The following is a 72,089-nucleotide window of genomic DNA, read 5'->3' on the forward strand; positions in this document are numbered from 1 at the left end:
CCTAATGCAGAATATATATTATTATTATTGTGAAATACAGTACATAACTATTAGACATAGTTGGAATTCAAGGCTAATAAGGTAACCTGTTACTTCAGTGAGATGACCATATAGAGGCAGATTTTGTCTGTCACTTGCCCATGCATGTCAAAATATGGCCTCACCAATTGTTATTTGATCAGGATCACTCATATATCAGACAGATAGTTTGATGAAATTCATATCTGACAGGTCTGCATGTGCCCTGCCCCCTTGATCATTGGTCTTGGAGTCAAACAATTAGAACATCCCAATTTGGCCCATGTGGGTGTCCAAATTGGTTAAAGATCCCTGTATTTTGCAACTTTGCCAAAGAAGCAAGCTATGAGGTTTCAGCATATGTCATGGCTCTTAGTCCTCTTCCCCCCCCAATTATAGTTAGAAGCATCACATTGGAGTCACTACAGTGAAGTGCTACACAAGTATATAAATACTGCTCAGGGGTAAATAACTAGGAGTTAAACAAGGAAACATTCAGGTGTGTAGTATTGTATCAGATAATTTATTGATAGACACTGGCCTTACCACTAAAAATAAAATGTTGCTCGCTGATGCAGCCCAGTCCCAGGCAAATAATTAAATGCAGAGTGAAAATTATGCTCCCTGTGGTTATGGCATATGGTTTGTTCTCAGCACTGCAGGTCTCCCTGTATAGACAATAATGGCAGATCCACCTTTTTGTTCAATAGGTCTACGGGAAGCAATTAGTCATGTGACTGGGTACATTACAATGTATCACATCATCTAAAGGGCACAGGTAGTATTATATGACAATCATCTGTCACCTGTATGATTCAGTCAGAATAATAACCCTCGTGCTAAAATGAGTGCAGGTTCTTACCAGTATCTTTTGGCAACAATTTAGCAATTAGCTTTTATTAGTCTCAATGAATTTAGTTTGTTGATGTACATCCAGCAGGTCAATAATAATAAACATATTTTTAAAGGTGATTCAGTCTCCCATTTCTGGAAGACATTAATTCCAGTGTTATTGTGCTTTAGGTATCACCATGTGACTTGAAGTACTGTACAGGTATGCGACCGCGACCTGTTATCCAGAATGCTCGAGACCTGGGGTTTTCCGGATAACTTATTAATTATATTTAAGTTTGGATCAAGTACAAGCTACTGTTTTATTATTACTGAGAAAGGGGAAATCATTTTTAAAAATTTCGATTATCTGATTATAATGGAGTCTAAGGGAGATGGCCTTTCCATAATTCAGAGCTTTCTGGATAATGGGTTTCCCGATAACGGATCCCATACCTGTACCACCTTTATTGCTGGCAGCATATGTTTAGAATGGCAACAATAGAGCATCGCCCCAAAGCTACTCAAAATGTGCAGATTTAACAGTGAAATTATAACTTGGACAAAAAATCTTGCAGACATGCCAGATGAATATATATATTTTACAACTTAAAAAAAAGAAATAATTAATAGAATACAGCCCACCAGAATGCAAAAGACACATGCCCAAAGAATGGTATTCAGCAACATAATAATCAGAGATAATTAGCAGTAAAGCACATAAAACCAACATGAATCAGGGTAATATAAAAAAGGGCAACACCCAGCAAACAAAACAGTCAGGAAGAAGTTGGCTCAATAACTAATGAGTTCCTGGTTTCGCTAAACTTCTAATGTCACTGAGTTCTTGGATAAGTATCAGGGGATCCTTTATATGAGTACGACTAGTTTACTGTTTTCCCAGATTCACATAATGACGTAAAGATATGGCGAAGTAGGAAAGCTGTGAATCCTTCGCTGGCATTTTTGAAAAGTAACTTTATGTCTCAGCACCACACACATGCATGCAAAGGGCAATTTAACTAAGCAATATCATGTGTCTGGATAATTTTACAGTATGCTTATATTGTCAGCTAGTCATATTAGCCTCTGTTAACTATAGATTGTACTATCGGGTATATTTTTGAGTGACTTGTGATGCTATAATATCCATTAATAGGTTACATGGGACTGGGGGCCGAGGGCTCACCGGGCCTGCAGGCTCAGGGTCCCCGCACCTTAGCCCCTCCCTCCCCCCATGCATACATTAGGGACCGGCATCAGGGAGGGAAGTGAGGAGAAGGAATCCAGGGAGCTTGTCTGGGCTGGCGGGGTCCAAAAGAGCCAGGGCCCACCGGTTTTTTTCCCGGTGTCCCACCAGTCCGTCCCTGTTAATAGGCAATTTTTGGTCCTTGTTTTTTTTAAAGTTTTTATTTTTCCATTTTAATGTTTAACAACAGTGGTGAAAGATAGAAAAGAGAAGAAGGAAGAACAGAGGAGAGAGGAGGAATACCCGGCAGACGGCAGTACCTTTATTCTGATAACATTACACATTTGCAGTTGGATTTTCAGAGGCATTGTGGAAGGACACCCATGGACCCCAGACAGCTTCAAACTTCTGTGGCATCCGGTACTTTAAATTTCATTTTCTGGTTAGACAGAGAGTTATTGACCAGGTTTTGCCAGAAGGGGTGTCATTGTTATTTTTACACATTTTGGCCACTCTGCACTACAGCACATAAACTTACTTGCCAGTTCATAGACAGGTCTAAATGAACATTTGTGCTTCAGAGGTCCAGACCAAGGTGTTATGCACACCTCCCAACTGTCCTGTTTTGAGCAGGACAGTCCCGATTTTGACAGCTCAACCCCGCAGTCCCAGGTTTGTTACTGAAATGTCCCAACTTTCTCTTTGATCTCCTGCACTGAACAGCCAGAAAAAGATACAAAGTTTCTAACTTAATTGGCTTTTGGCAGAGAGGCCAGAATAGATACTTAGATACTTTTGTAACAATCTAAGATAAGCAGGTCTCTTGGGAGAACTTATACTCACAGTTTAAAGGCCAATTCAACGTCATTAGCAAAACTGTAATAACACATAAAAACCACAGAAATGTGTTCAAACTTTCATAACCTGGCACATTTTGTAAAATGAAAATGGTAATTAGGCGGTGTGGCCACACAACGGGCATGGTCAAATCTTTTTGTCCCTCTTACTGTTTCTAAAATGTTGGGAGGTATGGTTATGAAAGTGTGAAACTGTAGTCCACCGTATTTTTCTGGCATATTTATCAAATATCAAATTTTCACTTTAACCTATTGACAAATGTGCCTTAAAAATCCCATGGCAGAATTTCACTCTGCAGACTGTGGTGAGCTCTAGTTTAACTCTCTAATAAATATGCCCCTAAAGTGAGAAAGAAGTGGGTGTAGTCAGGGCTTACAAAGACCCCCAGCTCTCATGGAAACTACAGCAGTACACTTTTCTCTATATAAGACATTTTAAGATTTCATGCATGAGGCTTGTATACGTTTCATGGCACTGTTAATAAACCCTGTTCTGCAACGTTGTTTCAAAAGACAGATCCGCCAGTGCAGTAGAGAGAGCCACATGAGCACTAAGGGGTGCAAGAGTGTACTTTCTTCCCTGGATTCTCTTTACATCTCATGTAATATAAAAAATCTGGCACAAGGTGCAGCGTTGATGGGCATAGGGAGGTCCTGTCTTCTATAGCAAGCGGCAGGTAAAGGATCTCATTGTGGCATGTATCTGCAGTGGGGCCTTATCTGTAAATTGCACACTGTCTTCCTGCTTACAAATTATCCCTTATGATTGTTGCACATGGAGAGATTTCTCCACTTCCCACTTCCCATGGGTGACTAATCTCCCAAAAATGGCTTGCTTACTTTTGATTGCCACACAAGACACTTTACAGCAATCCAGCAATATCATTGAATAACATTAATTTTTTCTTTTTTTTTTTATAGTTTTGGAATTATTTGCCTTTTTATCTTGACTCTTTCCAGGTTTAATGTAGGGGTCACCAGGGCCAAGGGGTAGGCAGAGTAGGCACGTGAAATAACTCAAAAACCACAAATAATAAAAAATGAAAACCAATTGCATATTGTCTCAGAATATCACTCTCTACATTATACTAAAAGTTCATTTAAAGGTGAACAACCTGAAGTAACACATTAGAAGGTGAGAGAAAGATCAGGAAAGTAAGAGTGGTTAGGGTAAAGATATTGCAGAACATTGAGTGTGTTCAGGATAGCACCAACTTTACATTATGGATTAAATAGATGCTGCAGACTCATGCAAGACAAATAGCTGCCTATGTTGTGAACATACATATTAGTGCCTGCAGACAGCCTAATGCATGGCATCCAAAATTCAGTTTGGCATATAGCTAATTCCCAGCAATTCTGCCAGTATTCAAATTCAGTCAAATCTTTCAGATCTGGACCGATCATGAGTAGTATTTCTGCCAATAGGTGTATTCCTACCTACTAGTAAAACCAATTTTTCTGTGGAAGTCAGCCACTTGAAATATTAAGCTAAAAGAAAAAAAAACATTTTGCTGTCTTACCTGTCTACCTCATTCATGAATTATTGTGTTGGAAAATCTTTGTTAAAAAGAAAAACAAAAGTAAGTATATTTTCATTATGCACAGCACAAATTGAGGAACTAGATATGTTGAACAAATTATGAACTATGTACTGTATGAGTAGATTATTCGTTTTCTATATCCTTTCTGTCACACTGTATATACTTTGTCTCATCACTTTTTGTCAAACTTTTACATGCGTTAATAATTTGTTTGCTTCACGCACGCTGTAATCCTGAAATAATGGCGAAACATGTGCTTAGAGCAAGTTTTTCCAGTTCTGTTGCTCTACAGGAGCAGGGAAGGGCTCCCTTCTCAATATGCAAATTGAAAGTGACACACATTTCCAATATTTAGGTACAGACTTTAAGATCTACTTGTAGTCCGTGTGCGATTCAGCCATGAAAAGACATCCTGTGAATTCTGGAATTCCTGGAAATTATCCTGCAGTGAGGAGATTTATCAGAAGGAGGAAACCTCCACGTGTGCTCCTGTGGTCTATCTGTGGTGTCACCTGCTTTCTGTTTCTTGGTGCTGCAGTATTGCTTGGTGTGGGATACCTAAACCCATTTGGAACAGTTGGATTGGTTATTTTGGGTATCGGAGCAGTCTTGTTTTTTGGAACCATACTATTTTTGGTGATGATTTGTCTATGGGTGGAGAGGAAGTATCCTGGGGTGCAGACAATTTCTTTCAAAATACCTTCTAGGAGGCCACCAGGACGAAAAACTGCTTATGTGAATGTGAATCCAAATGTCAGTGGAGTTTCTTCTTCAGAGTCCTCTCGGACAGGCTATACAGTACAAACAGATGTACCTCCTTACACAATAAATGTACCAAGAAAAGTCTCATTTCCTTCAGTGCCAGAGGAACAAGCCATCATTGAAGATGCTGATAACAATATGCACAATCCATTTTCTACACCGGACTCTGTTCTGGATGGGACTGTTAATCAGGGCAAAATACTTGAAGATAATGTGACTGATTCCTCCCCACAAACTAATGAATCAAGTGTCTCTACTGTTATGGAGGGAAAAACGCATCCTTTCCAAGAACACACGGATAAGGCTAAGAAACAGAATAAAAAAACACATCATGTGGAAGTACCGTTTGAAGACTATCCCAAGTCTGCTAGCTCAGAGCCTTTTTCCCACAACAGGAAAAAATTATTACCTAACATAGAGGAACCCAAGCAATTGGACAAAGGTACATCAGCTTTGCCCAATGTCCTCAGTGACACAAGGTCAGAATGTGACTCTGACAGTAACAGAGCAAAAAGAAATGCACCATTGCTTATGGAACCTGAACCTGGTGGTAGCCCAAAGAAGCATGGTCCAGACTCTACTGATAAAGTGATTACTGCCTCTCTTCACACTCAAAAACTTGCACCATCAAATAAAAATGAGAAACAAGTTTTGCCTCCCAACACTAATTCTCCTCCAACACCCAATTCTGCATGCCAACAGGAACAGGTCTCAGCAAATTCAGGAAAAAGCAGTTCTCCTCATAAAGATCAGAAACATACAAGGAAGTCCCCAGCTAAACAGAGTAAACATTTGCTAGTAAACCAAATACTAAACAAACCAGAAACTTTCAGTGGCAAAGCCCATGTGACATTACCAGTGCACAGTAAAGATACAGCCCCTAAAACGGAAACCTCCAATTCTTCTTCTAATAAAAAAGAGGAATCACTTCAGAAACAAGATAATTGGAAAGAACATCAATCCCAAATATCCTCGAAGGCCGTAGTTTCTGTTATAAAATCTCCTAGAAACAATGAAGACCATAGTCTGCAAACATCAACTGAGAAAGTTCATCATGTGTCAGATCCCAGCTCAGCAACTGTCTCTTCAGATGTTAAAATGTCAAAGTCTACTGAAAAAGTTATAAAGAATCGTGGATTGTCACAATCCGAAAAACCTGCTGCATCTCCAACTAAAATTAAAGATGTCTCACATAAAAACCATGGACAAAACCCTCAACAAAAGTCATCATCCCAGTCCGGAGAAAGTGCATCTTTATCTAAATTCTCACCAGCTGGTGCTAAAAAACAGCAGGCAAATAGGAAACAGCAAACCCAACATAAGACACAATTTGAAACAATACCTCCCAGAGACTACCCCAGTGACTCTGAATCCTCCACCAATAGGAAGCTGCATCGGCAGCAAGAAATCCAGCAAACAGATGATAGACGGAGATCTTCACAATCAAGGGAACCAAGTCCTGCAATTTCCAGAACTTTTTCCGATCATAAGAGTAACTCAGAGAATAGAACAATAAAAAAAGAAAGTGATAAGAAAGAAAGTAAAGTTTAAGGGGATTCAGTTGACAATCTAAAGGTAATTTGTTATATAGGTGTGGGATCCATAATCTGGAATGCTTGGGGGTTTTCTGGATAAGAGGTTCTGTTATTTATAACAGATACCTTGAGTAAATGAAAAATCATTTAAACATTAAATTGCCACCACAGTGGATGCATGCAGCCTAGTTAGGATCGAGTAGAAGGTACTGTTTTATCATTACAGAGTAAAATGGAATGATTTAATTATTTGCTTAAAATGCTTTCTAGAGCTTCCTGGATATTGGGTTTCCAGATCCCACACCTGTATTTATATATACAATTAATATGGAATCCAGAAATACCCTGAGAAAATATTGAGGGTCTCTGATGTTAACAAACAATGATATAAACACAATATGTTTTTCCCTCAACTTTTACTGATATAACTGGGGATGTATATAATCGCAAAACAGGTGCTTGACTTCTACTGTCTAATTTCAGTTATTAAGTTGTCATTACCTGTAATTTCAGTACTATGGCAGCTCATTTATGGCCAGCCCCATTTTCTTAAACAGTGTTGGAATGTAGTTTGCTAATCCTTGACTGAGCTATATAATGTAGAGGCATATGAGATGCCTTGTATGAGAGTAGCTGTGGTTTTAATGTTTTGGTATCTGTGAAACCTGAATAGCATCTTTGGAATAATAAGTTGTGTTGTCATACCCTTATATGGGCAACACATTTCTATTAAAATCGGCTTGCTTCCCAAATGTCCTTCATAATGTTTGATTTACTCCCTTTTGCAGTCCTTTAATCATGCAGCTCTGCCTGTTTCCAGTAATTACTTGACAACTTAGTTAGAGATAAAAGCAAAGCCCATAACTATTGAAACAACATTAGAAAGATAATGCTGGTGCCGTAGATTCTACAGTAAATGGCACAAGGGTTATAAATAAAAACCCTTCTTTCTGTTTGTATCATTTATTATAATTTTGTAATATATACAGATATATATATATTATATTAGTGAGAAATGTTCTCCCCATTGTAAAATATAAGGCTATTATATGTCGCTGAGGAGTTCCGCTGAGGAGTTTGCACAGTACCCAGAATTGCTGGGAAACTTTTTTTTATTGTATATTGACATTACTGAGCACCTGGTGATCAATTAGACATGTTATGCCTTTTGAGGGTACAATTCAATATATGGTACATTCAGTGGTTTGTTATTTGTCTTCAAAGTATTACGCACACACACACATATATATATATATATATATATATATATATATATATATATATATATAGCACAAAAAAACCGCACACACAGGTCTTTGTAGTGAAAAAACAAAGATAGTTTGCTTTGTTGCGACGTTTCGGCTCCTAAACTCGAGCCGTCATGATGACGGCTCGAGTTTAGGAGCCGAAACGTCGCAACAAAGCAAACTATCTTTGTTTTTTCACTACAAAGACCTGTGTGTGCGGTTTTTTTGTGCTTTACAGATTACTTCGTTTAACCAGCACCCAGGCATTACCTTTGAGTGACTGGTGCACCAGCTTTGGACTGTATATATATATATATATATATATATATACACAGTATAGCATCTGTGTTACTTTTTCTATTACAATGTGTATGTGTTTATGGGTGTTCAAGGACATTAAATCTTTTAGGTTGGGACTACAATACATAGACAATGCTAACATTGTTGACATGATGCTTATCCTACCTTAAATGGGTTAATGGTAAAGAAAAAAAAATACAGGGACAGTATTTTTTTTGGGAATCAACTGATGTGTTACTGGTGCCAGTCTTCGAATATCAAAGTCGTAGTACTTTTCACTGAATTTGGCCATCAAACGATCGAAGTAAAAACCGCCAGTCGAACGATTTTATCGTGCGAACGAACGATTTTACTTTGAAGTGTGAAGACTTAGAAAATGGTTGTAGAAGGTCCCCATAGGCTAACATATCACTTTGGCAGGTTTAATTTGGCGAAGTATTGAAGTCAAATTTTTTTAAAGGGACAGTACTTTGATTATCGAATATTCAAACGATTTTTACTTTGAATCGAAGTAAATTAGAAGTCATAGTATCCTATTCGATGGTCTAAGTATCCAAAAAATTACTTTGAATTTCATATTTTTTTACTTCGAAAATTCCCTCGAATTCACTTGGACCCTTGATAAATCTGCCCCTACGTGAGACATTTAAAATCATGTGCCAAAGTCCTATACATGAGTAAAGAGCCATTAATGGAATATGAACTGTGGCAAACAAGATAAGACAATGGCTGACATACTAAGTCATAAAGTTTAGGAAGCTCCTGGAATCTCCTCTATAGAACATGAGAATATCCCTAATACAATGTGACTTGCATGTATAGTTCCACATTGTACTGTACTCATCCTCATTAATACACTTGTATAACTCAGATTTACTGACCTTTCAGTATTATATAAATCGCTATTCAACACTTCTGTGCTGTAAATGGTAAGAAATACATATTTTTGTAATTATTTCATGCATTTTGTGTTTAATAAAACATTTACAAAAAGAGGTGTGAGTGAAATGAAACTGTTGCACTTTTGATGTGATTTAATATTATCTACTAATCATAATGTATTGTGAAAACAAATGTGCTTACTTCTTTAGCTTGTTGACTAATGCAATACTAAATCCAATCAAGTTAATTAATCGTGTTTAAGGCAATATCACCAATGTTTCATTACATTCCTCAAGCATGATTTCAGATTTACGTACCAGAGCAACTAGCATGGCAACTCCTCTACATCTGGAAATTAGGATATTTCTCATAAGGTGAAACTACAGTAGATATTGTAAATGTATAGAGATTTCACAGCTGTCTATTCACTGGTATGGGAGTTTAGTGGCATATGTATAAAAGTGTGGTGAGAGAGCAAACACTTGTTTTGCAGTGTAGCACAAATGTATTTGTCTTGCAAAGGGATTATTCTTATACTTATTGCCATGTCTGAGTTTTGCAGTACTTATCATGGTTAGTGAGTGTGGGAAAAACAGGGTAAGGTACATTTTTTAGGCCCAAAGTTTCACATTTGCTTTTGTCAGAAAGCAGCATCAGAAAATACAGTTTAACCCTGTCCTTAACACCTGATTCAGGACAAGTGGTAAGGACAGTCCCCAAAACAAGATGTGCCTTATGCCACTCTCTACCTTGCTCCTCTGAATGACATGCAAGGTAGAGGACTGGAGGGAGGGACACCTACATGCCTTCCCTACCCTTCACTTATACAGTGCTGACTAGTCAGTGAAGTGAGCTGCAGGTCATTGTGTGGTGCATTGTAAATGAGCCCTGCATTTTCTTGCTGCAGGGGCTGCATACAGGTTAATGTATACAGTATGTGGGCCATACTGCTGCCCAGTCTCGCACTGGCCCACCTTGATACCAGGAAAACTCCAGGTGGGCCCAGATGTCAGCAGGCCCATATGCTGCGAAACATTTGGCCTATTTCATGGTCATCCCCTATTCTATGAGAACAAAGAGGCTAAATAGATGGAATAATTGATTACAGTATTATAGTATGTAAAGAAAAGAGACTAGGAGAATAGAGGTTGATTGAGGAGATGAAGAATATTAGTACTGAGGGTGGGCCCCTGGTCTAAGGTTTTAGGTGGGCCCCTGGTGTTCCAGTCTGACACTGCTGCTGCTTAAGGTAAATGAGCCAGCTGCAATTGAATAGCCCTACCAACCACTGCTACCCAGACCATTGCAATGCTGGTACAGGTGTATACAGATAAGCATGGGTTAGTACATTATAAATCCATGAATCACTAGTAATGAATGGGGAATTAGGAAAGATCAAGGAAAATTTCTAATGCAAGAGGCATGGCTTAGTATGAATTAGCCTTAGGGGCTTTGATGATTGGGCTGGGAGTTTAACTGAGCAAATTGAGGCTGGAGGCAATTATTGGCAATTACACTTGATGATACCAGTGGTACCTTTGTTTTTCACCTCGGTTGTTCTTGCTATATGGAGTTAGACACTCCAGCATTCAGTCTCTCCATCACCTCATGCACAGAAACTAGCACAATCACACCCAATGACACTCACTTAGTCTCAAACTGCCACACATCAGCCACACTTCACAGAAGTCAAAGTATGAGTTGCCACTCTACCAATGCACTCCAGCAGTAAAACGGTCAATTTACATTTAAACACTTTGATTCTGCCAGCAGTCAAATAGTTAATTAGCATTTAAATAGACATACTTTTCCTTTCAACACACAGAGAATTAAGGTACAGATACACCCACTTTTGCACAGGCTATAGTTTATTTAAAGCACCAAGGACACTTTTTGTTTTAAATAATATACAGATACGACATATAGTTAGTGCAGAAGAACAAAAATGAATTACAAAAGGGCATACAGTTATAAACGTTACAAACAGCAAATGGAATAAAAACTCAACGACAACCTTTAAGTCAACTGGCACCAGTTATATAGTTGCACAGTTCTTTAAATGAATAGCCATTTTTCAGAAAAAACTCTTTATATACTTGTCTGTTGATACATTTAACAACGGATTACAGGGCCCCTGTAACTCAAGGTGACCCCTAATTCCAAACCCTCCATACCATATTATGCTTAAAAAACTTCAAAATCCTATACATTACAATTAGGAGTTACCTTTGTGTCCCCTGAGACAAGGTAAAACTGGGCATAAACTCCCACCTGGGACCCCAAAATGTTTACACTATAACATGGGGGATTGCAAACCTCTTGTTTCTTTCTCAATATCTATGCATGAGTGGGGAGTGGCCAGGATAATTTCATGACACAAGTTAGTTGGGCTGTCAGACATGGGATATGAGGTTGGTATTTCCCATATCATATATGACCATCAGACTATAGACATGCTGTGTTTCACATAATGGCGATCAGAATGTTACATGACATAAGGGGTTTCTAATAACCCAGCCTGTCACAATAGGATAAAATGATGATGGAGACATTAAGGCCAATATTTTATCCTGTAAGATTGACAGTCCTAATGATGACAGTGATTTAGGATCCCTTTAGCTGCCAGCTCGTTTGGCTGTTGCTTTGTTATTGCAGGAGTTTTATTGAATATTAGGGATATATTAACAGTTATGTACAGTTTGCTGCAGCAGCCTCATAGCCTTGTAATCTGATCAGATGGGAACTTGCTATCAATTCCTGCAGGAAGATTTTATACCAGTGACATGCTGGGAGTGTGGTGCTAGCTGACTATTGCTCAGCAACAATACTCTTCCTGCATCTCTATGGTTTGCACTGCTAGACATCTCTGCCCTTTTCTTCTGCAAGTCATGTTTGCTGGCAGCAGTAACAATCTCTTAGGCACATCTATAATGAAAGAAATGCTTATACTTGGGCCATTGGGAGAGATCTACTCATCCATTTATACTCCACTGATAGAGCCTCCCTTAAAGGGGCAAAATGGTTAAGAAAGAAGAGGGACCTGAAGAAAAACAGCAGGAATTGCGATGCCTGCATGACCACCAAAAGCAAGCTGCCCTGTATGTTTGAATATAAGGTAAAGCCTAAATCCATAGAAATGTTCCTTTTGCTATAACAACATCCTATATTGTTCTTGTGCCTCCCAGGTTAGATTACTACATGCCAAGTCCTACATAATACTAGGGTCATACCACAATAACCATTGACAGATTTTTATTATACTTTTATATAGTTGCCGTGTGCAATATAGGCAGTGTATTTTTCATTTTAGAAAAAATAGCACAAAGTAGTATCCATAACATTATAGTTATATTTGACACAAATATAATTCTGTGTATAATTTGTAAATTTTTTACAAGTTTTCAACTCATCATAAAATTTTGAGTTAGATAAAATCTTCAGCCTTAACAATTTAGTAATTAAAATACTATAATTTGGTAATTTGTGTGTTTTGGTTATTATAATAAATTGAAGTAAAAAAAGCGTATTTTTGAATATATTTAAGCTGGCCAACTACGTCAAAGTCCTACAGTCCTATAGTCCTACACTCAAATTGCATCTGATTAATTAATATTAATATATTATATAAATATATTTAAGCTATATATATTAGATTTATATATTTAAGCTATTTAAGGGGCACATTTACTTAGGGTCGAATATCAAGGGTTAATTAACCCTCAATATTCGACCGTCGAAGTAAAATCCTTCGACTTCGAATATTGAAATCAAAGGATTTACCGCATTTCCTTTGTTCGTACGATCGAAGGAAAAATCATTTATGGGGACCTTCCCCATAGGCTAACATTGATGCTCGGTAGGTTTTAGGTGGCAAAGTAGGTGGTCGAAGTTTTTTTTAAAGAGACAGTACTTCGACTATCGAATGGTCAAATAGTCGAACGATTTTAAGTTCGAATCGTTTGATTCGAAGTCGAAGTCATAGTCGAAGTAGCCAATTCGATGGTCGAAGTAGCCAAAAAAATACTTCGAAGTTCGAAGTATTTTTTATTCTATTCCTTCACTAGAGCTAAGTAAATGTGCCCCTAAGTTATTGCAATATATTTAAGCTGGCCAACTACGTCAAAGTCATCCCATATCTGGCCAGTCCTACGCTCAATTTTCATCTGATTCATTAAGAATTCTATTGCTTCATTATACATTTTACAAAGGGACAAAGTTTTACCTGCAACTTACTTGCTGCTTTCAAAGTAATGTAAGTTGCAGGTAAAACAGTCCCTGTGTAAAAAGTATAATAAAGCAATAGAATTCTTAATGAATCAGATGCAATATGAGTGTAGGACTGGCCAGATATATCTCAAGATAGGCCCTGCTATAATTGGAGCTTTCTAAATAGACCCTGGTATTATATTGAGGGTTTGATCCTTTAAACATATTGGTTTTATAAGGGCTTTTATCTTTTGTAAGAAAAAAAGAAGTAATGCATCTTAAAGGGCAGCACAAAACATAACTGTATTGAGGTTCTGCATTTAATGAGATTAGAACAAATACATCAACATACATCCGTTTTTTACTTTATCAGTGGCAGGTCTGTACAGTTCAGATGATATATTTCTTTATGTAGCCTGTATGGAGTAACATGGCCCAATAGAAACTTTGCCTGTGTTCTCTATGATTATATACGTAGCTGTTATTTAAATCTGGTTAAGTATTGTAACTATTACTAGCATTATTGGATTAATAGCTACAACTTATCACCTAGGAGTATATACGTAGCTGTTATTTAAATCTGGTTAAGTATTGTAACTATTACTAGCATTATTGGATTAATAGCTACAACTTATCACCTAGGAGTATATGTTAGTGTCAGATAACTTAATAGAGCATAAGTAACAATGATGCTGTTGAGTTGGAGCCATTTACTTTTAAACTGGGGACAATTAAGCAATGTCCCATGCACATTCAGTTATATATGGGCCAAACCTATTTGGAGCTATTTGATAAATATGCTCTATGGTAATCTGCAGGTGCTCTGTTTATAATATACATTTCAACCACACAATTTCTATATGTTTTTTTTTTAAAGGTTTTATTCTGCAGAGCTAGTTGTGGGTTTGGAGTTTCTTCACACCAAAGGGATCGTTCATCAGTAAGAAAAGTTTCAATCCTCTGTAAAATTTCTACTTGTCAAAAATGAATCTTGCTTAATTACACAGAAACCTTTTTTGAGTATGGCCCAAGTAAGATGTTTACTTTCCTAATCCCTTGGCCCAAGCAAGATATTTAATTTCCCAATCCCTAATGCTCAGCTATAAGAAAAAAAGTTAGATCTAATATAGCAAAAGCCCATGGGATGGGGGTATAGAGCCCAACATCACTGAGGGTGTAGATGGATGCCTGCGCTATGGCAAGGACAAGTGTATAAAATGTGTCCTTTGCTGTATCATTTCACTTATTTACTCCTTTTTACAATGTTATTTTATCATATTGTATCCCTGCATGCTCCCTTTTTATTTGTCCACAAATCCTGATCCTTGACTTTTCCTAGAGTCCTTTTATTGCTCCTCCTGGCAACGTGCAATAAACTGTATTTCACATGTATCTTACAGTGACCTCAAGCCAGAAAGATTTTGACGGATGAAGAAGGCCATGTGAAAACCTAGTAAGCCCTACGACATGCCGTGGATACTGTGGAACACCGGGGTATATTGCTCCAGAGGTGAGATTCTCAGTTCCCATACATATTATTGTTTATTTATTGCGTAGCTCTATAGAAGAGTGGATCTTAAAAAGATTCTCTTAAATTGATCCAAAGGAACCCTAAATCGATTCAGGTTTTGTTTTTAGAAAACAGTTCACTCTCAATGGGTAGAAGGCTTGTTTTTTATCCCAAATTGTAATATGATAATAACTAATGAAATAATTCTTAATATTACTGATAAAGCCGCCAGTGCATTACTCCTTATCATTTATCTTGGTAGTAGTGCATAACCACCTTGCCCTTTAGAAACCCTTTGTTAAAGAACAAGTTTATTCTAGTCTCAGTACGTATCCATTTAATAAAAGTATTGACAGTGCTACACTTGGGGGCCGATTCACTAAGGGTCGAATATCGAGGGTTAATTAACCCTTGATATTCGACTGGGAATTAAAATCCTTCGACTTCGAATATCGAAGTCGAAGGATTTAGCGCAGATAGTACGATCGAACGATCGAAGGATTATTCCTTCGATCGAACGATTAAATCCTTCGAATCGTTCGATTCAAAGGATTTTAATCCAACGATCGAAGGAATATCCTTCGATCAAAAAAACTTAGGAAAGCCTATGGAGACCTCCCCCTTAGGCTAACATTGAGTTCGGTAGCTTTTAAAAAAATCTAGGGGGGGTGGTGGAAGCACTCTTAAGGCTAATACAAAATATATTTAAGTATAAGGGAAGTGCTACTTACAATGCACTTCCCTGGGCCCCTGTCTCATAAGTAATTCAATATAAATGCAAATGCATATGTTTACAAAACAGGGGTTTTTAGTTACAAAGTTATGATCATAAAGTTGAAAAGCCACCATACCACGTCAAGGTAAACCCCAAAATGTATTAGCCTTAAGAGTGCTTCCACCACCCCCCCTAGATTTCGGTAGCTTTTAGATGGCGAACTAGGGGGTCGAAGTTTTTTTAAAGAGACAGTACTTCGATTATCGAATGGTCGAATAGTCGAACGATTTTTAGTTCGAATCCTTCGATTCGAAGTCATAGTCGAAGGTCGAAGTAGCCCATTCGATGGTCGAAGTAGCCCAAAAAACACTTCGAAATTCGAAGTTTTTTTACTTCGAATCCTTCACTCGAAGTTAGTGAATCGGCCCCTTACACTTAGTTCCACTTTTTGAAGCATCGGGTGCAAAGCTGCAATCACCATAATACACCATTTCGGAGTGCTGCTGGAGTGTTCTTTGTATAGTAGGGCATACTATACAAAGAACACTCCAGCAGCACTCCGAAATGGTGTATTATGGTGAATTATACAGCAAGGGTCAGGTAGCAGTATCATAATCTAATTCAATGCTATGTCTTGTCAGCCTGGTTCCCCCAAACCTTGAGCAAGAACATAATCAATTACTCGGAGTTCAGTGTGGCATTGATATTGCAAAATATATTGCGATATATATCACTGATATATATCAGGGTTGCAGCTAAAATATGAGTGGGGAATGATATATAGAAATGTGTATCTGAACCTAACCTCACCACACTATCCAGCGGCCCCAATTGCAGGCAACCCAACATTCTCTCCAGGCCTCCAAGCTCACTCCTTTGCCTGGTGGTTTTCCAACAAATTTACGAGGTTGGGAAATCTGCTTACAGTTAGGGGTCCCCTAACACTTTCCAGCCTGAAGGAAAATTACAACCTCCCTGATATTGAACTTTTTAGAGCAACCCAACTATTACATTGGTAAAGGAAGCCTGTACCCTGAGAGTTCCTGACTCAGCTAACCAGACATATTTTGAACGTTGGTGCACCAACAATACCATAACCCCGCGTACTATTTCACTGTTATACCGAAATATGGTGTCCCCAGTTAACCTGCTTGACCTGTCATATATCAAAGCATGGCAAAAGGAACTGGGTATTACCATATCAGAAGACGATTGGCTGAAAGCCTGGGACAATTTGAATCATAGTTCCCTTAATACTATTACAAAGGAAGCTGGATACAAGGTGCTTTTCCGATGGTACTTGACCCCTGCTAGGTTAGCTAGAATCCATCATAGCTCTAGCAACCAATGCTTCCGAGGCTGTTCATCCCCGGGAAATATGGCCCACATCTGGTGGACCTGCCCGAAAGTTGTCAGGTTTTGGGTTAGGGTCTATAACCTTATCTTCTCGGTTTTACACTTGAACTTGCCAAAGGCCCCCCCAGGTAGCTTTGCTTGGGGTACCTCCTAAGGAGACCCCAAAGATTAAACTGAAACTACTAAACCACATATTTTTGGCTGCTAGACAATCTATTGCCAAAGCTTGGAAATCTCCTGCTATCAACTTTTCCCAGTTTAAGAATAAAATAGACTGGATTTATATGAACGAACGGCTAACTGGTCTAGCTACCGAGAATTCCAAAGGACTTTAAAAATTTGGCAACCATGGCTTTTATACAGATTTAATGGGCCCCTCCCTCCTAACCTTCTGTAGACATAATACCTAAGGTCCCCCCTCTATCTCTTACCATATAGAGTCATCTCCTTGATTCAGATACCAGATATGATACCCAATACCAGTACTTCAAGTATGTTTGACCATTTTTTATTTTTTTATTTGTATTTTTATTTCCCTGCTTAGTTTAACACTTTATTCTGGGTTTTTGTGTCTCTGTTTATGTTGACAAAACTAAACTGTCTAACTGCACTTCTGTTCTGGAGACTACTTATATGTATGTTATTACAAGCTTCACATTCACAGTCTTCTAGTGTACGTACCTGGAGTCAGCTCCCCTTGCTCTTACTGTGTCCTAGCACCTACTACGGCAAGCTAAGGGGCATCCATGGCTCTCAACAAACACCAGTTTGAATGATAGGTATTTTAGCAGTATGGAACTACCATTTTTACAGCTGGGAAACCCCCAGTCTTGCGATTTTGATATCATTGTTAATTGTATTGACCTCACAGCTGTGATATGTCTTTCTTGAACTATGTACATTATACATTTTCTATGCTTGTTTACACTCTGCAACTATTCTATTGCATGAAAAATCTCATAAATAGAAATATTTAAAAAAAAAAAAAAAGAAATGTGTATCTGAGAAGTTTCTTGCAGTTTTATAAATAATTTGTTCTTTCTGTTGAAGGTTTTATTAGACCAGCAATATGACTCAGGGGCCGACTGGTGGTCCTTTGGTGTTATCCTATATGAAATGGCTACTGGTGAGTTGCCATTTTTACAGAGAACCCTGATGCAGATGTCATTGAAAATACCATCAAGGGTGATCCAAAGTATCCACAGTGTATTGGGGCTGAATTACCGTACATACATGTGGCAGAATTAAAGACTAGTTATAAAACACGTGTGTGTGTGTGTATTTATTTATTTATTTAGATATTTATACATAGCTTTCCCAGGAATTACACCGTTTAAAGGGATCCTGTCATCTGAAAACATGTTTTTTTCACAATGCATCAGTTAATATTAGCTACTCCACCAGAATTCTGCACTGAAATCCATTTCTCAAAAGAGCAAACAGATTTTTTTATATTCAATTTTGAAATCTGACATGGTGCTAGACATTTTGTCAATTTCCCAGCTGCTCCCAGTCATGTGACTTGTGCCTGCACTTTAGGAGAGAAATTCTTTCTGGCAGGCTGCTGTTTTTCCTTCTCAATGTAACTGAATGTGTCTCAGTGGGACATGGGTTTTTACTATTGAGTGTTGTTCTTAGATCTACCAGGCAGCTGTTATCTTATGTTAGGGAGCTGCTATCTGGTTACCTTCCCATTGTTCTTTTGTTTGGCTGCTGGGGGGGGAAAGGGAGGGGGTGATATCACTCCAACTTGCAGTACAGCAGTAAAGAGTGATTGAAGTTTATCAGAGCACAAGTCACATGACTTGGGGCAGCTGGGAAATTGACAATATGTCTAGCCCCATGTCAGATTTCAAAATTGAATATAAAAAAATGTGTTTGCTCTTTTGAGAAATGGATTTCAGTGCAGAATTCTGCTGGAGCAGCACTATTAACGGATTCATTTTGAAAAAAATTTTTTCCCATGACAGTATCCCTTTAACATATAAAAGTTAATACCTGCACCGATGTTCTGGATGCCAACAAAGGGTCACAAGTGTTTACCATTAAACAGTCAAATGATATGTAAATATTTCATTGAACATAATGTAGTTACAATAACTATTCATTATTCACTTTAGCTCTTGAAGAACAGCAGTGAACATCTTGGGGTTTACGGGAAGTGGAAAGAAGAAGATTGGTGCCCCCTATAAAACCTATAATTGTAAGTACATAACTGAGCACTCACCTAGAACTGAAGTAACATTTTCCATCCTGCACTGCTTATCTGGCAGACAAAGTTTGGTTATTTTTTTTGCATATTATATATATTATTTTTGACTTAAGGTGGTTGTTTTAACATTTGTAATTTAACTTGCACTTGCAATGATAACAATACAAAAAAATATTTTTTTCAAAGGGCTAAATCCCGACATGGCATGTTTATATTGTTTATAGAAAGTTTCAAATGAAATCAAATGTGTCATAAAGGAATATTAATTATTTGCTCTGCAGGTTTACCATATGCTGGTGGTCATTGTAGAATGTTTGCTATTACCTTAAGTGAAGGAAATAATTATTGTGTTTGTACTAGCTTGACCTAAGGTGAGCAGATGCTATTTATTGCCAGTTTACTTACGGAAACCATCTGCCTGTGCCTTTCCCCATTTTCCCTTGATAAACTCCCATGCCTTTCCCATTTTCCCTTGCCTTTCTTCATTTTATCCTGTTGAACTTCCATGCCTTTCCCCACTTTCCCTTTTAGCTTTTTATTCAGCAGCGCTCCAGTTTGAAAATTCAGCAATGGGGTTGCTGTGGTCCAAATTACCCTAGCAACCATGCACTGATATGAATAAGAGACTGGAATATGAATAAGAGAGGCCTGAATAGAAATATGAGTAATAAAAAGTAGCAATAACAATACATTTGTAGCCTTACAAAGCATTTAGTGACCCCCATTTGAAAGCTGGAAAGAGTGAGGAGAAGAAGAAGGAAAATAGTTCAAAAACTATAAAAAATAAATAATGAAGACCAGCTGAAAAGTTGCTTAGAATTGGCCATTCTATAACAAACTAAAAGTTAACTTGAAGGCGAATCACTCCTTTAAAACCATTTTCTGCCTCTTTCCTTATGCTGAGGTCAAATTAATATAAACCTCCTCAGCATTCAGCTGAAAAAAAAGTTTTATTTCCTTTTCTACCATTAATATCCTGCCCTTGGTTGTACCTAAAGGCACATGTGATATAATTATATAGTTGTTTTTACTGATAAATGATTAAAATTTTTTTACTAAGGTATCTTTTCCTTTATAGACATGGGTCTTTTTTGATTCTCAGTCCAGACATGGCAACCAATTAGATGATTGCTTTCATTGTTCAACTGGCTGAAAAAAGTTAATCACTGATTGGTTGTATAGGTTACTGCCCAGGAGCAAATTTGCCCAGTGTATATAAATGAGCCCCAGTGTATTCTGGTGATCATTCTGAATCTTTGTCAGTTCTCCATGCTATGGTTACTTCCCATGGGGCAAACTGGTCTGACTGTGGATGAACCTTTATGTCCACAAACAAGAAAACAAACTAGAGAGAGACCACTGTTTTTTCACAAGTTTCCTCAGCTTCACCTGATTAGTGCTTGACTTCTTAAAAAAAATTATTCAAAATCCGATTTAACACATTAGTCAAGCTCAATGAACTTTAGTTATACTATATAAATTATTTGTTTCCTTCAGTCTTTGAATTCAGAATTATAGCAAGCAAGCAGGAGCCATTTTGTGGACACTGTTATTAAGGCAAGCATTATATATTTAGGGGGTTATTTACTAAGCTCCGAATACCCGAAAATGCCCGAAATCCGAAAAATTTGTGATTTTTGTGTTATAATTGGCTTTTAAAATTTTTTTTTCGGAATTTATTAAACCCCAATGGCTAAAAAGCCAGAATATAAAAACCTTTTCCCGCAAATTACCTTTGCGGGAAATTTTTTTCGGAGTTTTCACCTGAAAGCTCGGAAAACATTGTGAAACCCCCGACACAACCAAAAATCAATGGGACTGTTCCCATTGACTTTTATGCAACCTCGACAGGTTTGAGATGCCGTGTTTTTATATTCGGGCTTTTTAGCACTCAGGGTTTAATAAATTCGGAAAAATTTATTTTTTTTCAAAGCCTATTATAACACAAAAATCACAAATTTTTCGGATTTCGGGTATTTTCGAGTATTCGGAGCTTAGTAAATAACCCTCAGCATCTCAAACCTGTCGAGGTTGCATAAAAATCAATGGGAACAGTCCCATTGATTTTTGGTTGTGTCTGGGGTTTCGGGCAATTTCACGAAGAAATCGTGAAAATCTGAGCTTTTCCCGCAAAGGTAATTTTCAGGAAAATCTAATAATAAATAAGCGTTAAAAACCCGAGCGGCTTAAATCTGAGTTTTTAGCAGCCAATATTGAGATAAATTCGGACCTTGATAAATAACCCCCTTAGTGTCTTTTTCGGGAAGTAAAGCTTTCCTAAAGCTTCATTATTCTCCACCTATGAAGGATATAAAGCAACAAAGAATATACTTAAGCACTACACCATTTTCCTGGTTGATTCTATTGAAGATTAAAGAGTAAATGAAGCAGTGTAGCACTCTTTGTAAGAAAGCACCAGACAGTAAACCAGCAGACAATAATAAAACTATAGTGTTCTTTAACAACCTAATCCATCATTGTAGCAACTGGCCCCACCTTCAGTTTACTATTTGTTCATGAAAATCTTTCCATTCATTGAACTCTATTTGTTTTAATAATGTTGACCTTGCAAGCAGTGAATACATATATTATCAGTTTCTAGGGAACTTTGCCTTGACAGTAGTTCAAACAAGCTCTGTTCTGTCATTAGGGAGCATTTACATTTGGCTGAAATATACATGAGCTTAGCAGCCTGGATATCCCTAATGTATGCCAGCACCCAGCTGCACTGCTCTGTGTGGTTGAACTCCATGGTGACTGCAATGGGATAAGAGAGACAGTTCTCAGGTAAACCTACCTTATTGTACACCATCTTCAAGCCATCTTACAACCATACAACTGCATCTTAAGGCTTTTTTTGCATTGATACAAATATTACATTTACCAACATAGGTAAGTAAAATATTAAAGCAAATTCTGGAGAAATACATTTTAATTATATAAGAAACGTGTTATGTAGACATAGATCCTGTTAGCTTTTGATGTTTAATATTTTATTCAGCTTTGGATTCTGCTTTCTTAGCCAGCGTACACTAGAGTATTGCAGAGACAGACATTCGTCATCACCAGTTCAGTTTTATAAATGAATATGTTTCTGGGCTGAGATAGTCCTCTTCCCAAAGAGAAAGGGATTATTTCACTTATAATTCAGTATTTTTCATACATTCATAATAGCACGAATTATACCAAGACCATAGCCCACTGGTAAAGAGGGTGCAATACCTTGGATATTTGTCTTTCACAATCATTTTGTGTAGAATGGCATCTGAATCATGCAGGTGTTGCTTTGTAAGGCATAACTTTGATATCAAGTAATGGCTGAACTATGAGCAAATCTGCCACTCAGAAATTACAATCAAGAGTTTAGTTCTAGAGAAATAATAAGTGCACAATAGATCTTCTATATACAGTATATTGGCGTATAGGCAGCCATCAACAGTTGTTTTATCTGGTTATATGCTTTCAGAAAAAGCCAGCACTCCATAGTGGAACTGCTTTCAGACAGGCTCTTGTTTCTCTTCATTCAATGTAACTGAAGGAAGAGTAAAAGTCATATGACTGAGGGCACCTGGGAAACTGACATGTTTAGCCCCATGTCAGACTTCAAAATGAAATATAAAAAAAAGTGTTTGCTCTTTTAATAAAATGGATTTCAGTGCTAAAGTCTATTGGAGCAGAACTTTTAACTGATTCATTTTGTTTAAAAAAACAGTAGTTAGGGATGCTTACAGAGGCTATGTACCTGTGTTATTGCATTCAAAATTGCGCATGCAACAGTGTACAATGGTATAAAAAGGTAAAGCAGGACCAATACAGACAAAGCTGTCACAAATTTTTTAAAAAAAATATCTTTTAATTGTTGAGATTAACTTGATCTGATTTGTAGCTTATCCTTATGTTTTTTTTCCTTTCCTGCTTTCTTGGAGGAAGCTTCAGTTTGCTCACACCATGCTAGATTCTTACTATTTACAGGAACTGGATGATGAGGAGGTACCTGCATGATGTCATTTCATTGTGTGTTTGTGTTTTACTGGTTCATAAAAGGCCATTAAAGACACAGTAAACAATCATTTCAGTTTTAGTCTAAAGACTAAGAGAAACTTTTACTTCACTGCAGTAGTGAAACTTCAGTTCATGCATTCTTTTAAAAGTTCATGCACTATAAAACCGAATTTTTTCTCTGTACAGCACCGTGTATTTGAGCATAAGGCAATCTTGTGCATATATAGAAGCTTGCCAGTGGGATGATGCCCCACTGGGGTTGCACCATGAGTTATTTCAGTATATATTTTAAAACAGATCATCTTTCTGAGGTTTTGGAGGCCTATGTATTTTACTGGGGGATAAATACATTACTTGTCCTTTAAGTTTTTGGTTTTTCCATGTGTGTATAAGGTCCTAGTCTTCTGTGATTATTTTAGCTAAGAATAAAGAAATACTGGGAGCTTTTCTTGTAAAACTGAGTGAGATAGTTACACTACGAGAATAAGAGTGGTAAGTGGGACAGTATTTTACACAGTACACAGTCCCAGTGTTGACTGCATAATAATAAAAAAATAGCAAATTACATTTCTTTTTGAGTACTATTGTTTTATCAAATGCCTAGAAAAAAAGACAAGACAGTATACAGATGCATCAGACGTGTAATGCTTAATTTTAATAAAAACCATTACAGCCTAACATTATTTGTGGATTGATGTCCATGAGTTTGATCAGTTACTATCAACATCAGTTAAATCAAATACAGGTCCAAACTGCTCTACACTATAGAAATAGAAATAGCATTTACTAGTGAGGATAATACTTGCTGCTGGTACACTTAAAATAACTAATATATATACTTTTTTGTCTGTCTTTTTTTTCTTCAAATCTTTCCAGAAAGCAATGCATGAATTTAACGAGGACTGGAAGCTTTCAGGAATACAACGAATATATTACAACACTCTAGTCACAGCATTTGGAGGGTTTGGCTCAGAAAATGGAAAATGTATTTGGCCAACTGGTGTGTGCAACACATTTGAAGGTGATCTTGCAATTAAAGATAGTGGCAATAATCAAATCCATATTTATACCCTTCATGGACTGCATAAACAAACATTTACTTATGGCTCAGAATCAACAAAATGCTTTGGTGATATAGCCTGCACCCAGGAAGGACTTTTTCTGGTGTCTGATGGTTCCAAAGGTATTAAAGTGTTCTCTAAAGAAGGCAATATGATCCACCTTCTAAAGTCACCTAAAACTGACTGGAAACATTCATATGGACTAGCGGTATTAAATTCCAACAGTCTAGGAGTTACAGATTGGACAGATGGTGGTAAAGTGCATATAGTTTCAGTAGATTGGAGAATGAATGCTATTCTGAGGACCAATGTTGTTGACGGACTCCGTAGACCCGAGTATATTGCAGCTACTGAGGTATTAAATGTAAACATACAGAAGCTTAACATTCTTATTTGTTTATTAATTATAGTATGTTGTCCTGTATTCTAAATGTTACAATAATCTTAGTCAGTGAAGAGTTTCACACATGAGTAAATTGCATAAGAAAGGATTTAGATTCCAGGCAGAAATGTGTCACATAAATGTGTGGGTTTCTGAGTAATTTAACAAGGAAATGTGGGAGTACATCATTTATTGTAAATTGTACCATAGGTGAAAGTTTGGAGCCTTAAGCAATAAAAAATTGCTGTGCGTGGAGCACTTGCACCCATGAGATTTGTGCAGTCTACCCTTTGCACTGAATCTGGTACAAGGTTCAAAGAACAGCACTGTGGGTGCCATACATTCGGTTCTTAGAGCCTGCCATATTCAAGCTGTAAGTACAAGGCCCCACTTCACCTTTACCCCTGTGGGTGATGCACAAAATAGGGGACATCCAAAGGGAGGTTCATATATAGTCCTTGCAATGCAGACAGCACTTTATTTATGGGAAAGGTGCTGGTCTTTGTGTGCTTTTCTTGAGTGCAAAGACCCACACCTATGGGCATTAGGCAAATAAAGGGGGCAAAGTGCAAAAACATGGTGATATGACAAAGGGGCATACTATTGGTCAATTTGGCTACATATAACAGCAGCCATGTACCTGTTGTTACTGAACTAGATAGGCTTTGTTTACACAACAATCAAATTTGCCAAAGCTCATATAACTTTAAAGAAAATAATTTTTACAGGTACTGAAAAGAAATACGTTGCTTGCAAAGGACAGTCTTATGCACATTGATGAGCAGAATTGTAATTTGACAGATCCACTTGCACTACAAATTCAAACTTTCATTTATAGCCATGAACCTTTACAGGCTCTTAATATTTTTAATCTCTTATATGTGAAAGGGGACAATAAAATAGGTCACCAGGTATTTAGAGTTAAACCTAGGACACATTTGTTGGCATGGATCTTTCACAACATTGTGGAACATTTTATTAGACCACACCTCCTGTTTTAATCATGCCCCACTGAAGGTCACAGTTATAGACTTTTTTTCTTCTATCTCAATGCAGTTTGCTTTTACATATTTTACCTGAGCAGCTTCCACGTAATACAATTGTATGCATATTATTTGCTCTGTTGGATAAATATTATGAAAGGCTTTGTACAAAAAAAGCTTTGGACATACACCATTTAATCCTTATTCATATAAGCCTTCGTTTCTAATACATATGAAGTAAATAAAAAAAGCCATATAAAAGTTTTAGGAGCAGCTGGACTGTTTGCTGCTTCTTTTTGTTATACCCTTGGGTTTTGAAACTACAAATGTCTTTTGTAGGATGAAGATTTGCTGGTTACAGAGGGGCAGCTCTTTGGAAAGCACAAAGGTGGATGTATTAAGATAATAGACAGTGAACGAACACTTAAGAAGATAGTTGGACCTACATATGGCAAACAGAAGCACTTCATCAACCCATCGGGAGTGTGCGTGGATACCAATGGGAACTTCTTTGTAGCAGATAAGGGAAATAACAGTGTCACTTTGTTTAGCCGTGATGCTTCCCTGTGTGCTCAGGTAGTTTCTCAGGACCTAGAGGGACCAAGTGGCATTGCAATAACAAAGAGCGGCCTTCTGGTTGTGACTGACTGTTACCACCACTGTGTAAAAATGTATAAATATAAACAGAGCTTACATTTTTAGAATGACAACTGAGGTACTCAGAGATTAAATCATGCCTATAATAAATATATGACAGTACAAGAAAAATAGTTTTGTTCTTTCATTTACATTTGATTGAATGTTGATATCTGACAAAAGGCCTCTGTCTTTTATTATCAGCCATTTTAGCTTTAGAACGACTCACTAATGGTACTATCTGCAGCCTTATTAGCAGGTAAATGAATACCAGAGCCATACCAATTAGTATTGGTGCCCAAGTCTGCCCGCTTACCATCCACTATCCATCTAGTGGTCGGCACATCCCATCCATTTCTGACTTCAATAATACACACATTATCACTCCCACAACAAATGCGCCCCTTCCCATCCTTACTCCACCTGAATTATGTGCATCATCTGCCTACCCCCAAGACCCTGCTCTGAATGCTACATCAAACCTTGTTTATACCTTCATTTAAAGTATATTTCATGCTGTTAAGATATACTAAACTTTAAACATGGGACATTATAATTAATGAGTACTTTATATAAAAAATAGCTTTATTAGCAGCAGAATTACCTTAAGTGACCCTGGGATCCAATGAAATATTTTCCATTTTATTTTTATTGCCAGAACATCCTAAATCACCATATAATGCTTTTATATATCATAAACCTGAATGTACAAAGGAACTGTCGCTACTTGTAAATGTAAATGTCTTTGAGATGGAATAATTGGGTGTATGCATTAGAAAAACATATGGAAATGAGTAAACTTACTTATTATGCCTGAACAAATTTGACTTCTACATATTCCAAATCCATGCAAACATTTTGGAAAAAAATGAATTGCTTATCACTAACAAGAAGCCCTCTAGTGCAACCACTTGAGACTACAGCCTCTGAAAGTGATACTTAAATTCCTGATGAAGGGAAAATGAATTGCATTTATACAGTAACTAGAGATTCATTTTGTAATTCAAAAAGGATAAGAGATGTTAACCTAATTGGCCATCTTAAAAGAATCAGTAATTAAAAAGGGGCATGGAGCAAATGGAAAAGTGTGGTAATCTATTCATATAAGATTAAAAAAGAATGCAAAATACAGGCAACAACATGCTCAGTTGTTTTTTTATTCCTGCAGTACCCCCTCCTTTCCTGCACCATCACTGTTGACTACATGCTTCTCATAACATTGTGTGAGCAGTTGTTAGCTTAGGTGATTTAGATGTGGGTTACTTGGTTTGGCTACTGGAAGTTTATTTATGTTCCAGTGGGGGTCCTTCTATAGCGCTTCCCATCCACAACTGAGAGACATAGCATCACTTGTCACTGTGCAGCAGTAGTTGGCAGATCTCAAATGTGTTCTAATAACCAGACATCAGTAGGTATCAATACCTGTCTGCTGTTTGATTGGTTGCTATGGGCTCCATTACTAAATGTGGCCATACACGCACCTATATTATTCGGTGCGTGTATGGTGGGGGAGTCGAGCAGACTGATATCGGCAGAAGACTTGGGTATCGGTCGGCTCATCGATTAGCCCAGGTGGAAAATTTTGATCAGGCGCCTTTGAAGGCACCCAAAAATCCCCCATTTTTAGTGCTGGAATGCTACTGTATATCTGACAATTCAGCTTTACGTGTGTGTATTGAAACAAACAATTTTTCTTGGAAAGATCATAATTGTAGCGTCAACTTAAGGGTAAACTTTGCTCCTTTTATTGCATTATCAATATTAAAGTTACTAGATTGCAAAGATAAAAAGTATAGAATAGAAATATAAAAGTATAGAATAGGGTTAGTGCTTTTCTGCACTAGCATGTTCCCACATAGTGTAGTAGGCTAATTCAGTGCACCCTTTTTTTCTAGGCCCTAGGATCCTGAGCTCAGGATCTTCTACTCATTAAAGGAGAAGGTAAGGCTTCGTGCACTTGGGGGTGCCAAATGTAATGCACCCCCAAGAGATTGTATTGACTTACCTGAAACCCCAGGCCAGCTCTCCTATCAGCAGAAAACTGCACCAGCCGGAGTTATACCAGTGAGCACCACGGAGCGATCCTCTTCCCTTCACATCACAAGCATGTGCAGTAGAACAAAAAGCCGAACGTTAACTAAAAAGTCGCCTATTTCGTTCAACTGTGCATGCGTTTGCCCCGGGAAATTTGAAGAAAGAAGAAGACGGAAGTGGATTGCTCTGTGGTGCTCACTAGTATAACTCCGAGCCTGTGCAGTTTTCTGTTGTTAGGGGCACCACCTGGGGTTTCAGGTAAGTAAATACAATCACTTGGGGGTGCCTAACATTTTTTATGGTTTTTCAGTTATTTAGCTTTTTTGTTCAGCAACCAGCAGTTATCTGGTTGCTAGGGTCTTATTTACCCTAGTAACCAGGCAGTGGCTTGAACGAGGGATGGAAAGATGAATAGGAGAGGGCTTGTGTAGAAAGCTAAGTAAGAAAAAGTATCAATAACAATAAAATTGTAGCAATCCAGGGAAACATTTATTGGCTGCTGGGGTCAATGAGTCCCAATAGAAAGCTGGAAAGAGGCAGAAGAGGAAGGCAAATAATATAAAAACTACAAAAAAAATTAAATTATGAAAAGCAAATGCAAAGTTGTTAGGAACAGGCCATTCTATAATATGCTAAAAAGTTAACTTAAATGTGAACCATTCCTTTAAAAATCTTGTTTGATAATCAGAATATGCTGCGTCTGCATCCATCAGCCGTGTCGGATCAATTCGACATTTCTATTACTTACCTTATTTCTGTCGCATCCAACGTGACGCCAGTGCATCGGATCGTGTCCATGTTGTCCTACCCTTACTCTTTGGTCTCCTGCACTGAACAGCCAGAAAAAGATACAAAGTTTCGAACTTCATTGGCTTTTGGCAGAGAGCCCAGAACAGAAACTTAGATACTTTTGTAACAATTTAAGATAAGCGGGTCTCTTGGGAGAACTTATACTCACAGTTTAAAGGGCAATTCACCATCATTAGCAAAACTGCAATAACACATAAAAACCACAGAAATGTGTTCAAACTTTCATAACCTGCCAAATTGTGTAAAATGGACATGGTAATTAGGGGGTGTGGCCACACAATGGGCATGGCCAATAGATGTCACCGCAATTCGCATGCCAAATGTTTTTGTCCTTCTTTCTGTTTCCAAAATGGTGGGAGGCATGCCTAAAGCCTTCACATGTACAAATCAGTCATTCACACAGCACAGGCAAAATACCATCCATGCTCTGTTTTCTTAAATGTTACAGGATAATTATCAGCTGTCCCAGGCCAGGACTGTCAATCTGAGGGTTCTGGCAAATACCAGAGGGGCTGCTGTGAGGTGTCATAAAAAGTCACACCTTAGTGCATACCTCCCAACATTTTGGAAGTAAAAAGAGGGACAAAAATTATTTTTCCGCACGTAGCGCAGCAATTTTTTTGACCACACCCCTTTCTGTGGCCACATCCTAATTACCATGTTTGTTTTACAAAATTTGGCGGGTTATGAAAGTTTGAAAATAGTTTTCCTTATCTAAACTGTGTTTTTGTGTCTCAAACTTGTTACAAAGTATCTTATTTGCACCTGTGGCTGTTCTGGGCTCTCTGCTAAAAGCCAATTAAGTGAGAAACTTTGTTTCTTTTTCTGGCTGTTCAGTGCATAGAAAAGAGGGACTTTCCAGTACAAATGAGGGACTGCGGGTTGAGCTGTCAAAAGAGGGACTGTCCCTCCGAAAAAGGGACAGTTGGGAGGTATGCCTTAGTGGGCTGGTGGAGGGCTGTTAGTGTTCTGTTTGGGCCTCTGTGTACCTGAAATGGCAGGGCCTATTTTGATTCTCAGCAAAGACCTGAGCTGCCCTGTAATCCAATGCATGTGGAACTACAAGACGTCCACTTCTGCTTTGCTTAGTTTAGTTATAAGCATTCCAGCAACCAGGAAACGCATGCTTTATAGAGAGAAGCTTTGGAAAATGGTACAGTCTGTACTCCCCCCTCAGCTGAAGCGCGTGTGGTACAGGCAGGGGGCGTTGCTGTCTGCGCAGGGTCCGGAAAGAACTTGTCTGTATTCACGTCAGGCATGAATGCGAGGAGAGGGGGGCAGTGATTTACAGTAGTTCCCTGAGAAAGTAACGGTGCAGGGCATTAGCCTTACCAAGCACGCTGGATCCGTGGCTGCCCCTGCATAGCACTCTCCTGCCATTACTCCTTACTATAAGCAGACACAGAAGTTTGGTTGCGGATCAGCAGTGTCACCATGATGTGCACTTTACGCTCCTTCTTTGCCAGAGGGAAATTGGCATCAACAGCTGCTGCTGCCTGGCGGAATCCGGCTGCTTTGGCTCAGGTGACCCTACTGCACTGGGCAAATATAAACTTGTAGATAGTCTGTAAAATCAGCGAGACAGACAGAAATAACAGCCAGGAGGGGGGCACTTGTTGTGTCTTCCAGTCTCTATGGTATAAGTGTGGCCCTGCAGTGTAATCCTTACAATTACATGTACGGTATGAGTGGCAGACAAAAGACAGCAGGACAGTTAGGATATGTATCAGTAACACTGCCTCCCTGTAGCTTTCTCTCGAATTATAATTGCCATTTGTGTTAATACCCCCTGCCTTCATTGCTGTGTAGATCCTATGCAGGCAGAAAGTGCCTCTACTGTAAATAGGTGATTATATAACTGGCCTGGTTAATTATAACAATCTGTGAGCTGACTCCTTTGCTTGACCTTCTGTCAATCTGTCACCATATCACTGTGGAATTAGCAGATGATCAGTTTATATTAGCCTGCCTGCAGTACATTGACATATACGGGATTATAACTGAATGATGTTGTTGGAAGCAATGATTTCATTTGTACTTTTATTTGGGGCCCTTTTCTTTGTCTATTTGTATTCAGTGCTACAGGACCACCCTGTCTCACTAACCCCAGGGATGCTGAACTACCTCTCCCAAGCAGGCCTGGACTGGGATTCAAAATAGGCCCTGGAATTTCAAGTACACAGAGGCCCAAACAGCCCCCACCAGGCATATATGGCATCCTACAGCAGCCCCTCTGGCATTTGCCAAAACCCACAGATTGCCAGTCCGGGCCTGCTCCCAAGCTGTCCTGCAAGTGCCAGTGGGTGTCTGGTTGGGTGAGTTGTAGTTCAGCCACAGACACAGTTGCACTTTCCTGTCTACTATCATATATTCCCTTGTAATTCATGCTTGTGTGTATGTTTACCTTCAGACTTCTACCAATAGTGACCCATTACATGGCGTGCCCAGGCCAAATGTCAGAAAATCAGAAGGCCAAACTGCATTGGCCATCACACGTATGTTTTTCTTTAAAAGGGTTGTTCACCTTTTAACTTTTATTATGATGTAGAGAGTGATCTACAATTATTTTCATTATTATTATTTGTGGTTTTTGAGTTATTTACCTTTTTATTCAGTTTGCATCTTCAGCAACCTGGTTGCTTGGGTCCAAATGACCCTAGCAACCATGCACTGGTTTCCACGAGAGACAGAAATATGAATAGTCGAGGGACCAAATAGTAAGATGAGTAATAAAAAGTAGCAGTAACAATAAATGTGTAGCCTTACAGAGCATTTGTTTTTTTAGATCAGGTCATTGACCCCTATTTGAAAGCTGGGAAGAATCAGAAGAAGAAGGCCAATTGAAAAGTTGCTCAGAATTAGCCATATCTATAACATACTAAAAGTTAATTCAAAGGTGAACCATCCCTTTAAGTAATAAACTCCAGGCCTAGAGTCTGTAGTGAAAGTCATAGGAGAGACTTTTTTTTAGTGAACTGATAATATGAGTATTGGAGTAAAAAGAAGATAGGGCAGTCTATTTCAGAAAAAATGTTTTTACAATTTTCCTTTCATATATGACATTTTCTAATATTTTCAGTAGCAACTGCTAAACGGCCTCAGGAAAACCAAGGTAAGCTTTGGATGCCTTTAATAAACGGCTACCCTCATGTAGTCTTCATTCCTACCTACTGGGACTTGCAATGTCCTACCCCTGAGGACACATGTAGAAGGCAGTATATGTTTAGGTGCTTGTTCATTACAAGGATTGTTATTTAAGTTTGGTTAAAATAAATGGTTTATCTTTATCCAGGAGAAGGCTTACAAAACTCCACTAAGAAACCAGTACATTAAGAGGGCTGTTTACACAGCCGTGTAAGAGGATTCGAAGTCAAAAACAATTTAAATGTTGTGACAGCATAGATCATCCATTATAAAGTGCTACTAGCATTACAGGTACATTCCTCTCTCAAATTCTTTATCAGATAGCGGAGCTTTTAGTGTATTAGAACAAAGGAGACAGTCTATTGGGTTGTCAATATCTTGCATAGAGTTTGCTCCTACTACCATCTGAGTATAATGTCTGCCTTTCAGATAGGAAAATGTATCCAAAGACACTCCAATATATTTGTCTTTTGATTCTGATAGCGAATGAAAAGTTTCAGGAGCGCGCATTAAAGGACAAGGAAAGTTAAACTAAAGAAGTAGGCTAGAAATGTAATACATTATGTTTTGAGCGTCTGTGCCAGCCACAGACAACCAAAGCCCTTTAGCAGGGAAGATCTGTGTCTCCAAAGATGCCCCAGTAGCTCCCCATCTTCTTTTCTGTTTATTCACTGCACATGCTCTGTGCTGCTGTCAGTTACTGAGCTTAGGGACCCACTCACAATATACAGTACACATAGAATAAGAATATAAATGTAACAGTATTAGGCTGATTAGTAATTAATACAGATAATTACTACATAGCAGCACAGAAACCAGTGCAACTAGCATCAGAATTTAATAATCAGCCCTGTAGCTTCAGTTTATATTACAGACAAACCTCATTTTCTGCTTGATCATTTGCAAAAACCCCTAAGCTCAGCTTCTCAACAGCTGCTCAGAGCCCACTGAGCATGGTGACCCCCTGTGACAAGATGGTGACCCCCTGTGACAAGTTTTAAGTGCTGGATCATTGCTGCTATTGACAAGCTGAAACTTTAGGCTGGTGCAATAAGTTCAATATATAAAACATTGCATTTTTAATCCATATTCATTTTTAAGGATTAGTTCTCCTTTAAGGGGGTTATTTATCAAAGGTAGATTTTTAGAGGTTTGTGGAGTTTTTATATACCTCGAATTAACTCACAAACTCAATTTTTTTTCTAATTTAAGAAAAAACTCGAATCACTGAACTTGAGTTGAACAATCCGAAAACTCTGAGTTTTCAACTGAAAAAAACTCGAATTGCTCAAATTAATCGAGTTTTCGAGTGAAACCCACCGAAAAAAATCTCGGACATCATGAAGGCTAATAGCATATTCAAACGATTAAAGGTACCTTTGCCATTAACTTCTACATGACTTAGACAGGTTTTAGCTGGAGTGTTTTCGGATTCATGCTTTTTCCAGCTTCAGGGTATAATAAATCTCAAATTATTCAAATTTTTTACAAAAAAACTAAAAATCTGAGTTGTTTTTTAAAGACCCTGAAAAAGTCGATATTTTTTTTTGTACCTTAAAATGTGAGTTTTGGACCTCAATAAGCTTGCATTTTTCAGGAAAACACAATTTGACCTTTGCTCAATAACCCCCTTAGTGGCTTCTGTATCGTTTAAAGGAGAAAGGAGTTTGTGCAGTTTGTTGTTGACTTTTATTATTTGCCCCGTTTTGTTTTTCAGATGCAAGCTATGTATGCAACGGGACAACGTCAGGAAGACACGACTTTTTATGAATTTCGCACTTATTCTGTAAAACCTGCAATGATGAGTGATTTCATGAAACTCACAAGTGAAAACATTCACATGCGCACAGCACACTCTGAATTGGTCGGCTACTGGTCGCTAGAGTTTGGAGGCCTAAATAAGGTTTTCCATATCTGGAAATACGGTACAGAATTTTCTATTATTTTTTTGTAAAGAGAATTCTGCTATACAGTAAAGCTCCACTAGGTCACTGTTAAATGCAGATGTCCTGATACAACTGTCGGAATTTGCCTTTCCTAGAATGAGGGACCTGCTGCCTACCCTGAACTCTTGCCTCTTATGGGCAAGTTATTGCCTCTTCTGATTGCTGGCCACTTTATACATATGTGTCTCTAAGGCTGGCCAATTTATACTTTGCTTTTCTTTGTCTTTATTCCGTTTATTAAATTATTCTGTTTCACTCAGTAACTTTAGATTTAGTTTACATCAAGCCCTTAGTAACATATAGACTTAGTAACAAATAGACAGTAACTTTGGATTTAGTTTACATCAAGCCCTTAGTAACATATAGACTTAGTAACATATAGACAGTAACTTTGGATTTAGTTTACATCAAGCCCTTAGTAACATATAGACTATGTAGACTACCAACAAGCCCTACACCAGTGGTATATTCTGACAATAACACAACAACAGGCTGTTTTTGTTTTTTAAATGGTTATTGGGCAGGGAGCAGTGTGAATGGTGTATATTGTTTGTTTCAATAAATGTCAGCACTGTATAAATAAAGGATAATACTTTTGAAAAGTCAGCTCTTGTGACTTTACATAAGAGTGTTATAGTTCAAAAGATTATTTCATGGCTGATGAGAAAAGCTTATCTCCTAATTCAATTTCAGAGTTTCCAATAGAGGCAGATGCAATTCTACTAAAATTAAATTTCCCCCATAAGTAATCCCTATATGAACTATAAAATAATGAGTTGTCATGGAATTAAATCTGGCCCAATATACGATGCATTGGTCTCTGTGTATGTGGCCTGCTTTACACATCACAGTGGCATTTAAAAAGTGCAAAGTTAATTAAAGGTAACGTAGCAGTGATTTTTTTATTGCTGTTGTATCAATGTTGTATATTGTTATTTGTTTTTACCCAGAATCCCTATATTCACCAAGTTTTTAATCCTAGCTTTTTAGTTGGTCTGTATTTTGACTTAACGTCACAACCTTGCCAGACTTCTGCTTCTGCTGATGATATTCACAATGATTTTATTATAAGCAATTTAACCAAAAATCTGTAAGGGAATGTCCACACCAAAACTTTTTCGGCTAGTGAATATAAAACCAATAAAATAAAAATGTAATTATTAGCTACTTTCCAGTATAAATGAATTCATTTTTTCCAATGATTCAAAAGTTATTTGCGATTGAAAGCTATTTTTATTTAACTTTTCTGTTCTCTGCACGTGACTCTTTGACTCTGGAAACAATGTAGCTGAAGCCAGTTCTCCTCCAGCGCTGTAAATCAACTGGATTCTGCTACATTGTTTCAGGAGTCAAACCCCCAAGTTCATAGAATCTCATTTTCAAAATAACGTGAGCCTCGAGAAAGCATGTGAGCAGATGGCAGCCACTGAAGTCAGTTTAGGTCCTGATATAAGGGTTATCCCCTATGCAGTCATTTATCAGTCTTTAATATTCTCTTGTGTTATTTGTTCCATCTCATGCCTTTAAACCAGGACACACCTTAAATTCACATCCTACATGCCTAGCTTACAGAAAGCTCAGAATTATGGGAAGGCTGTCTCCCACAAACTCCATTTTAATCAAATAACTTAAAATATTAAAAATTATTTCCTTTTTCTCTGTAATAATAAGCCTTGTACCTTGTATTGATCCCAACTATGATATAATGAATCCTTATTGGAGACAAAACAAATGTATTTAATGTTTAAAAGATTATTTAGTAGACTTAAAGTATGGTGATCCAAATTCAGGATCCCAGGTCCCAAGCAATCTGGATAATAGAGCCCATACTTGTAGTACATATACATAAAAGCAGGGGGGCGGAAGCCGTAGCTGGTGGTCTATATACTACATTTTTTATTAGAAAGAAAAGTTAACTCTTACGATAATAAATGGGTACTCAGACTCTACAGCCACACAAGGTATCAGTTAATTGTAATGAAAGAGAGAAAGAAAGAAAAGAACCTTGTTTTGTAACTGTATCAAATACTACACCTCTGTAATTCAACCACTTCTCTCCAATTAATATAGTTTCAATTCGTTGTATAGTTTAGAAAAGGATACCCTTAATTGTTGCAGTAGTCTGAATTGAAACTATGTTGGTAATCTTTAAAATAAACTGATAACACCAGATTAGCAAATTACAATGTTGCTTATTATTACAGTCTGGTGAATTTAACTCTATATACTACAGGCATGCGTTTATAATCTATAATACTGGTTTATAAAACACACAGTGATTTTTGTTGTTTGTTGTTGGAATTATTTGGGTTTTATATCATGTATTTTTATTTACTAGATAATGCATGATATACAACAAGCAGTAATTTATCACAACTGTCTGACATTCTTGAGGATGACACTTTTTTAACCTAGTACCCTATATTCAATACTACAGTCACCAAACTAGGCCCGACTCACTTGGCCATGTAAGTATAAATCAACGTGACTTTCTAAGTCCCCCTTCGATGTGGTGGCCAAGGATATTTGGTGTTTGCGGAACACAGCTTCCATCCCTGTAAGTAAATTAGATCTAGTTTGCTAGTTGCATCTTGTTTTCTCCTTCACAGACAGCTTTGCTCATAGAACAGAAGTTAGAGCGAAGCTTGTGCAAGACAGAGACTGGCTGGACAAATATTTATTAAAAATGTTACCCATGCTGGACAAGCAGGACAATGAAGTTGCTTACTTGGTACCTTGGTGCAAATTACAGATGCCAGAAACAGAAGGTATGTGTAACTTTTCCTTTACTTACTGTCCACATGCTCTAAAAATCAGCTGGGAAGCAGTGTATCTGATAATGCAAAATTAGTGAAGTCCTATGATTGGACAGTTGCTATTGGCTGGCACTAAGCCGTATGCACCATAACACTGGGTTATTTTGTGCTTTTTACTTTTGCGGAAGATCCATAGCAACAAAACATACTAGGGCTCATTTATCAACACTGGGCAAATTTGCCCATGGGCAGTTACCCATAGCAACCAATCAGTGAATAGCTTTATAAAGCCAGCTGCAAGCACAACAATGAATGCAGCAGTTTGATTGGTTGCTATGGGTTACTGCCCATGGGCAAATTTGCCCAGTGTTGATAAATGACCCCCAATGTCTGTATTTGCTATTGTAGTACATGGGTCCAATGTTAGTTATGTAGCTGATATTATTCTAGATGAGTTAGGTCAGCCCCCTGGTTTTACACCTGTTAAACTACAAATAACAACAGGGGGCCCACAAAGCTGAATTTCTCGGGACAGAGAATGCAGTGTTGAGCCATACAGCAGACCCCGTGACTGTTCGGGCCCCCAGGGGTCATGGTGTCTTTTGTATGGTAGTTACTCTACTGCAAAGTATGGCAGTTACTCTACTGCAATGTATGCTAGTTACTCTGGTCAGGTGACCAATGGATTCTGCCAGTGGATTGGTTGCAATGGTGCAAACATTGTTACTTGTATTACATTACTCTGATTAGGTATGGTATCCGGCTTAATGACACAGGTATGTTGATAACTTTAAGCTGTAGATGGAAAATAATGACGGTGGCAACTTAACATACATATGATGAGAGCCATGTTTGTATGCCTTTTTTTTCCACAGGGGTCTACGAGATGGTCAGCTTTCAGTTTAAGCCTGGAGGGCCAGCAGTTTGGGGTCATGCCTTCAGAGCAGCAATTTCAACTCACGTTAACACTGGATACACTAAACTTGTTGGTGTGTTCAACACAGAGTATGGATTACTTAACCAAGGTAACACCCGATGTGCAGCAAATATGAAATGTGTGTGTGTCTTTTTTTAGGGATGCACCGAATCCAGGATTCGGTTCGGGATTTGGCCAGGATTCGGCCTTTTTCAGCAATATTCTGAGGAATCCTTCTGCCCGGCCGAACCGAATCCTAATTTGCATATGCATTTTTTCCCCTCCCCACCCATAATTTGCATATGCAAATTAGGGGTCGGATTCGGCTTGGTATTCGGCTGAATCTTTCACAAAGGATTCGGGCGAATCCAAAATAGTGGATTCAGTGCATCCCTAGTCTTTTTCAGACTAATAACATATAATGTATATGTGTTGAAGCATATATGGGAAGTGAAAGCAGACAAGAGTTACTTGTACACTTTATTTAGTATTATGGCACGTACCCATGTGCATTTGGATCGTTGCTTAAGATGTTTAATTAGGTGTAATTTAGAGAAGGGGACTTTCATTCATATGATGTTGAGTTGCAGCAAGATTATGCAATACTAGAGAGAAATTGTGAGCACAATATTGCAGATTACACTCCATGGAACCCCCAAAATGTGTATTCCAGCTTTGTTTCCAGGCCTCAAAGTTCATTACCACCAGTCTATTTTTCTTCATAAGTCTCTTTTGCTGGCAAAGTGGCTAATCACACACAATTGGAGGAACCTAGCTCCCCTAACATACTTGAACTAGCAAGAGGTGATGCAAGGTGTCTGTAGAATAGAACAATTAGTGTACATAAAAAGAGGAGTCCCCACCAAATTCCTCAAAATCTTGGGCCCCTCACTGGTTAAGTAGCTCCTTAACACACTGCAAAGTAATGTGGTGCAAGAATAGTTTGTAACGTTCATGATCATCATTTCACTTTACAGTTTATTATGTACATCGTTACTGCATCTGTTACACAGAATGATCAGGACCTGGGGTTTTCTGGATAAGGCATCTTTGCATAATTTGGATAACATCTAAAAAATCAAACATTAAATAAACCCAATAGGCTGGTTTTGCTTCCAATAAGGATTAATTATATCTTCGTTGGGATCAAGTACAAGCTACTGCTTTATTATTACAGAGAAACAGAAAATGGCAGATGACCTTTCTGGAATGCTGAGCTTTCGAGAGAATGAGTTACTTTTTACCAGAGAACCAATTTCATACATCCTACATATGTTATATTGTTATGCTTTGTTTGGCAGTGCATGTGCTGTGGTGGAATAAGAATGCTGACAGTCGGGCGTCTGGCAGACATAGAGCACATGAAGATGCTAGAGTGGTAGCAGCAGGTAAGAAAAAATCACTTCTCTTTTTCAAAGGGAGGGAACTTTTTTTCTGGGTGACTTGTGGGCATATTTAGTGTACACTTCAGCATGTAGTGAGCTTTCTGTGTGCCACATATTTCTATTAGGGTTTAGATTATTTACATCAGGAAAAAATACTGCAGAAATACTGACAAAGAAACAAAGCTGAGCCAGGTGTAGTAACCTATCAAGGTCTAAGAAAAGTGACTTTGCATCTCATCTCTGTTAACTCAAAAATGAGAGGCTCCTCCTTTGTATGCATAGTTATATGAGAGAGAAAATAAAATTGATTGTTTAGTGACAGGCTCAGAAATATAGGATTGATTCCTCTTGCATTTCTATTTCTGTACAACATCAGACACAGCTAACGGAAAAAGAGGAAAACTTTCTTTTATGTTTCTTTTCACACAGATTAAGTACATGTGCCCTTAGGCTGACCAGCTTAGTGAGGAGTCCTAGTGATTAAATATAATGCCATTTTGCATTTAGGTTGCGTGCCACCAGTCTTTAGATATCATGACTTGAGCATGTAAGATCTGCTTGCAGCTGGTGTTAGAGCAGCCATCTTGAAAATGAAGATGATACAGGCATATGTAGCCACTTGTTCTAGGTAGGTCAGGTAAAGGCTTGAAGTAGCCAACCACAGCTGGGAGTTGGAAGCTGAGGTACGGGGACATAAGTTGTATCTTCAGTGATAAAAATGCAAATACAATGATATGCAATCAGAAGCAATAATAAAAGGAAAGGAAAAAAACCAATAAAGGAAAAAAAAGAAAACACAGGCAAATAAATAAAACATCATACAAAAATGTTTTGTGTATTCTAACTTAACATATTGTCTCTATTAATCAGGATATCTGATATTAATCAGTTTTCATGATATATATCTAATGTTTAACATTATCTTGTTTAAGATAGCTGAACTTGTTCTAAGGTTCGAATCATATGATTTTTTTTTTCTGGGTTTTTCCGCGAAAAGCCCAAATTTTTCATATTTTTGCCCCGAAAAGCCCAAATTTTTCCGATTCCCCCCCCCCCGAAAAGTCAGATTTTCTGGCTAAATCCAGTGCAGACGACAGAAAGCTTCAAAATAGTATAGGGACCTCTGCCATTGACTTATATACAACCTCTGCAGGTCTGAGATTGTGGATTTTCGGGTTTGGTCTTTTCGCTGCATCTAGCTTTAATAAATCTTGAAAAATTATAGTTTAAAAAAAAAAAAAAAAAAATCGAATTTTGCCCCAAAGAAAATAGATTTAGTAAATAGACCCCTAAGAGTTGTTAAACAATTTATTAAGATGGAAATGGTTTAATAGTATGCCACTAGATGGAGCTGTAATACAGAGTATTAGCCAAAGAGGAACTGCAGTGGGGCCTAACTGGGACAGAATGTAAAATATGCCAGATAAAATATCTTACAGTATCCTCTGTTGGCCAACAATTGCAGAATCCCAGTTGGCTGACCCACTGTTTCTGCACTATGTATATTCCTTTCAAGAAAATGTGCTGCAGTGAATATTGTTACACACCGTTGTCGAATATGTATACATAGGGGTATAGGATAGACTCAAGGGATCCCCAACCTTTTGAACCCGTGAGCAACATTCAGAAGTAAAAGGAGTTGGGGAGCAACACAAGCATAAAAAATGTTCTTCGGGTTCCAAACAAGTGCTGTGATTGGCTATTTAGTAGCCCCTATGTGGATTGTCAGCCTACATTGAGGCTCTGTTTGGCAGTGCACCTGGTTTTTATACAACCATAACTTGCCTCCAAGCCTGGAATTCAAAAATAAGCTCCTGCTTTGAGGCCACTGGGAGCAACATCCAAGGTGTTGGAGAGCAACATGTTGCTCCTGAGCTACTGGTTGGGGATCACTGGGATAGAGGTATCCTCCTATACTTAAAAGGGTTGTTCACCTTTCATTTAACTTTTAGTATGATGTAGCGAATGCTATGCTGAGACAATTTGCAATCGGTTTTCTTTTTTTATTGTTTGCGGTTTTAAATGATTTAGCTTTATGTGCAGCAGCTGTCCAGTTTAGAATTTCAAAAACTGTCTCATTGCTAGGATTCCATTTAACTTAGCAACCAGGCAGTGGTTTGACTGAGAGGCTGGAATATAATTAGGAAAGGCCTTTATAGAAATATAACTAATAAAAATAATAAAATTGTAGCCTCATAGCTGCTGGGGTCAATGACCTCCATTTGAAAGTTGGAAAGGCAAATGATTCAAAAACTATGGAAAATGAAGACCAACTGAAATAGGTGCCTCTATATCATTCTAAAAGTTAATGCAAAGGCCAACCACCCCTTTAAATATTGACGCATGCAAAAAGTCTATACAGGGTTCATTTATGCCGCCACAGCCTCATTGCTCCCTTTCTTTATAACTAAGTATGGTTGCAGCAGTGAACTTTCCCTTGTAACGTTACTGACAAACGATTCATACAGATTAAATCTGCTGTTTTGTTTTTCAGTGAGAGAAAGTTCAAGATTCCTGGAGTCTCAGAGGAACCTGCTCTTGCTCCCAACCAAGTTTTCACCCATGAAATAATATCCATGCAGTTATCCTGCACATCCTCGGGTTGCGGTGTTATCTACACCTTCGTCCATGAACGGATCACAAGATGCTAATAATTTGCTTTATGTAGGTCACGTGTGAACATCGGGTTTGTTCAAATCTCAAAACATTCTATTAATAATGTATTTGTTTCAAATAAAGCTCTAAAAATCTTATGTTTGCTTTGTTTTTCTGAGCTGACGTCAGTAAGGGGAAAGAGGAAGGGCTGATGGGTCTGGGGCTGCTGTAAGGGTTCTCTTAGGAAATCTGCCTGGTAAAGGAATTGTTCAGTGTAAAAATAAGAACTGGGTAAATAGATGTGGCTGTGCTAATAAAAATTAGTTAGGCAAAAATGTAATGTATAAAGGCTGGAATGACGGGATGTCTAACATAATAGAACAGAACACTACTTCCTGCTTTGCGGCTCTCTTTGTTTCCACTGATTGGTTACCAGGCAGTAACCAATCAGAGACTTGAGGGGGGGGCACATGGGTCATATCTGTTGCTTTTGAATCTGAGCTGAATGCTGAGGATCATTTGCAAACTCACTGAACAGTTATGTCCCATGTGGCCCCCCTTCAAATCGCAGACTAACTCAGAGTTAGAGAGCTGCAAAGCAGGAAGTAGTGTTCTGGCTATTATGTTACACATCCAGTCACTCCAGTCTTTATGCATTACATTTTTGGCTAACTAACTATATTAGAAACATTTTTTATTTTGTACAGCCTATCTATTTACCCAATTTTTATTTTTAGTTGAGGGCCCAATGTATTCCATCTTTGTAAACATGCATTGTCTTGTTTTAATGACTACAGGAGAAACATTTTGCTATATTAAGTAAAGGACAGATTTAAAAGTATGCATATATACATTCATCTTATGGCCTAGAGCTGCTGTTCTGTTCTCCATGAACAGGGGCACTTAGAGGGTTTATTTGGCCTGTTCCTCAGGTTCTGCCGGGAAATGAATTGTTTATTAATATTGTTTAAGTGTTGTTGGTTACATTACCAGTGTATTAGATAAGATCTAGATTTGTGTAACAGGAGCTTGATTACCGTACATACCACTAATGGTAGGGACTTGGAGAAGAATATTCTTCTGCTCAGCAGGACTTGAGCTGCATCACCAGAGCCATAATCTGCTTCCCATCATGCTGTGCAGCTGGCAAACTGGGTCAGCACATAATGGATATAGCTGACACTTGCTGCATTGTTTCTCATTCGTTGCATTGTGTCTGGTACAGTGACTGATCTCTAAAGCACAGAGCGAGTTCTGGAGAGAAACAAAAAGGCAGCCTTTCACCCACTTCTAGATGCAGTGTCCTGTCCTTCAGCAAATCACATAATATTCCCAAGGTAACTAAAGCGCAGTCTACAGGCACTAACATACTCCATGGCCTTGAATATTGACTTGTTTGGGTTGGTAAAAATAAAAAAATTACTGATTTCAGTGACAAAGAAAGGCTTGGGCAGTTTGTCCTTTTTAAGACCCTGATAATCTGGCCTGTTCTTAAACCCTGTGCCCTGCACATGTCCATCCTCTTGTACACAATAGCACTTAGAACAAATATAAGCACATTTATGGCCATTTTAGTGCAACTGAACTTGTAAAGAAACCCTTTTGTGCCACCACTTCCCATAGGACATTGTGAGATAAGCTCATCTATCTCTCATGGGGATGTGAGTGGTAGCAGCTTCCTTAAATAAACAGACTGTTCTTTTAAATGGATTGTTCACCTTTAAATTAACGTTTAGTATGATGTAGAGAGTGATATTCTGAGACAATTTGCAATTGGTTTTAATTTTTTATTATTTGTGTTTTTTTTTTAGTTATTTAGCTTTTTATTCAGCAGCTCTCCAGTTTGCAGTTTCAGCAATGTGGTTGCTAGGGTCCAAATTACCCTAGCAACCATGCACTGCTTTTAATAATAGACTGGAATATGAATAGGAGAGGGTCTGAATAGTAAGATGAGTATTAAAAAGTAGCAATAACAATAAATGTGAAGCCTTACAGAACATTGTTTTTTTAGATGGGGACTCCAATTTAAAAGTTGTATTATTATTATTAACATGTATTTATATAGCGCCAACATATTGCGTAGCACTGTAAAGTAACTGTGATTATACAACTACATCACATGAATTACATACATAGAATATATGGAGTAACAAACATCACAATCAATACAGGTACAAAGAGGTGAGGAAGGCCCTATGCATAGGCATACAGTCTAAGGGGAAGGGAGTAATACACAAGGTGTGGGAGTGGGCAAGATCGAAGTAAGTGGGTGAGAAATGTGGTGTTGTATGTGGTGTTGCGTTTGGTAGTTAAGCAGAGTGAGGGTAGGCTTCTCGAAAGAAGTGCGTTTTCAGAGATTTTTTGAAAGCAGAAAGGTTGGGAGAAAGTCGGACAGATCGTGGGAGAGCGTTCCAGAGGAGGGGTGCAGCCCTTCCAAAGTCTTGAATGCGAGCATGTGAGGAGGTAATGAGAGAAGAGTTGAGTAGCAGGTCAGTAGAGGAGCGTAGTAAGCGAGTGGGTGAGTATATAGAGATGAGTTCAGAGATGTAGGGTGGAGCAGAGTTGTGAAGTGCTTTGAAAGTCAGTGTCATTAATTTGAATTTGATTCTGAAAGGTAACGGAAGCCAGTGCAGGGATTGACAGAATGGCGAGGCAGAGGAGGAGCGGTTGCTGAGGTGTATGAGCCTCGCAGCAGTGTTCATTATGGACTGGAGAGGTGACAGTCTCTGGAGGGGGAGGCCAATTAAAAGAGAGTTACAGTAGTCTAGACGCGATATGATGAGAGAGTGAATAAGAATTTTGGCAGCGTCTTGGGTGATAAATGATCGTATTTTGGATATGTTCCTTAGGTGGAAGTGACATGATTTAATAAGTGACTGGATATGAGGAGTGAATGACAGGGCAGAATCTAGGATAACCCCAAGGCACCGGGCCTGGGGAGAGGGGGTGATAGTAGAATTGTTAACTATGATGGATACTTCCGGGATGCTACTGGTGTTTCTTGGAGGAAAGAGAACCATTTCAGTTTTAGAGAGGTTTAATTTAAGGTAGCGTTGTGACATCCAGGTAGAGATAGCGGACAGGCAGGAGGAGACGCGAGTTAGGAGTTCTGGGTTGAGATCAGGAGATGAGAGATAGATCTGAGTATCGTCAGCATAGAGGTGGTAGTGGAAACCATATGAATTTATTAATTTGCCAAGGGAGGAAGTATAGAGGGAGAATAGTAATGGTCCCAGGACAGAGCCTTGAGGAACTCCAACAGAAAGAGGTAGGGGAGAAGATGATACTCCATTGTAGGAGACACTGAAGGAACGATTGGTGATGTAAGAAGAGAACCAGGACAGGGCTGTGTCACGAAGGCCAAGCGACTGGAGGGACTGGAGGAGGAGAGGGTGATCTACAGTGTCAAATGCGGCTGAGAGGTCAAGCAGTATTAGTAGTGAGAAATGATTGTTGGCTTTAGCGGTTAAGAGGTCATTAGTTAGTCGAGTCAGGGCAGTTTCCGTGGAGTGTTGTGGCTTAAAACCAGATTGTAGGGGGTCCAGCAGGTTATTGTCAGAGAGGAATGAGGTAAGTCGGTTGTAGACTAGGCGCTCAAGTAGTTTAGAGATGAAAGGTAGCAGAGAGATAGGTCGGAGGTTGTCAAGATTGGAGGGATCAAGAGAGGGTTTTTTCAGAATGGGGGTGACAAGAGCATGTTTTAGTTGAGAAGGAAATAGTCCAGTTGAGAGCGAAAGATTAAATAGGTGAGTTAAGGCTTTGATTAGACAAGGATTGGTATTGCGGAGAAGTTTCGAGGGAATTGGATCAAGCGGGCAGGTGGTAAGGTGAGAAGAGGCCAGAAGCTTTGAGACTTCCTCATCAGTGACAGGGGTGAAGGAGCACAGGAGAGACTGGGCAGTGTGGAGGGAGGGTGGTGGAAGTCTAGGGGGGTTGAGTAGTGTAATGTCCCTTCTGATAGTGTCAATTTTGTTTTTGAAGTGCTCAGCAATATCTTGAGCAGAGGCAGATGTGCATGGAGGGGGTGGAGAAGGGGAAAGGAGAGTGTTAAAGGTGGAGAAAAGTTGTGCTGGTTTTTTAGAAAGGGAGTTAATGAGTGAAGTAAAGTATGTTTGTTTGGCTTGGAAGAGGCTGGTGTTAAAGGAGCGCAGGGTGGATTTGTAGCTCCAAAAGTCTGATTCTGAACGGGATTTGCGCCAGCGACGCTCAAGTGCACGTGAGTGTCTTTGGAGCGCTTTTGTATGAGCAGTATGCCAAGGTTGAAGTGGTTTGGGTCGAGAACGTTTAGTTTTTATAGGAGCAAGCTCATTTAGGGCAGTGGTGAGAGTGCTATAGTAGACAGAGGTAGCCACATTAGGACATGAGATGGCTGAGATATTAGAGTGAAGAGAGTCAAAGGAAGAAGAGAGATGTGACACGTCTACAGCTTGCAAGTCACGGTAAGTACATGTTTGGGGAATAGCAGGGGGTGAGGAGGGGGTTAGTGAGAGTTGAAATGTGAGCATATTGTGATCAGAGAGGGGAAATGGTGAGTTAGTAAAGTTGGTGGTTGAACAGAGTCTGGTAAATATGAGATCCAGAGCATTACCATTGGAGTGAGAGGGGGAGTCTGAGCACAAAGATAAGCCTAGGGAGGAGGTTAGTGAAAGAAGTTTAGAGACAGAAGAGTTGTTGATGTTGTTAACGGGTATATTAAAGTCACCTAATATGATGGATGGGATGTTAGATGAAAGAAAGTAAGGAAGCCAGGCAGCAAAGTTGTCCAGAAATTGTGCAGTTGGTCCTGGTGGTCGATATATAACAGCAATGCAGAGTGAAACAGGAGAAAAGAGCCTAATGCAGTGAACCTCAAATGAGGAGAATGATAAAGAGGGAACAGGTGGAAGAACTTTAAAAGTACAGCGGGGAGAGAGAAGCAAACCCACCCCACCTCCAGGTCTGTTACCAGGTCTAGGAGTATGAGTAAGGTGTAGTCCCCCATAGGACAGGGCAGCAGGTGAGGCGGTGTCAGTAGGAGAGAGCCAGGTTTCAGTAAGCGCAAGTAGGTTAAAGGAATTTGCAATGAAATGGTCATGTATAGCGGTGAGTTTGTTGCAAACAGATCTGGCATTCCAGAGAGCACATGAAAGATTAACTGGGTTTTTGGGTATAGGAGTAAGTGTTCTGTACTGATTGAATTTGCTCCGGAGAGAAGGAGCTCGTGGTCGTGATATAACTGGGATGGAGTAAGGGCCAGGGTTTGGGGAAATGTCCCCAGCTGCCAGCAGTAGAAAGGAAAGATAGACTAAGTGAGAGTGGGATTTATAAGTCCTTGGTTTGTATGAAAAGGAGGAGTTTTGTGGAATAGCTAAACAGAGTACTTTATAAACTTCATGTGTGGAGAGGGAAGGAGAGGAGAGTAGAGAGGCTGAAATTTGTTAGTTTATTAGTGTTTGGTATTGTTCTTCTTGCCCCCATATGGATCACAGCCTGCCCATGTTTTTATTATAATATTGGGTACTGGCAAGTACCCATATTATATTAAGGGATATTGGGGAATATTGCCTGAGAGTAGCAAACCCCCTGCAGGGGGTCATAAATGACATGTTCCTGGGCACTCCTACCTCATGCATAAGGTAATGAGGGGAGTGTCCCAGCAGGAAATAAAAAGGTGACATTCCCAATATCACATTGTCATACAAGGAGGCTCCATTTATTCAGTGGATTGTATGTCCAGCTTCCAACTCGTGCCTCAGAGGAAATACACTGACAACTTCAAAACTTGGTAAAGTAAGGGTTTTCTTTGTGTTTTTACTCCCTTTTATTTTATTTACTGTATTTGCAACTGTGTGTCATCTTTGTAATATAATTTTTATATATATACATATGCACTGTTTCTTTTAAATATTACATATCATTTAATACGTTAGTCCTTGTGCTCTAAACGAACTCATTGCCCATATGAATGCTTGTGCCTACGTGTATGAACTCTTCGTATGTGTGGAAAGGGAAAGTTGCCTATTTGTATGTTGGATAACTAGTACGGCTAGCAGGAAAGTGTGTTTGAATGTAGATTAACCCTTTGGCTGCTGGTGTGCTTGTTAGACTAGTAGGATCTTACCCTGAGTAACTACCATAGGAGAGAGTATTTGATGCATTGTGTAGTGTGAGTTATTACCTGTTAAAGAGGGCAGGAGAATAGTCACATTAGGTTTCTATCGCCTGTTGATAGATGGTGGCAGCGAATGAACTTTGTGGGTGTTGGTGTGTTTTTGGAGTGTCTGATGTTAGTCTAACCTGTGTGTAAGGTGATTGAGAGACGGATTGTAACCCCTTGTAGCCAAACCCAAGAGTTAAGTGTGGTTGAGTGAGTCGTTTTCGTGACAATTGGTAAAGAAGAAGAAGGCGAATAATTCACTAACTATTAAAAAAAATGTTGACCAACTGAAAAGTAGCTAAGAATTGCCCATTCTATTACATACTAGAAGTTCAAAGTTCACTAAAAAGATTGGTATAAACAGTTCTTAGAATTTGGAATAGTTTTGAGGCTCAGTTCCTGAATTACGCAAATGTGTCATCTATATTTTTTCGTACTGAAAGCAGAAGCAAGTTCTGGATTTGTCTGCATTACAAAAAAACACTGCGTTGTCCTGGGGTGAGTGAATGTTGGATACAAGACTGTAGTGTAATGTACTTCGCAGTCGCTGTTTTCCCCAGTTATTTCCTAAGAGCACCCTCTCAGTAAACACAAGAAATTGGGCAACGGGTTAAGAGGAGAGTTCAGAGTGAGTATATTGCAAAGACATTTGAGGATAAATGTCATGTATTTTTATTTTCCTTGCATCAGTAATAGCAGACCCTTAACAGTTCCGCTAATGGAGCAATGGTTACAAATATTACTTGGCAACTACATTGTCATTCAGTGGAAATGGATTCATTTATAATAGTTGTGAGGCAGTAGCTCATCGTCATCGTCAGGCCCTCATAGCTGTATGTGTCCTTTGGTGGAATTGTTGTGTACAAATATATATATATATATATATATATATATATATATATATATATATATATAGTCCAGAGAGTGCTGCACTTACAAATGGTAGCCAAATGCCTACATCGTTCTACAATTCAGTGAAATTTACACAAAGAACATCTGTATGGCAGGGTGATGAGAAAGAAGCCCTTTCTGCACTCAGGCCACAAGCAGAGTCGCTTTTTGTATGCAAAAGCTCATTTAGACAAGCCACAGTCATTTTGGAACAAAGTGCTTTGGACTGATGAGACAAAAATTGGTCTTAACTAAAAGAGCTTTACATGTTGGAAGAAGAACACTGCATTGCAAGAAAAACACCTGCTACCTACTGTCAAATTTGGTGGAGGTTCCATCATGCTGTGGGGCTGTGTGGCTAGTTCAGGGACTGGGGCCCTTGTTAAAGTCGAGGGTCGGATGAATTCAACTCAATATCAACAAATTCTTCAGGATAATGTTCATTATTATGAAAAGGCATTTATGCTGAGGGAGAAGTACAATATTCTGGAATGGCCGTCACAGTCCCCCGACTTTAATATCATGGAAAATCTATGGGATGATTTGAAGCAGGTTATCCATGCTCGGCAGACATCAAATTTAACTGAACTGGAGAGATTTTGTATGGACAAATGGTCAAAAATACCACCATCCAGAATCCAGACACTCATCGAAGGCTATAGGAGGCATCTAGAGGCTGTTACATTTGCAAAAGGAGGCTCAACTAAGTATTGATGTAATATCTCTGTTGGGGTGTCCAGCATTATGCACCTGTCTAATTTTGTTATGATACATATTGTATATTTTCTGTTAATCCAATAAACTTTATGTCACTGCTGAAATACTGTTTCCATAAGACATGTTATACTAAAAGGGAGTTGCTACATTGAAAGCTCAGCCAATGCTAAACAAATCTCCAAAGAATTAAGAGGGGTTCCCAAACTTTTTCATATGAAAATGGAAATCTCTAAATGGCAATGTTTTATCAGTCCTGACAATCTGCCCATTGTCCTTAACTATCCTAGTGGTCAACTCAACCCCCAGGAAGTACTTTGTCATGAAGGTGAAACGTTTGTTGGCTCTGGAGGTTCCTTGTATAGTATTTCATCCTGTTTGAGAAGAGACTCGTGACAGTGCTTCAATCAACGCACTCTTTTTATTACCCCTCTTTAGGAACCGGTCAAACATTTCACATAGTTGTATTTCTTTCTGTTCTGCGTCAGAGTTATTAAGTGTTACTCTGAAGAACTGTGAGTAAAGCACTCCCCTTCTTGTACCACACTAGCATGAAGAATAATGTTCCTATTGGTGGATTAGCTATATAACGTATAACCCCCCTAAAGTACATTCTGACAAAAAGAACATACAATTTTTGGTTTTACAAATTTTATTTTTTTTCATGTAATACAAGGCAATTAACGTAGATCTAGTTCTATACATTTTTAATACTTTAACAATTGACAATACAATTTTTTTTAGACATGGATATTTCAACGTAAGGATTTAACTTAGAAATCTATTTATTGTAAAACCTATATATCATTTTCATTTTGTTTTTCTGTCTACTTTTTGCAGTGTCAATGGGTATTCCAGTGCAAAAAACAGATCCCATAAAAAAAACAGTGTAAAGTGCTTGGAATGGAGGGCCGACCATACTGAAATACAATGATTAAAACATCACATCATATGGGAGAAATGTTTTTACAGCCATCTGTAGAGCTTGCATGCCACTATCCGTGAAGAGCTTGAAGGCATTGTGGCGCAAGGTTTGTTTGGTTGGTTATCACCATGAGAAAGTGGTTATAGATCATTGCGAATAGTGGTGTCACCGGCAAAGTAACTTTTTTTGGATTTTTATGAAGAGAGTTTTCCAAAAATGTGAGTCCTGAGTTCTGTATTTAGCAAGACAACACGGTATAATGGCGCATTATAAAACTGGAAACTACCAGAGTGATTGGGATGAGAAGTGTGGCACAAAACACTGGTGTAAGGGTCACACCGTATGTAATAATAAAAAAAATGCCCTATTAGAAACTGGTGGAGGTATCACTACCTGAGATTGTTAACCCAGTAGAGTAAGTTAATGAGGCACATTCTGAAGTTATTCGTCACTGGAAAATGGAGTATTTTTTTTTTTGCCATCATCTCCATTGCTAATTAATAATGATCCCCTGTGGTGTTAAACAAGAGCGGGGACTGGCCTGCACTGTCATGAGTAGGATATGTGTTTGGCCTGTGGGTATGATTTGTTCTGCATAGGTCTAGGTAAAAAAGCAGTTATTTCTGAAAAGCAATATCATTTGGCTTGAGCAGCCATATTACCATTAAACTGTTCTAAGTGCCTGGGATACATTAGTAATCTGTTATAGTCAGTAGTCTCCTGTGAGACTCTTAGGTTATACAGTCTAACATCTGTGATAGCTATTCCACACCCAAAAACACTGGCTAGCACTAGCAAAACACCAGCATAACTAGCAGGGTATTGACATGAAAAACAAAACCCCAGAAATATGTTTTTTATCAGGAACCAAAGTGGTGGTTGACGCTGCCACCTGGGACTGCTTGAGTTGAGGAGATTTGCAGCCTGCTGCAACTTTCCCATGATTGTTGTCAGTCTCAGGAAGTTTGGCTTTTCTGAGGAACCATATGGCAGAAGTTCACGCTAGTGATGCAGACATTCATCAATCTAGAATTTGGAATTGCATGCTGATAATCCCACATTATCCTCCAGCTTTTAGAGTGGGCTGAAATCATTTGCAGCTAGCCAGAATAGATTGACAGTTGCAGCTGCAGCCACTTCATCCTTTTATAATTTCTGTCAAATGGCAGAATCTTGTATCTCAAAAGCAACATAGACAACTGCCTCCTACACAAGAAGTCAAGCCCTGGCTGGGTTGCCATATATGTACACACATTGCTCATGTTTTCATGGATTTTGCAATCAAACTGACGTATAACCTTTCCTGTCACTGACCTGTCAGTAACAAATACCATGAATCTGGTTGCACCAGGGGGGAAGCCTGAGCAAGTACTATAATAAAATAACTCATACAACAAAAATAAAGACTCCATGGTGGAATTCACAAACCTGGAGATAGGCCATTTATGGAGTAAACGTGGTGGTAAACTGGTGTAAATATTCACAAACAGAAATCTGCCTAAATTCCAACTCACCCACCATTTTTCATTTTTTAGTGAAAGTAAGACAGCTTACAGACGCTTTTATGATTTGTCTTTCAAACGACATAAAAATGGAGCAAAAACGACATTTTAAACAATGTTTTCTCCCGACATTTTAAAAATGGAGTAAAGCTCAGTATAACTCTTCCCTATGAGTCAGATCAATTCTGAGATCATTTGCTCTGCTTTGGTTCAGCCAATCTTCATTTCATACCTCCTGCAGGTGCCCCATTGGGGAGTTATTAGTATATTAATAGGGTTTAGCATGTTATAGTCAGGGCACAAGTTTTTGTCTAACCTTATAGGCGTAAAAGCCTCATTAACAAGTAAAACACTGATTAGACAAAAAAGTGTACTTTATATGTAAAAAGTTTTAGCTTAATGAATGAGTCAATCTTAGCAATTTGAGTGAATATATTATCTAAAGGAAAAGTAGTTTTAGCAGCACTTAGACACTTTGCCTTAGATAATAAACATATTTCTGATACACATCCCTCTATTATGCAAAATAGCATTGCTTGTATTTAGACCCTTAAATCTTGTTACAGAAGTGGAATCAAACAAGATTTAGAAAGCCCAGTTTATCCTGAAAAATTTTCCTAGGTAAAATAAACCCACTCGGAAATTCCAATTTGATGGCTGACTGACAGGCTTAGTAAGAGCTAAAGACAAAAATATCGTGAAAATGTTGTGTGAAAGACAAAATCTGTAAACTGTTCACAAAAGTGTAGATAGAGGTTTGTGAATTTGGTGGGAAATCTGACATTTTTATCTTTTGTGACTTCCCCCCTATGAATCACTTGGGGATTTTTAATATATAGTTAATAGCCTTTATTATAGTAGAAGTGTATAATTGCTCGCTGGAGGTGGCAAATGTTTAAGTGACAATTCTGTTTGTATTAAATGAGGAGCTCTCTCTGGGTAACCAAAAAGTGCAAAATTAACCACCAATGCAATATTGGGGAGCAGCACCAATAAAGACATCTGATAAACGGAAAAAAAAAAACATAACCAGCCTTAGCCTTAAAAAAATGAACTAGTGTGGTATTGTATGTGTATTCTTGCATATATTGGTATGAAAAATAAACATGTTGTTTGGACTCTTGTGTTGAGGAGAAAGCATGCAGCAATACTGCACAAAATACAATACTCTAAGATGGGTGCGGAACACAAAAGTAACATATGACACCAAATAAAAATGTTGTAACAACGCATATGGACAATGGTTAACAGAACTAACTGTATTCAACTGCATTATGGCCAACGGTAAACAAAACTATGCAAATAATATAAAGGAGAACAGGATTGGTTTTTTTTGGATATCTATTAGTGTACAGCAGGACCATAAAAAATTACCAGTGAAAACATCTTAACTGTATGTGCTTTATCCTGTCACTACACTGGAGTCACTGGAGGCCTGGATAGGAGTGCTTGAATTTGTATAAATAAACTAGGAATCCCTTTCCAGCTAGAGCACAGGCAGATTCCAGCACCAGCAGGATAATTATAGGATCTGCTGCAAACTTACCCAACAGAAATGAAGAAAATGAAAATAAAAAAATGCTAGGTTATTGGAAAAAAGAAAACCACACACAAAAAAACCCCCAAATACTAAAATGGGTATATAAAATGTTGCACATGTGACCACAGGACAACTGTAACAATGCTACTAAAAAGAACTATTTTAGAAAAGATGACTTTGACATCAAACAGTAGAAACCCAGAACAAATGTCTGTCGTTGTATGAAATATGAACTCTACAATGTGGCCAGTGCAGTTTTGAAGCTTCTGACTTTCACAGCTACACTGATCTACAAGCATGAGAGTGGTTTTGGAGACCAACCAACAGTTCTTTAATGCTTTTCGTATCACATTTCACTTGGCCTGGAACCACTGTACACATACAGATTGTGTACCTGAGACAGCCAGAAGAAGGCAAGACTGTTAAGTTGAATGAATTAATCTGAACAACCTCAGAGAAGATCAACAGACTGGCAACACTAGTCCTAAATGTTGGAGCAAACTGAGTTTGGATATTCTGTCCTTATACCCCATAGTCTAGAGAGAATAATAAATAGTCTCTAGTCAATCATATTCAGCAGTAGGGTGGTTCAGATTAATTAAGTAAAAGAAATAGTAAAATACAAAGCTGAAATTGTGTGCTACCATATGTTGTACCCACTTTTGGGGTAAGAGTCATTGGGTACAACTGTATAGTTTCACATCCTACTGTTGGCCTCTACGTTCAAGTCTTCTACTTGAGTACAGTAAAAGGCAGTACAAAGGCACGGCCTCTGTAATGGAATTCTCGCTGTCTTTGCATTGATTTGCATTGCATTTAGTGATAGCACTGTTGTCCGTTATACAATGCCTTTTTGAGCAGGTCCTAGAATTGACTTCCTGGCATAAACGTCCCTTTCGCAGCCAAGGTAGTCTTTCAACTCAAATCCTTTTGTGCTACCCTTATTTTGGCTTTTCACACGCAGCTTTCCTTCATCTTCTCATCTTGCAGGAAAGATGTTAGGAGGGCAACATCTACAACAGTCTGGTTTTTGTGCAATGACAGGTCCTTTTGATCGTCATCACTTTGGTCCTTGGCAAAGTTTACAAATACCTATAAAATGAAAGAAAAAGGAACATTATGTAGGGCAGTGCTGTCTAACATATGGATTTAACGGTAGGTTTTAAATTGGGTTTAATAAAGGAATTATTGCACAGAAAAGAAATGGTGCTATATCCTTATCTACTGTATATTTGTGACCACCATTAATGTGGACATGGTCTTAAAAGTTCTTGTGGTAACATGGGTGTGGTTTAAAGTAGGTGTAGTTTATAAAAAGGGAGTGGTCAACACTGACTTCTATTATTGGCCCTCGGTACTACAGAAGTTGGACAGCACTGATGTAGGGCATTTTTTCTTTGAGAATTCTTTTCTCCACTTCACAAAGTTCTAGACAAACATATTCTCAAGAAATGTAACCTTATGTTTAAATGTATAGCTTGTGATAAATTTGCTAAAATATCAAGTAGCCTGGTATCTACGGTTACTACAATGCTATTCAGATTCCTTTTTTAGCCATTTTATATAGTGTAATACGAACATTTCATTCCTTGGCTAGTTATAAACTATGGCTGCCAACTACTTTATTTCTTTTATTTGTCCACCCCATCTTTAAGAGTGCATAAGCATACAACGAAACGTTTCTTATAGCCTTCTATATTTTCATTTGTTCTATTGAAATACATTGGTTTTCAGTGTGTATTGGCCTTTATACTTATATATGTGCTTCCCTGCCTTCCTACCATTATGATTATTAAAGGCAATGCAAACAGGCGGAGGTATCATAAGCTTAATATCTACCAAAATCAGTAAAGGGGATATGTAGATTCAGATAGCTGTCATCCAAAGAAAAATAAGTGACAACAAATCCTGCAGTGAGATTGGCCGGCCTCATAATAAAATAGTAACATGAATTCTCACCCTCCCAAATATATGTACCACTCAGAGAGGTTTTATTACAAATGTTTACAACATACTGCAGTTTAATAAATGGATGAAAAATGTTTGTACAGGATACTTATTTTTACAAGTATGATTTTCTTTACTTAATGTCATCATTGGCAGAAGAACCTACTTGGTCTAGAGTCGTCTGAGAGACAGAATAATCTTCAATGTGAAGTCTCTTTTTGTTCTTGGAGAGGATGCTGAATATCCTGGCCAAGGAAGACTGTGAGGAGCGGAGCTGGTACTGGAGCATGCTCCGGTGCTTTTCCTTCAGTACACTCCCAGGGAAGGCATGGCTAAAGAACTCTTCAACAGGCTTGAGGTCAGGGTTGGAGCCTGCTATTCGGACAATAATGGTATACCCATCTCCAAACCTGCAGTACAGACAAAGGTAGAATATAGTGATTTCTTTGCCCCTTATTATAGTGGTGTTAAATATCAAAAGAATGGTGATGATGTTACAGCCTAGTAACCAGCATGTTGTAGCTTCTACAGCATAGATGTCTAACATGTGCAGAAATGTCGATATTATTCTAAAAGCCCACCTGCGACAATGGCCTATAAATACAGATATTAACATGGCTTTCAACAAGAATAATATATTTCTCCTGTATTAAAAAACCTCCAAATTCAATGTATTTGTTAATAGCCGGTCAGGAATTGTAATTTCTCAGCTTTTGATGTCTGACTACAATAGAATATCCAAAAATAACCAGGGGAAAAAACATCAATTACTTGTTTTTCAGATGCTGGACACTTCCAAGACACTTGAATCTCCCGTTAACCATTATGGCCATTCTTGTGCACAGTGCTTCACACTCCTCCATACTGTCGATATAAAAGAAATAGATATTGGATTCTGCTAGCAAACATGACAGTTTATTTACACGGGCATTTTTTACTTTAGTTAAGGGAAAGTAACCCAAGAAAATGACAATGATTCAAATGCATTGTTATAATAATGTCTATTTTGTCTGTATTTAGTAATGTGACCTTAACTTGTATTGTAGTCTGATTATCTCTTTGGATAGACCTGCCTTGTTGCTCACACAACCCCCTTACTTAAGCCCTCTACATTGTAATTTAAACTGTTAAATGTGTGTTAGGGTCTGATTTAGGAATAGGGTGTGAAAATTAAGGTCAATTGCACAGGCTCTTAGAATATCGTAGACTAAATCACCTTGTAAAATAATTTTAAGGTGAACTACCCTTTCAATAGCAATGTAGTGTTTTTATTTTTTAATTAAAGTCCCTAGACTAAAATATGGCATGAAAATTAGAGGATGTATACCTTCCCTAAAACTGATGGTATACTAAGAAAGCAGGTAGCATTCTCATTGGAGGACCCTCTTGCATCAACTTTACCACTGGCCCTGGGTACATTTATTTGTGCAGTGTTGAACAAAAATCCTTTTCTGGCATTGCTACAGCCCTCATCAAGCTTATAGTTGTAATATATATATATATATATATATATATATATATATATTTATTTATTTATTTATTTATAATAAACAATTTGGGAGAACAACACTCTCAAGGGAGGGATTTATTCCCTTTCAGATAATATGGGTGCTCTCAGACTGAATGCTTTCCATTCAGGTGTGCAGGGTAAACAAGGGAATGTCAGTAAACTCTCTTTTCTCAAAAAGCTTTGGGTTCACGTGTGAACACAATTTGTAGCTCATACAGAAAGATTTTGTATGCACATACATCATCAATCAATACTAGCTAATACCCACCAACTGCTCTTCAAACATTACCTTTAAAAGTGCACAAAAAGACCTACAAGATATTAGAGGGAAGGTTGTTTGCTATTATCTCACATTACAATTTAGTGGCTTGCTATTTTCAAGATGACAATGGCAAATTCTTGCCAGGTCATGTAGTAGTGACCTCTAGTCCCTCCTCTCACAGTAGACTAATTTGCTGGCACGGAGTGCTCCTTTCCAAACCGAACAGTATTTCTGAAACGTATCAATAGTTCTGCTAGACATAACCTACAGGAGGTGAAGAAAAGAGTAAATACATTAATAGAGAGCTGTGTTTACCTGTGTGAAGTTAGCACCACTGATCTTCCTTCTTTAATGACACTAAGGGCACAGTTCCACAGGAAGCGTCGAGCTTTCGGGTCCATGCCTGTTGTTGGCTCATCCTGTTAATGGAAAAATCAAATTAAAACTCTTTAACCATTATACAAATAAAATCTTTCTGCACTGAATTGGTTGCCAAATACTGAAAATGTTGAGCAATCTATAGCAACCTTTTCCGCAATATTCATTAAAAAAAATATCAAGCTCTGCAGGCAAATAAGAGCCCCAGTAATAAAACAAATAAAATAATATTATAGCAAGGATTATTTTACTAAGCTTTGGGAAACACAATGTCTTCTAGTCACTGAGAGTTTATTTTCCCTTTGACTACAACTTCCTGCTCAGACTGTGAGCAATGTATATAACATATGCTTCCTCAGGCTACCAAGTCATTTGATACCAATCCTGCAGCTTTTCTGATTCACCCTCCACTAAATATATAATGGTATTGTAGCATTTCAAGTCATTGAAGAATCCAGTTAAGAATAATTTATTGCTCACACATATTCATAGCACACCCTCCAGCTGCCACGGCTTATTTTGTCTCGCATGTTATTATTACAAAAAAGAATAATGGCATTTCAGAAGCTATTATCTATTCCGCCTAGGATGAAACTATTAAAGCAGAAAGTGAAATTCAAGCTCTATTAAATCATACAACTCAGAGTGGAAGTAATAAAGGGGAACTAAAGTGTATTATCAAAATACTAACCAAAAATACCACTGGAGGTCCTCCAATCAAGGCAATAGCTGTAGAAAGTTTGCGTCTGTTTCCACCACTGTAGTTGCCTGCATGTTTTTCTGAGTACTTGACTAGGCCCAATTTATGTATGGCCCATTCAGCAACCTAATGAAAGAGTCACAAGCAAAGTGATTAAATAAATATTAACAACCATACACAAAAGAAAATTGTTTCCAGAAATACATTTCATCGGAGCAGGTTGATCCAATGCATTGGTGCACAATGCAAGGTGTAAAGAGTTTGTATGGATCCAAGTTCCTTTCTTAATAGTGCTCAATTATGTGAAAAATAGATCTTGTGCTTTGTTACTACTATTTGAAGTTTTAATGTGACTTTGCCTTTAAATTAACTGTTAATATGGTGTAGATCAGATTTCTACAGCAATTAAAGTGGTCTTTTTATTGTGGCCTTTGAACATATTTTATAGAGTAGCAATACAATTTATTTGGGTGCTAGGGGTTGCTTATCAGAAGCAATCAGAATGGAAGATCAATAGGACAGGGCACGTAAATAAAAATAAGCAATAAGGGAAAAAAACAGAAGTCTCAAGAGTCATTTAATCTGTTTTATGGTTTGGGGGGTAAGTGACTACCAAGAAGCAGACAGCATTTTCAGTTGGAGACCAGAAATAGCCAAAATAGACAAGCTAATATGAAACCAGACTAAATAAATAAGACTAACAGAAATATTGCTTAAAAGTAGGGATGCACTGAATCCTTCACTACAGATTGGGCCGAATACTGAACTGAATCCTAATTTGAATATGCAAATTTGGGGTGGGAAGGTGAAAACATTTTTTACTTCCTTGCTTTTTGTCAAAAAGTTATGTGATTTCCTTCCCCGTCCATAATTTGCATATACAAATTACAATTTGACTGAATCCGAATCCTGCTGAAAAAGGCCAAATCCTGAAACGAATCTGGTGCACAAACATATCATGGCAGTATGTCAGTATGTGTATATTTGAACTGTCTATACTTTTTTGCAAAGGAAAAGGTTGAATTTGAGTTTACCTTTACTGTATCACGCAAACAAAGTGGAGGTGGGTATGCTAGAATGCATACAATTGAGAACATGCATTACCTTGCAAACCTCTTTCTCAGGGACTCCGCGTAACAGGGCATAAAGCTCCAGATGCTCCCTTCCAGTCAGTAGCTCATTAATGGCATCAAACTGGGGGCAGTAGCCCATGTTCTGGTGAACCTCGTGTATATTTGACAGGATGCTGTAAAACAATCATTATTGTATTATGTAAATGTACCAAAGTGCTGTGACTGAAATGATGAGCTTTTTCATGTGCTCCAACTCTCATAAAGACAATGGGCCATAATAAATTCAGCAAGAAAAAGTTTTTCTGCATTGAATTGCATCTCAAATTGAATCTGGTCCATGACTGAAAAACCTTTTTCTCACTGAACTGAATCTGGCCCAATGTTGGATCTTTCCATTTAATCTGGTTTATTTTCAAATCTCTCTGATTCCAGGTTGTACCATTCCAGATTTGTGATGTCTGTTTACTTTTCAAGTTAACATATTTGTTTTCTTTGCTTCCCACAGACGTATGCATTTTTGGACGAGACAGAGTGAGAGAAAGGTCCACTCTGAAACCCTTCACTGAGTTATTAGTAATATACAGCTGAGTTAACCTCATAGGTGAAGCAACGTATAATGTACAATGCCTGTAGGAAACCACGGAGGTTTAGAAAGCTAGTTATTGTGTGCTGGGCACTACCCTTATAACACTTAGAAAACCTTTCACTTTTTGATCAGCACATTAGTGGAAGGTAAAACATACAAAGACTTTAAATGGCATATCAGAGGTAAAATAATGTCTACTTATAAGGGCAAGGCCAGACGTGACGTTTTTAAGTTGCGTTTTTAAAAAAGCTCTGCCGGGCGTAAATACGCATAAACTGCACTACCACTGAAACGAATGAAAACAAACTATGGCAATTCTCACATGCCGCTTGCAAGCCGATATCCGCCACGGGACACCAGTATTGTAGTTTTTCAGCAGAAACGCCAATACGTCAACAAACTACAACATGAACAGACTCTATGGGATCTGCAAGTTTAAAACCACACCTTACGCAAATATGCAGCGTATTTTAAACATGGTGTCCAAATTCTCGCGAGATAAATGAATCATATATGTTTTTACAGTGTATTAGGCAGGTGACGTAATTACGTTGCATACTGACGGTCATTCCTGCTCCATTTTGCATGTAAATAGCTTTTCTATTTCTAAATAGCTTTTCTATTTCTACGCAGCAGAATTATGGAGAACGAGTGCATGTTGGGAAAAGAAACCTACGTGCTGAAAAACGCATGTTGATGGTCGCATGTGGTTTCAATGGCGTATTTACGCCTGACGGAGCTTTTTTAAAAACGCAATGTAAAAACGCCAAGTCTGGCCTTGCTCTAAAGGTGGCCATAGACGTAACAATTACAATCTTTCTTGGAAAAAATCTTTCCAAGAAAGATCGTTCGTTTCAACACACACGTGTAGAGCTGAATCGTCAGATATACAGGTAGATGTATGGGAAGAAACAATAGAATTCTACCTGTATCTGACGATTCAGCACTAACAATGGGCGATGTTTGGGTCCCTTCAAAGGCACCCGATCAAAATTTTCCGTCCAGCCCGATCGACGAGCCGACCGATATACAAGTCTTCTGCCGATATCGGTCAGCTCTTTTTCCACCATACACGCAACGAATATTGGACGAAAAATCGTTTCGTACGATATTATCTGTGCGTCTATGGTCACCTTTAGTCAGTGTTCCCCAAACAGTGGCCTGTGAGCAACATAGTTAAATCAGGAAACATACTGCTCACCAACCCCTTGGATGTTGCTCTCAGTAGTCTCAAAGTAGGTGCTTTTTATATTTGAGTTTGGCTTACAGGTACAAAAGGTGGGGAATCCCTGCTCTAAGTAAACAGCTTTGTACTGTATTTAAGCTGTATCACTGAGAAATATCTTCTTGTAGGTTTCCTGCTGTGAGCAGTGAGGTTCCCACCAACCAAATGAATATAGCAACAAGTAGAATTTTATTAGGATATCAGTGTCATCTTATTACTGACCTATGGTTTTTTAGGAAAGCTTCCCCAGCTGTCACATCAGTATCTCCAGTCAACATCTTAAATGTGGTCGTCTTTCCTGCACCATTCACCCCTAGCAGCCCAAAGCACTATGGAATTAAAAAACAAGTAATTAAAACAATCTGTAGCAATGCAAAATGTGAATCAAACATCTGTTTACATGAGTGGCATCATTTGTTTCAAATAATAATTGTGCGTGAGATAATGTTATTAAATTGACAAGTATGGAATCTGTAGAATATATAAAGGGTTTTTCCATCATTTGGAGCATGGTACCTAATGTTTACTAGTTAACTACCTAACATCAATTAATGTGCAGTGCCTTATTATTAAAAAATTTATTAATTTATTTAAACGACAAATTGGATGGGCAATGACAATTCTTTTGCAATATTGTGAATGATAGATCCTATCCAGAATGCTCAGGACCTGGGGTTAATAGATAAAGGATCTTTGTAATTAGGATCTTCATACCTTAAGTCTACTAGAAAATCATGAATGCATTAAATAAGCCCAATGGGCTTTTTCTGTTATTAATAAGGATTAATTATATTTTAGTTGGGATCAAGTGCACGGTACTGTTTTATTATTATAGAGAAAAAGCAAATCTGTTTTAAAAATTTGGATTATTGGATGAAGTGGAGTCTATAGGAGATGGCCTTTCTGTAATTTGGAACTTTCTGGATAACGGGTTTTCCAGATAAAGGGTCCCATACCTGTACCTGTATGTGTTATTAAAACGTTTCTAAAAATAGTTTTGAATTGACCAGAATTAGAATGTTGTTTCTTGTGCTAGGAAAGCAGAGTGCTACTTCTTACCTCTCCTGGTGGGATTCCAACACAAAGCCTATCCACAGCTGGCTTTCTCTTCATTCTATAGATCTAAATAAAGCAAATAACATAAAATATATCACCTTACAGTTACTTATTGTTTGCAGTTGTCATTACAGTCATCATCTCAATTTGGCTAGATGTTAATTTCATTTGCTTCTATGTAGACATTTTATTGGCTCACAATAAGTTACACATTAGGTCTAAGTTTATCAACTCAAAAGATGGGAAACAACTAAATATTTTCAGTTGATAAATAGCAAGTCGTTGCTTTTTCACAAAAAGGTTTTCAGTTTTCTGTTGCCAGTGGTGGAGTCATGTCTAAGGGTAGGATGTAGGTGAGGGTAGGATACTTACACCCTACAATACATTCTGGTGGGGTAGAGCTAGCAAATGTCACTTAGGTTTAACTGAACATAACATGAAATTCAAATCACAAATTAGAAATACAGAAGTTTCTTTCACTGCTGCTACAGGAATAATGGTTAACTGTGTGATTGGGCTGAAAATAATGTGAGACAGCACAGGAGAACATACAGTAGCTTTAAAACAGGACTAAACTTGTCTCTACCTTAGTAAGTCCTTTGAGTTCTAGTATATCGTTCCGTCCACCTTCATTTATCCTCTGACGCTCCCTTGCCACGTCCTCATCCTCATCAACCACAGGAGGAAGCTTTGCATTCACTGGCCTAGGTGGGGGGTGAGGGAGAATACACATGTAATCACTAGTATACCCTAATAATCCTTTTGTTTTGTCCTGAAATTTTATATATATATATATATATATATATATATATATATATATATATATAGGGATGGTTCACATGTCATACTGGTACATCAGTTATTAAACTACTTCATCCATCAAGGGACATTTAGGTCATTCTTTTTATATGATGTATTCTCAGTAATTTTATCTCATAAATAATCTTGAATAATAACATAAGAAAAAACATGTATTACATGGTATTTTTGCTTTTTTATGACCAGAGACATGAATATGCACATTTTATTTTACTGGAAAATCTTACAAAGCCTACAGCCATTCCAATACAGTGACCTGTGCTTTTGTTGAAAATAACACTCCATGATGTTGCAAGTAACACAGAGTTGACTACAACTGCTAAGTTTGTATATCTTCAGACTTACAGACTACATTTAAAGAAAAGCTACCTTGGTTTGATGAAGAACCGATACTGGATCAACAGGGTGATAGCAAAAAACACGACACCCTCCACAGCCATTGCAAATAAGTTCCTCCCAACCAAATCCCAAGACATAGGGGAGACAAAGCGGTTCTCTCCTGTATCAAATAAAGAGCGAGAGTCAATCATAGGTGCTGAAATTGGAACTTCATGTGGGATAAGAAGAAGGATAGCAGTACCCACCAAATCTTTCAAGAGCATCAGCCATGGCCTGATTTTTCACCATATCAATGAGTCCTCTACCCAGGCAGAAGTGAGGAAAGATCAGGAGCACAGACTTCAGTATCTCGTTTATGTTGTTCAGTTTCTGATGAGACAGTAAGCACATATCAGCTACTAATAAGAGATCCCTTTCATGCTCACGTTGGCTTTATGGTGTTACTGCAAATATACACTCTTTTAGGCTCTTTCTCATATAAAACTTACATTGTTGGTAAAGAGTTCCAGCACAAACGTGGCCACACTGCCATTGATCCCAATGAAAAGATTGACACTGGTCAGAACTACATAGGCTGTGCTGGGGATCTTGAAAATGAAGGAAGCTGGGTACATGAGAGGGGTTATGGACCACCTGCAAATAAATACACATGAATCAACCTGAGTGGCAACTCTCATAAATATCTGTGCATTGGAAAGTTTTTGTTTAAGAATAACTGTTACCCTATATCTAACAACCTATGCAAATTATCCATACACACAAGGTATAAATCAATACTTTCTAGCAGTGCTGTTGCACTGGATGACTGCAAAATGGATGCTGCCCCAAATATCAAAAGATATATTCATTCTAAATTCCAAAAATCCCTTTATGTTTTATTTTCCCGAGTGGTGTGCTGTGTGGTTAAAAGGCATGCCAGCACTTACCCATACAGAAGGAGAAGAAGTGCCAAAACAGGTAAGTTAGAGGAAGAGACATAAGAGTCCTGCTGGAAACAGATGAATATTATGATGACCAGGGTAGCTGGCACCACGTAGTTACACTGAAACAAAAAGATAAAAAATAGTTCAATGGTACTGGTTTAGAAAAGCGTAATGTTTTCAGCATTCCAGTATATTTGTTTGTATACAATAAGTACACATTTTTCCAAAACCTGGCAAAGACATAACCACAATTGTGCTGGAAAAATATTAAGCAAGGGGGAATTTTATATAAAGGACCACTTCCATTTAATATTTAAGTGTAGAGAAACACATTCACGTGCATAATATTTCATTTGCAGATTATTTTGCAATCAATGTGGCCATTCTGTGGTTTTCTCTAGACTTGAGTAAAACACTGAAAAACTTACCATATCCCAGACAAAGTTGGCCAACCAATAGATAACTGGTTTTACTCCACTGATGACCTGCATGTGCTTTGCCTTACTGACTCTCTCCTGGATCAGGAAAACCACAAAGCTGGCTGGCACGAAAGACATTGCAAATATCACACAGATGGAAACCAAGACATCAACTGATGTGGTCATCCTAAAAAATTGTGATACAGGAGAAGATGACTTATTATTTGAAATTATTGCTTTTAAAGGCAGACCGTCCTAGGAAATCAGAACTTTCTTTGTTCTATGTTAATATTCAGTCAAAGTTGCCAATATAGGACCAGATTCAGAGTAAAACATATCTTATTAGGTTTATCAAATGAAAATTCCATTGAACTATATGGGAAAAATTGGACCTGAATTAGGAGACAAGTTCATCTCATCAAATTGAATCTGGGCCATAGTATACAATGAAATGAAAACATCACATCGTTGTAGGAGGGAACAGTTACTATAGTTGTGTCTTTAAAAAGCACAATACATCACTCATAATTTATTTCCACTCACAGTGCAACTTCAGAAAGCTGCTCCTTGGTAAGATTCAGAGGGTGGTTGAACGCAGTAATGCCATATGAGGCTGGATCCTCTCCCTCCCGCAGTTTTGATCTTAATATGGCATTGTTCATTACATTAAGAAATGAACCGACTGCATGCCATCCTTTATTATTGAACCACACCTGAAACAGAAAACAAGATAAAATGTATAGATACAGCAATGGGTTTTATGAATTCAGCAGCAATCCAAAATTCTACTCCATGGATTACAGTGATTCATAGCACACATCTTCAATCCGAGATTAAGTACGACGCATATATTTAAAATTATAAAACAAAAAAGAATGTATTTTCTTTATTCGGCTAGCCTTTGAAGAAACTGGTAGAATGAAAACGTGACACCTTCATTTACATATCTTAGAAAGACAAACAGAGAGTCAAGATTGACAGTATAGTACCTTAACATTATCTTTTGTGTCCAGTCCTTTCATGAAAGTTCCAAAACTGTCAAGAAATCGATTGGCTGCTCCATTCTAAAAATTATACAAAAACATTTTTTTTTATTTTTCCGCTGCATTGTTCATAACGAAGAGTCCATCACCTGTATAATAAAGCATACAACTTCAAAGTGGTTATAAATGAAGGGCAATGGCACACCAGGAGATTAATCACCAGAGATTTTAGAGACTGAAGAGACACATGGGTTTTACCATCAGCAATTCACAGTATTCCCTGTGGGAAAGCTTTTACAGGAGATAAGTTGCCCGCAGAAACAGAGATTTAATGCTGGTGATTAATCTCCTGGTGTGCCATTGCTCTTAGATATGTGCTGCACAAAACATGGTTCAAGGACTGATATTGGTTAGAATTGCATAGCATATTTTGGAAAATATACCGAATTTTGAAACTATGTTTTTTTGAAACTAAGCATAGTAGGGTAAAGTAGGAGAATATTTGTTTGTATGTATGGTATACAATTCTGACTCCATGCAACAGGACATAAATAATTAACTGTGTACCTGAGCTAGCTCAAGTTGTTTCTTTATATGGTTAATGGATGCCACAACGTCTTCATTAGGAGGTAATTCTGGTGAATTGCTTGCACCTAGAGAGAAACCTCCATACCTGGGAAACCAAACAAAAGCAGGAATATAGAGTCAATAAAAAGACCAAACTCAATTTTTCATGAAATGCCTTTAATAAATGTAAGCTATCCTAAGAGAAATGCAGCAATCCCCCTAGTCAGCAGAAAGCCATGGATAGGAGGAAAAACAGCCTTAGTTTTGGGGTGAATGTTGATGTCAGTTATTTTGCACTGTCCGTGTAGTACCCTCTACACATGCGCGCCAAACTACCCTATGCGTACCTGCGTGTGCACCGTCATGTTTATGAGTGTGCACTCCAATGCAATTGCGTAAATGTTTTGACCAGTGCACACTTATATTACCATAAGTGAAACCTCCTTATAACCTTCTAGATTAACCTGCATTTAAACTTTAGCAGGAACGTCTATTCAAACAATCAATGTTTATAAGAAAACACATTACCTGAATTCATTAACCCAGATCTTGTTTTTCAAGCTAGAAGGATAGAATAAAATAGGAATTAATTTCACTACTCAAAAGTGTACATAGTAAACTGCAAGATGCGGGAGAAAGGGGCATTATCACGTAGAACATGGTATGAATTACAGGGAGACTCCTAAATAAAAATCCTGATTGAATCCTGCACAATATGTGCCTAGCAACTGATCACATGCATGCACACTGTCTGACCCATGACATTATTTCAGCTTGTCAAGCCAGTATTCAATGACATAAGATACTAAGGGGATTAGCCTGCTTCTGCACATCCCTCCAGAATCTCAATACCCTTTTCACTCCTGCATAAGCTTTCTTGGTAATGACAAAATGGAACAGTAACTAAATCAACTCTAATCTAACCAACATTAGTGCATATCATTTACATTGCCATACTTGCCTCTTTTCAATGATCTGTGAGTACGTTTTTACAAGATAATCAGATATATTCCGTCCTGTTAGATCTTGCAAAATATCTGAAGTGTTTTGTCTCCTCTGTTAAAAGAAATATAGGAGAGATGTTTGAGTATTAGACAATCTCAGTGCCCAGGGCACCTATGTATATTTTACATATACTGTATGGGTGCTTCCTGCTTGGCACATATTTATAACAGTAAATGGACAGCAAATAGAGAGTCTGAATTCTGTTTGTTGCACACACAGGCACCAGCAAAGAATATTTTGTGAATTAGAACTACTTTGCTTCTATATGTACCAGGTGTCAAAAGAATAAGAGAATAAAAAAGAATGTGTGTGTGTGTTTTATTTCTTGCAAAGAATGCTGGAGTATGAGCTAGAACAAGTACCTGAAATGGGGGTAAACCTCCTGCCCCTGGTGGACAAACAGGAAGCATCTTCTTGCTTTTATCACTGCTGCACTCACAGGATGGAGATGGATTTTCCATGGTCCAGTTGCCATTCAGAAACAGATCTATGACTGACTGTGATACAAACTGAGTACTCCATTCTTCCTCTCCATCCGAGCATGAGACTTTCCTGTATAGTACCAAGACCAAAAGGCTGTTATCGCAGACATTTAGAGAGCAGCAGAACACATAACTGTTATTCAAAACCCCAGTAATATATTGTGATGCTAGCATTATATTTAAAGCAGAGCAGCACATATTTCAGCAGTGGATCATTTGAATGAATACTTGATCCAGGATAAGGTTTTGGTCATTTGTATTCAATATATACATTTTTTTTTTTTGCTTAAATGGGGAGGAAAGGAGGGTTGTGGGGCAGTCTCCCCTTCAAAAGCCGCATATGCAGGTGGCGGAGGAGGATCATAACTTTGTAACAAAAAAACCTGTTTTTCTTTTTTTAGACAGGGGATTATTGTGTTTAAATATGTTTTTATATGGCCTTATGAGTGCACCCACAGCCCTCCTTTTTTGTACCTTAAATGGGGAGGACACTTATTCAGAAAATGTCTTATTTCACACAGTCTTACCATAGCTAAACCTCAGATGTACTTTTAAAATTCTTGCATGAAACCCATTATACCACAGGTAGAAATAGCATTGCACATGTATTAATACTTACATATTTGAGTTTCCTTCCATACAAGCTGTTCCAAAACCTGGTTTATCAGTCAGGGCTTTCAAGAGAGCTTGAGTTCCTAGGTCATCCGGCGCATCATTGCTGCAGGGAAAGACAGCAGACAACATAACTTGCTTTCACGTACGACAAACGGAATCATTATTCTCACATCAGCACAAAATACTTTTGCAAGAAGAATCGAAATGCCATCATTGATTTCTTTTTTCAAGCAATTTCCAAAGTTGGAACTATTTCTGCATACACATCAGCTATACCATGTTTTTGTTGATGGTTTCTCCCAGTGGCGGAACTAGAGATTACTGGGCCCCACAGCAATTTTTCAGTCCCCTGAAACCTGTTTTACCAATATTATTTGAAATTGTATATGAATTAGGCCTCTGTAGTTATGCCCCTGGTTTCTCCACTGAAAAGGGGAGCAAAGTCTGGTATTTTAAATCATGGGTGTGGCCAAAAATGTGACATGTTTTCATGTTTAATTTAGGTATAAGCATGTGTATATATATATATATATATATATATATATATATATATATATATATATATATATATATATATACACACACTTTATATTGCTGCTGACTATGTTGTTAATTCAGAAAAACAAATTCTGCTATAAATATTCATAGTGCATACCTGAAAAACGTATATTGTTCATCATACATCCAGGGCTCTAATTCAATGCTGGGATATTTGCCAAAAGGAGGAACAATAAGACTGAACACCAATGCGATGAGGACAAACACTGCTGGAAGGACAATCTGTAACGCAAGAAGAAATTAGACTTTTAAAAACAGTGAAATAGCAAACTATGATTGATTCAGAATCATAATATTAAACAAACGACTGCATGTATATTATAAACCAGAGCGATTTCATAAATAAATCCAAACAACCGTCACCTGAAGGAATTGCATGAATGAGAATGAATGAATAAATCAATAGGTCGACAGATGTTTAAAGCTTCAAGTGCAACCCTTCTCTCTCTTTCAAAATGAAAGAGCAGGAATGATTAAAGGTGTGTACTGTATATTTGAGCTGATTGGCTTAATATTGCAATCAATCAGTGGCGTAACTAGAAGTCACAGGGCCCCCCTGCAAAAAAAAAAAATATGGGCCCCCCCAATTTATCCTAGTCGATATATAAAGATAAATATATAGGAAGGTCAGTGATCCCAATGTTATTAATAGGGAATAATGATAAATATATATGAAGGCCAGTGATATGATCCCAATGTTATTAATAGGGAATAAAGATAAATATATAGGAAGGTCAGTCATCCCAATGTTATTAATAGGGAATAAAGATAAATATATAGGAAGGTCAGTGATCCCAATGTTATTAATAGGGAATAAAGATAAATATATAGGAAGGTCAGTGATCCCAATATTATTAATAGGGAATAAAGATAAATATATAGGAAGACCGGTTTTTTTTTTCCAGAAAAGGTGGCACAGGCAAACATATTTGTAGGTGCCCAGTGTTTGCTGTTGCTGGTGATTCTGATGCATGTGAAGACTTACCTGTGACTTTCTGTGTGTCACCCTGGGAAGACTCCCTATGTGTGTGGGTGGATTGGTGGTTTAGCAGCTGGAACTTTTAAGGGAGGCCCAAGCCAGAACAGTAACACTCCTGAAGTCTCACCACCTATTTTATATTAAAAGGGATGGGGGGGGGGGCAGGAGGGAATCTATTTCCTACATTAAATGTTCTGGGTGGTGAAACCTTTACATGTACAGTGGGAAGAAATGGCCATTCAGCTACAATCACCCTTCCGTCGAGTCCCTCTACTTACTACCTGTGCCTGTGGGTTAAATCACATTAGTCAGACAGGAGCCCTGCATAAAACTCAGTGGTTGGGAGGTGGGGGCAGGGCCATTCCGTGATGTAGTGTCCTGCTCTGCCCTCTATCCAATAGTGTGTGCTCTGCATTGTGTGGGCGGGTCTTGTGGGCGGAACTTGTGGGCGGGTCTTGCGGGCCCAGTGGAGGGGCGGTAGACAAAGGCGGGCCCAGCCTGGGCCTCTACTGCCAGTTACAAATGTGTTCTGCTCTCTGCCTCTCCCTCCATTACTCTGTGTGTGTGATTATGCGGACATATAGGCGGGGACTGCTGACAGACAGAGGAAGAGCTGGAAAACGTAAGTCACATGCTCCCTGCGGCCTGCCCCTAGAAGTATGTGGAAGCACGAGTGAGGGAGTGGAACTTTTATGCCTAATAGTAGTTTGTTTGAACACCGGGTGGCCGGGCCAGCGGGTCCCCCCGCACCTGCGGGGTCTGCTTCCTCCCTAGTTACGCCACTGCAATCAATACACAAGATAAACAGCAGCTCTCTGGATAGACCTGAACACATAAATATCTTCAACCACTATATTGTAAAGCATGCATCCAACTTATGTAAAATATTCCCCGATCATCATTGGTGGCAGACATTTATGAATCTAGTGGCATTTACCTGTGCGAAAAAGCCTTTCCTGCTGCGCTTTGCATACAGTAATCTTTTCCAGAGCAAGGCCGTGAACTGTTGCCTCATTAGGTTCCAGCTTTTTACCTGGTAGGATCCTTTGCCATCAATTACGCTCAAATAATCTGTCTCCCGTGACTCTGTGTGTAGGAATAACAATTAGCAAAGGTCAGTACAAGCCAGACTGATGTGGGCTCACATCAACACTGAGTGCACCTTCAATCACAGCATATAAAAAAAACACTGGTCTTTATTCCTTAGTGTGCCCTATTTCATGCTTTTTTACCATATTCGCAGCAAAAATTGCTAATTTTTAACTGAATGCAAAGAATTTTCTACAAATTTGAAATGTATGGTAGCATTCTGGAACTCCTTACCTGGATCCATGTCAGAATCATTGGTGTCAAAAGCATCATCTTCAGTGAAAGGTCTAAGGCAACTTTGACGGTCACCAAATGCATATCTCTTTCTTCTAGCAGGCAGTGTTCCATCTGAAAATATGTGTGTGAGATAAAGCACTATCTATGGTAAATTGTATGCACCAAAAGCCTAACACATCCACCACTGCAGTGCTTCACTGTGCTGGGCTCAATCAGTGACACAGATGTTGCTAATTATATGGGTAGGTGTCTTTAAAACAAACATATCATTTTGTTGTAGAAAACAATTTACAGTGTGAATTAATGTTTTGTTATGTTTTAATTATCGGTGCTTAGGAAATTTGGATTAGAAACTGCTGGGATTCAATAGGCTACAAATTTTTTGCTTGGAAAATGGCCAAAAAGAGAAACACTTGAGATAGGACAGCTCATATTACCTGCTGTTTCTGTATCGACTCCAGTATCTTCAGCCACTTTAAGGAAAATCTAAATAACAGATATTTATGGTTAGGCATTTAAATAAATAAATGGTAGATTTTTTTAGAAGAAACACCACTGGTATAGACTTATAAATGGCATTGGACCGATTGCCTAACACAGGTGCCAAACTACACCAGTGCTATTAATGGCAACAAATCAATTTATTAAACAATGAAAGCAAATGTCTGATCTGTCGCTATGGACAACAGCTAATATAAGCAACACAGTCCCATGACTCAAAAAGTCTATTTTTTTCCACTGATACAGGAAATACTTTCCCAGAATGTCAATAATCTGCATCAGGCACACTTTTTGGACCCAGGCCCCATTTTCTG

General features: G+C 38.2%; 3 protein-coding genes across 6 annotated transcripts in view; 2 read left to right on the forward strand and 1 right to left on the reverse strand.

Annotated features, from left to right (window-relative positions):
• Window positions 1–18,889: 18,889 nt before the first annotated feature.
• LOC121400709 (E3 ubiquitin-protein ligase TRIM32-like) lies at window positions 18,890–26,294 on the forward strand. The gene is made up of 3 exons (XM_041584569.1): window positions 18,890–19,155; window positions 24,043–24,582; window positions 25,932–26,294. The coding sequence occupies exons 2-3, from the start codon at window positions 24,049–24,051 to the stop codon at window positions 26,292–26,294; spliced, it is 897 nt and encodes a 298-aa protein (XP_041440503.1). The 5' UTR covers window positions 18,890–19,155; window positions 24,043–24,048.
• Window positions 26,295–30,354: 4,060 nt separating this feature from the next.
• On the forward strand, window positions 30,355–41,972 carry nipsnap3a.L (nipsnap homolog 3A L homeolog). Its single transcript, NM_001092918.1, has 6 exons — window positions 30,355–30,596; window positions 33,934–34,141; window positions 36,772–36,930; window positions 37,794–37,943; window positions 39,136–39,222; window positions 41,714–41,972. The coding sequence occupies exons 1-6, from the start codon at window positions 30,510–30,512 to the stop codon at window positions 41,788–41,790; spliced, it is 768 nt and encodes a 255-aa protein (NP_001086387.1). The 5' UTR covers window positions 30,355–30,509; the 3' UTR covers window positions 41,791–41,972.
• An 8,330-nt stretch (window positions 41,973–50,302) lies between these two features.
• The window catches only part of abca1.L (ATP binding cassette subfamily A member 1 L homeolog), an 81,987-nt gene continuing 60,200 nt past the window's right edge, over window positions 50,303–72,089 (reverse strand). For all 4 annotated transcript variants that reach the window (XM_041563721.1, XM_041563729.1, XM_041563724.1 and 1 more), the window contains 25 exons: window positions 71,712–71,760; window positions 71,272–71,385; window positions 70,886–71,034; window positions 69,067–69,191; window positions 68,416–68,514; window positions 67,677–67,866; window positions 67,271–67,365; window positions 66,838–66,870; window positions 66,310–66,415; window positions 65,749–65,823; window positions 65,303–65,472; window positions 64,769–64,946; window positions 64,344–64,459; window positions 63,906–64,050; window positions 63,663–63,786; window positions 63,448–63,577; window positions 62,846–62,963; window positions 62,263–62,325; window positions 61,426–61,532; window positions 59,424–59,565; window positions 58,311–58,445; window positions 57,557–57,660; window positions 56,241–56,333; window positions 55,636–55,879; window positions 50,303–54,614 (listed from right to left, as the gene is read on the reverse strand). In XM_041563721.1, the coding sequence (XP_041419655.1) occupies window positions 54,477–54,614; window positions 55,636–55,879; window positions 56,241–56,333; window positions 57,557–57,660; window positions 58,311–58,445; window positions 59,424–59,565; window positions 61,426–61,532; window positions 62,263–62,325; window positions 62,846–62,963; window positions 63,448–63,577; window positions 63,663–63,786; window positions 63,906–64,050; window positions 64,344–64,459; window positions 64,769–64,946; window positions 65,303–65,472; window positions 65,749–65,823; window positions 66,310–66,415; window positions 66,838–66,870; window positions 67,271–67,365; window positions 67,677–67,866; window positions 68,416–68,514; window positions 69,067–69,191; window positions 70,886–71,034; window positions 71,272–71,385; window positions 71,712–71,760 (3,042 nt within the window). In that variant the 3' untranslated portion in view covers window positions 50,303–54,476. The remainder of the gene's footprint in view (window positions 54,615–55,635; window positions 55,880–56,240; window positions 56,334–57,556; window positions 57,661–58,310; window positions 58,446–59,423; window positions 59,566–61,425; window positions 61,533–62,262; window positions 62,326–62,845; window positions 62,964–63,447; window positions 63,578–63,662; window positions 63,787–63,905; window positions 64,051–64,343; window positions 64,460–64,768; window positions 64,947–65,302; window positions 65,473–65,748; window positions 65,824–66,309; window positions 66,416–66,837; window positions 66,871–67,270; window positions 67,366–67,676; window positions 67,867–68,415; window positions 68,515–69,066; window positions 69,192–70,885; window positions 71,035–71,271; window positions 71,386–71,711; window positions 71,761–72,089) is intronic.

The sequence above is a fragment of the Xenopus laevis genome, chromosome 1L (genome assembly GCF_017654675.1).
Source record: "Xenopus laevis strain J_2021 chromosome 1L, Xenopus_laevis_v10.1, whole genome shotgun sequence".
Taxonomy (NCBI): Eukaryota; Metazoa; Chordata; class Amphibia; order Anura; family Pipidae; genus Xenopus; species Xenopus laevis.

Coding starts and splice junctions, on each gene's coding strand:
- nipsnap3a.L (NM_001092918.1), top strand. CDS start 30,510: ATGTGCACTTTACGCTCCTTCTTTGCCAGAGGGAAATTGGCATCAACA. Junction 36,931..37,793: donor ACAGATGCCAGAAACAGAAG/GTATGTGTAACT, acceptor TTTTTTCCACAG/GGGTCTACGAGATGGTCAGC. Junction 39,223..41,713: donor TGCTAGAGTGGTAGCAGCAG/GTAAGAAAAAAT, acceptor TTTGTTTTTCAG/TGAGAGAAAGTTCAAGATTC.
- LOC121400709 (XM_041584569.1), top strand. CDS start 24,049: ATGCATGAATTTAACGAGGACTGGAAGCTTTCAGGAATACAACGAATA. Junction 24,583..25,931: donor AGTATATTGCAGCTACTGAG/GTATTAAATGTA, acceptor TGTCTTTTGTAG/GATGAAGATTTGCTGGTTAC.